The sequence below is a fragment of the Lycium barbarum genome, chromosome 1, assembly GCF_019175385.1.
Source record: "Lycium barbarum isolate Lr01 chromosome 1, ASM1917538v2, whole genome shotgun sequence".
Classification (NCBI taxonomy): domain Eukaryota; kingdom Viridiplantae; phylum Streptophyta; class Magnoliopsida; order Solanales; family Solanaceae; genus Lycium; species Lycium barbarum.
Window position 1 is genome coordinate 39,950,643 of NC_083337.1, and position 72,089 is coordinate 40,022,731.

Here is a 72,089-nt window from a genome sequence, read left to right on the forward strand (position 1 = left end):
CAACAAACCTTCACTGTGATGGTTTTACGGTCCACTATACGGTCCGTATAACATTATACGGTCCGTATAATGAGCCGTAGAACTCATCAGTCACTGAACTTAGTTTCGCCACTTCGTTTGATCTCCGATCCTCATGGAACCTTCTTAACACTTGTTTAACACTTCAATACTAATCTAAGGGACGTTATAACTCTTTCCCAAAATGCCCTTAAGTTATCATTAACCCGATACTCGTATTTCGCTAGTTCATTCACTTGCGTACCAACGGAAGATTTTTCCGAGGTGTAACATTACCCCTCATAAACTTACCACTTCCATAAGTACCATCTCTTTACTTAGAATCACTAAAACCCTTGATAATAAACTCAAATACAAGGGTAGAAATCATTTACATACCTTGAGGGGTCTAAGATTCCAAGATTCACTTCAACTCCAACTTCCTAAGCTTCCCAACCATGAAATAACCCTAGAAGCAACCTTCTTCTTGACAAGCTCGGGTTTTACGGGGCTCGGATCTTACCAAATCTTCACCAATATGATAAGAAATGTTGGGAGAGAAATATTAGGGTTTTTCTCTGACTTGGAATGGAGGAAAAATTAGGAATAAGTCATGAACCACATATTTATACTCAGAACTACAAAGGCTACAGCGGTCCGGTTCGACGAGCGGGCCGACGTGTCGACGGTCTATCGACTTGCTCTATCGACCTGCGCCTGCAGATACAAGGCCGAGGAACCCTGTCGACGCCGCACATCGACGGTCCGTCGACCATGTCGACGACCTGTCGACAATGACTGGTGTCTGCAGATTTTCTTTGATTCAGTTCAGATCGCGCCGATTCGATTCGTTCAACTTCTAACTCTGTAAATTGCCAGGAATACCTGCTGGCACCCTCGTACACGAGGTAACACACTTTCCATTTTCAAAACTTGGGCTTCGGTCTCTATTCCAAGGGCATACCCGACTAGGAAACATAGGTTCTACTACTACGAAAACGAGGGGTGTAACAATAAACTATTTACTCAGCTGATATCAACCCTCAAATACCACACTTAGATCACATAGAAGACTTCAAATCTACCTAGCAATGCCACAATTCCCAACTCAGGTATTTAGTTACTAATTAAGACCAAACAAACAATCAAAACTCTTTATTATACACAGTTTTAAGACCAGCTATCAAAAAATTCAAAACAAGAGCGTCATAGGGTAATTCAACTAACCTAGGAGGAAAAACCATGCAATTTCAAGCAAACAAATTATACATGAGCCAAGTTCAAAACTTTGGAAGAAGTGTTAATGGAAGAAAATGGCATAGAGATGAGTCATCACCTAGAACTGCAACCAACATATTGCAGATTCAAGAAAAATGAAACAGTACCAATTTAGTCTCAATACACTTTTCAATTTATAGGTTTTCTAAATCACACTACAACAACTTTTGGAAATTCATTTTGACAGTCAACAAGTCTTAAACCAAGTCTAAAACAAAAGGTTCCAAGTTGCATTTTTTCCCCAGAAATGCCAAGAGGTTGATGGGTTTAAAATGATGCGTAGATAAAGTCTCCAAACATAGGTTAAGACAAGCCACAAGCAACCCAACAATGCCAATTTCTGTGAGGTATTCAAACATCTTTAAAGAATGCTTCAAATCTCAACTTATTTTCAAATTATCTTATTAAACTAGTGGGATCAAATGACAGTTACACACATAGTCATAGAGGTCAATTTTCAGACAAAGACATTTATGCAAATTTCCAAATAGTTTGCAGTATGAGTCAGGTAAACATGGGCAGTAGTTTTAAATGTAAGTCTAGACCTAGATGATCCTAAAGAGGTTATACTCATAGACACAACAATATCCATCAAGAAAAGAGACAAGAGGGGAGCAGAGTTATAACAGTTTCATGTTCATCCTTCTAACCAGTTGAGTGTGCTAATTCAGACATAGTTCAAAGAAAGGATTTTCAGCAATGTTATTGAGGTTCAGTATGGGATCATACATCAGTCAAGAAAAGGAGAAAGCAGCTAAGTTAAAAAACAAAGAAAATGCAATTTAGCTTTGCAAAAATATTCATAGCTTTCTTTTAAAACTTCCATAATCAACACAACACATTTAAAAAAAAGTTCATAGTTTTTGTACTTAGAACCTCTCCAATCATAGTTAAAGCAAGTTTAAAATTCCAACTGTCGCAAAGGCTAGAAGGAAGAAACCAGATAGGCAAACAAACAAATGATCCAGTTCACCTTTGAAAACAAAGAAAGAACAGTTCACATGAAGCACTAATACAAGATTTTTCTTTCCCATAAATCAATTTTGGTCTCAAAATCAAATTGTAATACATACTTAAGCTAACAGGAATGCCTCATGGCTTCAGGTAACGGGAATTCAAGTAAACAAAAGGAGAAAACCTTTTCAAAATCCTATTTCTATCCTAGACTTCCATCAACACTAAATGTTATGTAAAAAAAAAGGGTTTACCTGCCAAGACCAGTTTTATAGACTATGTTTTACACTATTACAGGGGTTTGTTTAGGTATAAAGTCAAAACAACCATTCAAGTGAATCATGGAACACACAGTCTATACATAATAGGTTCATACCTTCCAGTTTTATAGCTTTTACCCTATTAGTCAACAGAAGTTTGTGATCAATGGTAAGCAGAAATGAGACTCACACGTTTTGAGCACAAATAGCAAATACTAGACTCAGTGTGCACCTTAACCACTTAGCAGGAATCACAGAAGCAGTTTTATATAGGAAGAAACTTTATTCAACTTTACCTATTCAGATTTTGAACAAATGAACCAAATACAAACTTATAGCACCATTGCCAATCATGATTCACTGGTTTTAAGCCAAAATAGGATTTTTACCTTTCTTCTAAAAAAACATCAGTTTTAAAGATTCCAGTTATTTAAAAATGTCTATTTCCTTCCAAAATATGTAAAATTACTCTAAACAGTGTATTAATTAAAAATGCTATCACACAAAGAGGTATTCCAAGCTAGATTGGTTTCAAGAGATCTAACAATATCTAAATAAGGCTAATGAGGGACATAGTCTAGTCTAGGAAAGATTTTAAGTCAAGTTTCTCACATTACAGGTCACACAACAAAGGCAGTTACAAAACAAGAAATTCAATAGTTCAAAAGGAAACTAGAAGGAACTCAAATAGGGTATATGGTACCTATACTAGAATCATCAAGGCAGATAGAGGTTAACACAGTTAAGACAGCACAAAACAAGCTGGACAATGCACACCTTTGAGACTTATTTTGAAACAAAGGAGGACAAACTGAACTAGTAAGAGTCACATGATATTAAGTCCCATGATTTTAAGTCATTTTCTATTTAATTCCCAAGCCTTTAATTGTTAAAATTCCTAAAACTAAGTGTGTTAGAATCTGTGATCAAGGCAAGTTGGTTTTTTGAGAACTCAAGTCATAAAACAAACAGTTTTACACAAATTGTGACTTACAAAGAAAGGAAAACAACTTCTATAGATTAGGAATTACATTTAACTTCAACACTGATTTAGACCTCTTACACTTATTGCTTGAAAGACACAATTCAATTTTCAAATTCTTTATAACATAAATGACCTCAAAACAGGACAAATATTAAAACAAAGGGTATTTCTAGCCCACTTTATTTTTTAACTTCCAAAGTTTCAAGACAAGAACAAATAGAAAATTGCACGGGATTATGAGACCATAGCTTAGCAAAAACATGTTCCAAAATTTAAGCTTAGCATCACTTAGTTAAGTCTAGAATCTCAACAACTCTATAATCTACACACAATACTAACTTATGACCTTTTAAATCTATTTTGACAAAGTTAAAAGCTAATAAGACATCCAAATTTCATTTTCAATTATAATTCATACTTGGACAGTTTTAAACTTCAAATCTCTAAACTACATCTCAGAAATGACCTTTACTTCTTAAAAATTATTTTTTCTAACAAAACAAAAGGCTAACAGATTACAAATCAAGTTATAAGACCTTCTACTTTGCTAGATTATCAAGTTTAGCAGTTTTAAAGTCAAGAATGACTTGCAAATCCTGTTTTTCACACTTAAACTCATACAAGATATTCAAATTTTCACAAATTGCAATTAAACTTCAAACAAGACTCTAGGATCTATTTTTTTTTAGAAAGAAACTTATTTATTTAAAACAGTTTTAACATCTTAAAAGCAATCACATTGTTCTATAATGAATCAAGCTATTGAAATAAGTAAGCATTCACTCAATAATGAAGGAAAGAAGTCCTTTTTAAGTACTTGAGGCTAAAACATGTTCAAAAGGCACATTTTTAGACTTAGAGGTGTTTTCAACTTAATCATAACTAACTTTCAAGCTATTCAAGCAGTTTTCCAATCTAACTCATAATTTCAAAACATCTAACAAAGTTTAAGAAGATATAAGACCATAAACTAGGACAGATTTCCAACCAACAAATGCTCCTTAACAAGAACTATCAAAAGTAGCTAACTTAGATCAAAGATATCAACTTTATTAACTTAATGTCAAGAATCCTAACTTAAGCTATCTTTTTCTTCATTTTTATTAACATAACTAACTCAAAATTACTTAACATTGTCTAAGTATAGACTTCCTAATTCATTTTTTCAATTTCAAATAACAACAAGGAAACAAAATACTTGTAACGGTTCGCATTTTCGCGAGTAGTGTTAGCGCTCGGAAAAAGCTACTTCAAAATCGTTGGTGCTCTTTCGGACTTTGTTTTAAAAGAGTCGCCACCTAATTTTTAGGAAATTAGGAAAACCAGTTTTGAAGGTTTATTCATACGCTATGAAAAATCCTTCTTAATCCAAAGTTCTAGGTAAGGGTTCTGGTGATCCCCTGGGGAAGGTGTTAGGCACCCCAGTATTAAGGATCCGTATAATACGGTTGTTATGTATAAATTGCTTATGTTTTATTTAGTTTCCTGTATAAAAATACTGTCATGGCATATCTGTCACGTCCCAAAATACCCGCTAGACGTGATTGGCACCCAGCAAACACCACCCGCCAGGAGAACTAATATCATACTCTTAATCATTTACAAAAGCACTAAAAGAAAATAAGTGCAGGTCCAACAACGTTATTAATGATAAAAATGCGAAATAGTCGTCAACCAAATCCATAATCGATTTATGAAAACCAACCAACGCTAAGATAAAAAGAATCTCTAGCCCACATCCCACGCTAAGACCATGGAGCATCTAACAGAGTTACATGAGTTTGAGTGTCGGGCATGTAAACCCAAAATAAAAGAAATAACTAGAAATAAACTAGATAAAACTGAAATGGATGCCTCCACGAACAATGCGGTGGCTCACCTCAGCAACAAAATCCACTCACGAAGTCTTCAATTACCAGCCTCGTTCTCAACGACAGTATCTGCATGGACATGCAGGTAAGGAGTGAGTTATACATAAATATAACCTAGTAAGATCCTCGACCCGCCACTTCAAATACCCCTGGAACAAGTGTTAGAAAATACAAACACACAACAAGCACAAAAATATTATGCACATGAATATATCACTATATAATAGCAACCAAGGTCCAAACCACTGTTTATCAAATATATTATATATCTCAACACAATTTACACTACGAACCGTCATAAGTGGCGGTTAAAGAATTAGTCAACACTATGAATCCACGGCAACATACACAATGTGCCAAATATGTCAGGAAGCATACACAATGCTAAGGGAAGCATACACAATGCCCCAATATAATCAAGAAGCATACACAATGCTAAGGGAAGCATACACAATGCCCCAATATAATCAAGAAGCATACACAATGCTAAGGAAAGCATACACAATGCCCCAATATAATGGCTCACAGCTATATCACATCACAAAATAATTTATAAAGAGAGTTTTGGATTATTTGAAAATAAAGTATATGCGGTTGGCCTTAAGGACTACCAATTCTGCCAAGCACACGCTCGCCCCAACACATGGACCAGGCAGAAAAAACATATTTTTAAAACGGGTTTTGAAAAGCAAGTACCCAAAGCTTAAAGTCTCACTTAACTCAAATTCACAATTCAAGCACACTTCCCAATAAATCAAAACTGCGTTCTCGAGTCTCCGTATTGCCTCAAACTACACAAAAATGGATTTAGAATGGTCAAAACCCTAAGGGTAAACCACTTCTATATTTTTAGAGGCTTAAACGGTTAAAGTCAAATTTTAAAGGACGAAAACGCCCTCTGGTCAATGTGTTCAAAACCCGACAAGACTTATGTTTTCGGAAAGGCCTTAACGAGAGGATTCCAACGATATATAGAAGTCTAAAATCCGACGCTATTTGCCCTTTCAAATCAATGATTTTGGTTGAAGAACCCTAGAGCTAAACTTTCTCAATTGCTCAAAATATCCCCATGTTTTCATCATAAAAATTCACCCCTAATTATGAAATAAACTTAAATAAAAGACTAGAGTAATTACCTTGATGATTTGGAGTGAAAGTTCTTATTTTTATCCTCTCTTTTCTTCTCTTTTTCTCCCTCTCTTTTCTTTCTTTTACTGGTTTTTTTTCCCTTCTCTGTTTTTTGGTTTTTACTTCAGGTTCTTTTTCCTGTTTCACCTCTTATGCTGAATCCTTTATATTTGTTTTTTTTTCCTTTTCCTTTTGGGCTTGGCCCACTAAATTACTTCTTTTCTAATTTTTTTTCTTTTTATTTCCTTCTTTTATTTAAATTACCAACTAAGCCTAAAAAAATATATGGGTTATTACAATATCATTTTGGTTTTAAAGAGTTAAACAAATTCCCTTTAAGTAAGTTTACTTTGGGTTCGGATTTAAAATATCCCGATAAAATAGTTTGTCCTCTTACTTATAAAGATAGTATGCTGAGTATATCCCATCTAAAACTAATGTCACGTGTTTGTATGTAAGGAAAATATATATGTAGATGTATATGTACGGCCTTTATTTAATTCATACATTATCCACATTTTATCTCCTCAGTCAACCATATCCTCAGAACTATTTTCTCAAATTTGGGTTTTGAAGAAAATTTCACTTATTTGAATTCATTAAGTTGGGTCTGGCCCAAATGTTTCTTTTAACTTTCTTTTCTTAAGATTTCTCAACCTAAAATACACTTTTAAAGAGGTATTCAGAAATAATCAACTTTTTGCAAGAAAAATATACTTTCACTTTTATTTATTTTAATCAAGTGGAGTACAATTCTTTTATCATTTGGATACAGTTTTGAAACATCGTCTACCCAAATCGTAGGTTCTAACTAGTCGGGGTTTCAATACCTATACAAAATGTATTTTGCATGTTCGCACAGAAAATGATGTAAAATGATACTACAAAAAGGGGAAGAAAAGTTTAGCTTTTTATGGCCTTGGCCCAAATCATTCAATAGCCTTGTTCTCGTTCTTCTATGCGCTTCTAGTCCTTCATCCGAGCTGTCGGGCCTTCAACTTTACTTCACTTCCGTCTTTGGTAGAATCTCATCTCGCGGACACATATTGATTAGATGTACCTCGCAAGAATGAAATGAAAATAGTTAGTCAAATGATACGCCACCCCATAGGGTGACGTTTATGAATATAAATAATAATATCCCTCGGGCTCGTATCAAACTTTGAAAGCTTTGATTACGGAGGCTCAGATTTACGATTCTGAATATGGCAAAGGAACCCAAATCATGCCGCGACTGCAAGCTAGGGACCATTCTAGTTGCCTTGCCAAGCACATGTCGGTTCCTACCTCGTGATATCAATGTGAGATCATCCTTGCCTAAACCGAGGGATAACCTTTCCAGACAATGCATGGCCTCAAAAAGTAATTTTTTTCATTGGCCCAAAGTGTAGTATCATGTTCAAAACAGTTTTATCACAAATGCAGAAATCTGTTCTTTCAGTGAATATGGCAGCAATTAAAAGCAGTAGTAGCACATGTCCCAACAACAAAACTGTTTGGCCGAAATGCTGTAGTAAATCACAAAAGTTTCAAAAATGCAGTAGTAGGGTTAAAAAACACAACAACAAAATAGCCCAATTTCACCAGCAGTTTAGCTAAATAATACATCAGCCTAATACTTCAACACCATGGCCAAAAAAATGCAACACTTGTGCATCATTGATTCTCATCCATAATGCAGCAACTTGTTCATAGCAGTAAACATTGCAGCAGGCAAATCAAGGTCCTAAAGTACAACAACATTCAGCCCAAATGCCATGGAAAACTCAGCTCAATACACAACAGTAATTAGGCTCAAAATATAGCAGCCATGAACATCAGATCTGCTGATAAATGCTGCAATAATTTGGCTAAGATGCAGCAGTTATTTCGCTCGAATGAAGTAGCCATTTTCCTTTCCATTGGAGTGTAACAGCAGCGAGTTGGCTCAGAATAGGTGATCAAAATAGAGGAAATACTCAGCCAAGTGTAGCAAATGATTTGCTCAAAATATGCAGCAGTAACATCAGCATAACAGCAGCAGTTTAAATATAGTCAAATGTAGTAGCAAGGTAATAGTAATATCATAAGGGCATTAGCAGGAAAATGGATCGCAAAGCTCAGCAATTTTCTCAAAGCACCGGTAGGCAAGTAAATCTCAAGATGCTGCATTTATTTCTTGTTAATTCAGCAGCACTTCAACAAGCCATGGCAGTACGCTCATCAAGTATGGCAGCCAAGGTAGCAAGTCAAGGAGGTTTGTGATGTGAACTCCCCAAGTCATGCAAAGAAAGAGAGGAGTGAAGAATGAGTATCCAAACAAACAAAATTCAACAAGATACTTTGTTTATTAAATGGTTGTCATAATTTAGATGATGTTGAGAGCTTGGCTAATGTATCAAGAGGGTTTAGCCAAATCAATAGCTTTTCTCAAAGACTAGAACCAAATAATTCTAACTCAGGTTTTAACAAACAGTTTAAAGGAACATAAAAAACTAGATATCAATTTCATGCTGGTTTGAAAGAAGAGTAAAACAGTGAAGGGAAAAGAGAAGAGCATCACTGAAACTAACAGTTATTTATTCAAATGAGAAATGAACCAGTTAAAGACTGATTTGGTACTCAAATATAGCTAAGAAAAGAAAGAAGAGAGTGTTGCACTTCCAGGAAACAATAACTGACAGTCGGGCAGCTTAACATCATTTTAGGTACTTTAGATCTCCAGAATCTTGAATCAAGAGCTTAACGTGTAACATAACAACATAATCTTGCTACTAAGATTGGAAAAAAGCTAGTATTCAACTACTTGCACATTCAACAAAATAAGAAAAATCTTTTATACTTGAACTCATTCTCTTTTCTTTTTTCTGAAAAAAAGGGTTACCTACTGTACAGGATTCAAACTCATGTGAAAATGAAGAACTTTAATGCATCATCTAAAGGATTATTAAATGGCTCATGAACTATTAGCTAAATTGGTTTTGACATTTAGACAAGTTTGCTTTTCTAAAGGGAGCAGAAAACAGCAACTTAAAAATGTAAGCTCCCTAACTAATCATTATATTAGATTATCAAAATGGTACTTCATTTAAACAAAGAGATAAATCAATTGGTTCCACCTCCAAAATACCAAGATTATACTATGAAAGTGAAACCAACTTTCTTGGTTTGTCTAACTCGCAGTTCTCAGAAGGAACCATCATTTCAAATAAAGTAACTCAAATGAATTTACCAACCAGTTTGTTAAAGAAAGAAAAAGAAAACACTCAACATCACACAAATTGCAGCTTGTTTGAAAGGGAAAAGAGATTCACTTTTAGATACAAAAATTGAAAAAATGGACATTTCAGACGAGAAGCATTCTGGCTAAACAAAATCCTAGTCAGCTACAGTTTTGAAACAACTAAGCAGTAGCTAATACTTAAGTTGATACAGGGAAATATTATTCAATCCAAACTACTATTACTATGGAGGAAAACTGTTGACAAGAGGAAATAAAGAGGTTTCAAAACTGGAACATTATCTGACACAAAGAATTCCATCAACACAATCTTATGTTTTAAAAGTAGTTTTGGGAATAATGATCTCCAATTATAAATTCTCTATTGCAACAGATATAGTAGGTTTACTTATCTAAAACAGTTTTAGGAAAAGGTTTCTAGATATTCAAAGAGCATATTCATTTAGCTTTACACACATAGCATTGAAAAAATAACTCAGGGAAGTCTACCCTTTATTGGTACTAAACAAACTAAAAGCATGTTGATCTTCTTTAGGAAATAGAAATCCCTTGATCACCCAGTTCTGTATAAGAGATATATAAAGACCAATTTTGAGTTAAAACAGAGCCAAATACAAATGATACCCCACCTTACATCATTCCGATGAGTTTAGAAATGTGTACTTAAGCAATGTTTTCTAGGACATGAGTAGAGTGCTAGTAGAGGATCCCTAATGAGGTATTTGATGCTAGAAGAAAGGATTATGATGTATTTCAGAACTTGCTTAATGTTTAGTTAAGCGGGAAGAAGTCCTAACGGCCCAGAACTATGCTTATAAGTCTTATGTGATCATGAGAAGTGCATAAAGATTACTCATGGAGGCTGGGTCATGATGTTGATTATATTTACCACTGATCTACGACCAGTTGGGAAGCTATGTATTACCACCGTGTTACGGCCGGTTGGGCAGATATGTATTTACCACCATGCTACAGCTGGTTGGGCAGTTACCACTGTGCTACGGCCAGTCAGGCAGTTACCACTGATCAGTCGGGCTGTTGCGCTCTACCGTCGGGCGATAATCGGACGGGCAGTTACCATCATGCTACGGCCAGTCAGGCAGTTACCACTAATCAGTTGGGCAAATTGTACCAGGAGGGCACGTAGGTCAGGATCACAGTATTATACATAGATGTAGTTAAAGATATGAGAGTATAAAGAAACATGCGAGCTAGATTCTCATTAGTGAGTCAGATGTGCCAAGTTGATTCTTATCCTTCTTATTTGCAGCATATGTTTATTACTTTACATTTTTGCCTTACATACTCCGTACACTATCCGTACTAAAGTACTTTTACTTGTGGACACTGCGTTCAGGCCCGAAAGTATAGACAGACGAGACGAGGACCTTCCACAGTAGGCTACCTCCCGGTACTAGTCTTGATTGGTGGGCTCCACTTCTTTGTGGAGCATTGTTGAGTCTGGGTCTGTGTATGTATTTTTGTGTGTTACGGGTATGTCGGGGGCCCTGTCCCGACTTGTATACTTCAGTATGTTCATAGAGGCTTTGCAGACAGTTTTTTGTATACAGCTTAGTTATGTCTTGTCAGTGGTTACGTCGGCACCGGGGGCCCATTATGCATATAAATATGCATGATATTATATTCATAGTTAGCCTCTTTGGCCTTATTATGTCATTTGAGACATAGAAGACGCAAGTTACAGCTTGGTTCGCTCGGCCCCAGTAAGGTGCCGGGTGCCAGTCACGCCTTACCAGGGTTGGGGTGTGACCAAGGGTTTGCCTCTTAGTCGGGATTTGGAAGGTGCCCGTAAGATCCCCAATTAGGGTCGTGACAATTCTCCACCTCTTTTAAATCCTATTTTTCTCATCCTTCATCCTCCATTGTTAAGGCACAATGTCTCAAAGTCCGTGACGTACGAATACTAGCAAATCCACGGGTAGCTCAAGGAGTAAAACTGTAGGACAGAGGGCTGCCCGCCGAGGAACCAATCAGGAATGACACAGAGTTCGAGGAAAATTTTGATAAGACGCCTGGATTTGAATTGTTGCTGTGGAACTGTATGGTCTCACTTGGTTCATCAAGTTCGTACCAACGGTTAATCCTATCCCGAAAGAACCTATGGATTACCCCAAGCTACAACACAAATACCTAGACATTGAGGAGAGCATCGATAAAATGGGCTTCACTCTTTGATTGTTTGACTAGGTGCGGCTAGTTTTGATATGGTCTGGTAGTTCTATGCAAATCGAATACCGGGGATCGACCTTGATAAAGAATATATTATCCCAATGACCTCCAAAAGGGTTAAATTCTCTTACAAAGTCAATGAGTTTATGTGTTTACCAGAGATGCCACCCTCCCAATTTGATGTTTTCTCACGAAGGCCAGATAATAGGGCCGTTTGTCACTATGTGAGAAGAATTCGATGGCCACCTGTGTCCAAGATGCTAATGGGTTCTAGAAGCACATGAGATGTGCAAATTTCAACATGGAAGCCAATGTTGTATTACGATTTATAAATTTTGGGATTATTCCAACTAAAATATGACTCTAAGGTGTAGATAGCCAAAGTTTTCCTGATCTATGCCATTTAACCTGTATGCCATTAAACATGGGCAAAATTATGTTAATGGAGATAGTACATGTCCGAAATGATGGTAAGGAAAGATTACTCTACCCTATTATGGTTTCTAACTTGTGACGTGATTCTGTGCCAATAAACAAAGGGAATGTGTCACGACCCAACCCACGGGTCGTGCGGGTACCTACCATATGACAATGCTAGTAGGCGAACCCTTACCAACAAAACCCAACACTTAAAAACATGTGACAATCATCCTTAAAAATAATAAAATTTAAAAATAAACATTTATTACAGACTCGTTTCAATATGCATAAATCCATAATAAAACCCCAGGATCTAGTCTAGACGGGTACAAAAGCTCCTAAAATACAAGAAGACAAGATAAATGACACAGCCTCTGCCGGGAGTGAGATAGGCGAAGCTATAGGAGAACATCTGATAGACCCTTGCCACAAAACTTCAGCTAAAACCTACAACACATCTACACCCCAAAAGGCGTAGCGAGAATAGTATCAGTACACCACACGTACTGGTAAGCATCATAGGTCAACTAAGATCGGTTCACTCAATACAATATAAATTTAATAAGATAAGCAGACAAGTCAATGAACCTCAAGAATCTAAATAAAGACCATTACCACACCTCCCCCTTACCTCCTTACTCTCGAAGCTCGCTTCTTTTATTCCCCAACCATAAGGTGTTCTACTAAATCACAACCTAGTAACTCTCACGGTCACATTCGTCGTATATTGTACTTTTACCCTCATTGTTTAAAGAGTTCACCTACTCACCTTACTATGGTGATGCAATGTATCTAGGGAACTAAATCACTATCTGATGACCAACACTACACTTACCTTACGTAAACCCCCTCCCCCCCCCCCCCCCCCACCAGACTCTCAACAACACTATTCAATGAAGTCATCACATTCTCTTCTTAAGTACGTTGTTACTATATGACTTTTCACATCCATAATACAACTGCCCCTTCTCAGGCGACATGTAATTTTTCCACTTTCAATATTATCTCAAGTGTCATTCGTTACTATCAGACACTTCAAAATTATACCACAATGAGTAATCATCCTAACTCGAACCCTGAGCTCTCTTCTTGTATCTTGTGCATTCAATACGTACAGAATTCAATAGAAAGAGATGGTTACTTACTGCTCTAAGCTTCATCGCTCCACTAGATACGGCTTCATAGACTCCGTAGGACACGTGGCCCTAGTGCTCGGATACCAAGCTTTGTCACGCCCTGAACCTGGACCTGGACGAAACACGGTACCCGGTGCCTGAGCTGCTAAACTGGGAAACCAAACATGACTAAACTTAATCTGAAACATGAATGTGCGTAATATAATCTATAAACATATTGAGCTACTGAAAGTCTGACTGAATCTTATAAATAAGGATACTGAAATATTTGAATATTGTCTTTAAATAAAATAGTGAAATAGTCCGAGAATATAAAATATAGCTGCCATGGTTAACACAATCTGAACAACACTAACTGCACTGCTAATCTAGTCTATGAAGCCTCTGAAATGAATAGAAAGACTAACTATTTATCGGAACAAAGCCCCCGCATGACTTAACGATCTAACATGACCTGCCATGAAGTAAAAGATAATACCCCAAAGGAAATGGGGCTCACCAACAACTTATACGAAGTGAATCCTAGCGAGAAGTTTTGTAGCCCTGTATATATGTACCTGTATCATGAAATTCAATCCCCCGACAAAAAGGGATGTAAGTACATTTAAATTGTACTAGCATGTAAAACAAACTGAAAGAATACATAGTTGTTGGGTGCTTGGGGAATGGGCAGCCCAAATACATAAACATAAGATATATCTTAATACTGAAGGCTGAATCGAAACTGAAACATAAGGATAACTGAACTGAACATCAAGAAATTCACATGTTTATATGATTTCATAAATTATGGCCTCGGGCCCATAAAATAATATATAACGTGTGGCCTCGGACAACCCATATACCGTGTGGCCTCAGGCCCATATAACATGTGGCCTCAGACCTATATTCCGTGTGGCCTTGGGCCTATATAAGTATTCATTATTCTGTAAATCATGACATGAGTATGTGAATTCATAGGTTCATCATATTATAGTTCTAACATGGATACTGAGTATTACTATCACGAGACATGAAATCATGCTATAGTTCTAATGTTACACCTCGCAGTTCGGACGTTAAGTCTCAAGTGATATGTGCCTATTTTATGGTTTTAAGGGTTTAAGATCATGTATGAGAAGTATCGAAAGGACTGGAGGGAATATGAATGAAGGAAATTAAGTTTGTCGGACTTTGGAGAAAATATGAGGAGCCGTTTTTGTCCAACTTGGTGGACGAATATCTCTTAGCATATGAAGTGTTCCAAGGTGAAACAAAAGCCTAAAATGTATTTCTTCGAGTCTAGTTTCGAACGCGATAAACCGCTCATCGATTGGACTTCGGAGTAGAGAATTATAGATGTTACAAGTTCAGCTGACAGAGCAGAAACGCGTGCTACAGTACTGCTACAGTACCGACCTGCTACAGTGTTGCTACAGAGAACCCGACCTGAATTTGACCCTTATAAAAAGGTAAGAACCCCTTTTTTTCACCAGATTTTGCTGGAAAATTCCAGAAATTGAAGAGAGAGAGAGTGAGGAAAATAAAAAGTGAGCAATTTTCATGTATCGGAGTAGTGGTTTAGGTCCGGGTAACGCATGGTTGTGATTCTAGTATTGTTTTGCGGTGGATTTTAGCGTGGATATTGAGGGTATTGCTGTCTTAACAAGAAAAGAGGTATGAATCTTTCTCTTTTGGTATTATTTAAGGTTTATTTACGGAGATAAAGTCGTTAAATAATTGTGTAGTAAGTTGGTTAGTTATGGAAGTTGAAAAACAGCGTGTGGGCTGTTTTATGGTACATATTGGTGATGGAAATGATCTTATTGATGCTGGTATTGTTGCTGTTGTTGTTGATCGCTGAATTGAGATTCCGGGCTAGGCATATAAATAGGGGAGATGCTGCCCGAATTTTGGCAGATTCTGAAGGAGTTCGGTTTAAGGACTTGAGATAGGTATATGACGATAAGTCTAACAGTAGTATAATTTCTCTTGAATGTAGATTTTCAAGTTCGGGAGAATAAGTGTTAATTCGTAAGAGATCAATCAGGTATGTTTAGGTTAAACCTTTCTTTCAAAGGCATGATTCCATGTTTTGATTCCATACATGACATCCATAATATGTTACCCCTAGAAATGCGAGAAGTCTATAGTTTCTGAAAAAAATCTTACGATGACTGCAATCCTAGAGATTTTCAAGCCTAAGTTTCTAGATGATTTCATGATGTGACTGAGCGTGATATATAACATATGGCCTCGGCTTATGTTTGAGTGTGCTATGGCCTCAGCTTACTTCTGAGTGTGCTTTGGCCTCAGCTTATGTCTGAGTGTGCTATGACCTCAGCTTATGTCTGAGCGTGTTATATAACATATGGCCTCAGTTTATGTTATGGATCATTCAAAGTGATACATGATAGTGGTGATGATTATGGTAGTGATGAAGATCCTTATCATCTAAACGAACCCAGCAAATAAACAAGCTCCAAAGACTCTATTCCTAGACAGTATAGGAGTATTCGTATCTTTGACCTCTTGAGTCCCGAAGGGGCATCCATAAGTTGTGCACTTTGATAATGTTGGCTAATTCCTGAAGGGGACATTCAAAGGGTTTTCTCTTTCCTATGCATTTTACATTTAAATTTTGGAGTCTCGAAGGAGACAAATGAAAAGGGGAAGAAGTTCCCGTTTTGCAGCTCCGAAGGGAGTCTTTTGATGGTTTTCAAAGATTCTCATGCATTTGCATATTTACATACATGCACGACATCATTTCATGGGGTAGGGAAAAGGGCTAAGGCGTTATATATGCAAACCACCTGATCAGCTAGTATACGATGATGATGATGCCCGAAGGGGCCATTATGCTATTATGCCCGAAGGGGCTGCGAGCAGGGAGAAGGCATGCATTACATATATATATATATATATATATATACACACACACATACTCATGCTGCATCAAAAGTCCATATGCACGTACATGTTTATCAGAGTTGGTTACAGGTACAGGTTGAGTCTGTTACTCTTTTATCATCCGAGTCGAGATATATTATTTCAATTCTGCCTTACATACTCGGTACATTGTTCGTACTAACGTCCCTTTGCCTGGGGGCGCTGCATTTCATGCCACACAGGTGTATACAGATGAGTAGAATACATTGGCTATAGGATGTTCCCAGGCTATCAGCTAGATTGGTGAGCTCTATCTCAGTTCGTAGTGTTGCCGAGTCAAAGTACTTATGTTATGGTATTGTGTATATGTTAGAGACTTTGCAGACAGTGTCCTGTGGATAAGGCGTCGAGGAGTCGACATTTGTGTAAGGCGACCACATAGGTCGATGTGCCTTTATGCTTTGTCTCCTTTGTAAAGATTTTATTTGTGACTAAAGGTTTTCTTGAATTAACGTTACGGGAGAAGTCCCTGATTTGATAAAAGAGTTTTATTGAAAAGTTTTTTTTGTACCTAACGGAAGCGTCATTTCATAGATTAAAGGTTCACAAAAGTTGCGACTTATGGATGGAATGGTAGTATGGCACTCAGCCGAGTAGGGTCTTGGGTGTCAGTTGCGGCCCTCCGGTTTGGGTCGTGACATCTAACCTGGATGATGGGCACTACTATCCCAAGGCATGAAATCATGGACTGTTCATAGAGTTTATAGTATTAATTGTTCATAAGTATTCTAGGATTTCATGACTAAGACTCATGAGATATCAAGCATGAGCCCACACTGATTACGTACTTAGTTCACGATATTCAGAATGAAAATCATGATCAACTACGAAACTATATCATTTAAGAATAGAATTTCTAAAGTTTTTCATGAAACTAAGGCATAATCTCTATTTCTGAGGCAATTCGTAGTAATCATGAAAGAACGAGGCATGGGGAAGATCAATAGCATTCTCACACGTAGAGAGCTAGACTTACATACCTCAATTACTGATAAACGCCACCAAACGGAATGTCTGAGGTTCAAAATCACTCTACAATTGATTTAATTAGATAGTAAATAGTAGAACTTTACACTTTCTCTCGAATTCCACCCTTTTCGAAAACTAGGGTTTTGAGCCAAATTTGTGTTCTTGCTTTCATACGATTCACCCATGGATTTTAATGATATATAGATGATAAATAAACCCCAAACGATCCCCATAACCATACTAGGATTATAGAAACTTACCTCACGAAATATTCCCAACAATTCTTTTCTTCAACCGTTCTTAGATCGAATTTTCACAATCTATAGAATATATAAGAATTCTAGCGTTAATATTTCTTAGATTGAGGTAATAATCAATAGGGTTTGAGTACGAACTCACCAGGGATGTTTTGGGTAAGCCCTAGGTCATTTTCTCTCCAAAACGATGGTTTATAACGAATTTGGAAAAGTTTCTCGAAGTTGGAGATATATAAAATTCAGAAAAAATCGTACCGGGCGAATAATGTCTTGGCGCGACGCGTGAGCCATCGTAACCCGCACTGCGTTAGGCATATTTTTTTGAGCCTGCAGACTTCTCAAAGTTCTGGAAACTCTGCTTGGCGCGTCGCGGCCCAAGTCACGCTACGACACGCACACACCATAATTTTTACTGAACCGACAATTTTCAGTAAAATGGGCATAACTTTGTTACACCCCGTATCTTTGAAAAGCACTTATCAAATTTGAAACATAAGTACGTTGAGTTAGGTTTAAGTAAAACCACTTTGGAATATAAGGAGCAAGCATTATTAAGTATATTTAATTAGTGAAGGGTGTATATAAGGTATATCGAAAGGTTTTATAAGGAAATGAGTGGAAGAAATGAAGTAGTACGACTTTGGAGAAAGATGGGTAATGTTTTGTGTGAAAATTTTGGTCCAACTTGGGGGACGAATATCTCTTAGCATATGAAGTGTTTGAAGGTGAAACAAAAACCTAAAATTAATTTCTTTGAGTCTAGTTTCCAACTCAATAAACCTCTCATCGATAGGACATCCGAGTAGAGAATTATGGACGTTACAAGTTCGGCTGACAGAACAGAAACGAGTGCTACAGTACCGCTACACTAAAATGCTACAGTGAACCCGACCCGAATTTGACCCCTATATAAAGGATAATAACCCCCCCTTTTTCCATCAGATTTTGCTAGAAAATTCCAAAAATTGAAGAGAGAGAGTGAGGGAAACAAAAATTGGGCAATTTTCTAGTAACGGGGTAGTAGTTTAGGTCCGGGTAACGCATGGTGGTGATTCTAGTATTGTTTTGCGGTGGATATTGAGGATATTACTGTATTAACAAGAAAAAAAGGTATGAATCTTTCTCTTTTGGTATTATTTGAGGATTATTTACGAAGATAAAGCCGTTAAATAATGGTGTAGCGAATTTGTGAAGAGAGAAGTGGGATAAACCCCGTGTGAGGTGTTTTATGGAATACTTTGATGTTACCAATGATGTTATTGATGTTGGTATTGATGTTGTTGTTATTGGTTGCTGAATTACAATTTTGGGCTAGGCATATAAACAGAGGAGATGTTGCCGAAATTTCGACAGATTCTAGAAAGATTTAATTGAACGATTAAGACAAGCGTTGAGTGGTTAAAGTTAAGGCGACCAAAAAGGTATGTTAAGGATAAACCCTTTCTTTCTAAACGCATGATTCTTTTGTTATAAACCTTTGTGCCATATCCATAATATCCTTGCTTCCACAAATGCTAGAAGTCTATGAATCTCATGTTCCTTACGATATTATTGAGCTTATTCATGATCTTGAGACTAGTCTTTGAGATTGATCTCACCTCATAATACTTGTTCGTTCGAGGAGAGATATAGCGATGGCAATTCTATTTCTAATGCTATCTAATTTCATGGTTCTCGATACTCTCATGACATTATCGATTTCATCTTACGATGGTTGATCCTTCAAGGAACGATATAGTGACAATGGTAATGCTAATGATGATGTTGATTTCATTTATGTATTTTTATGTGTATGTATGTATGTATGCATTGCATCCCACTGATCAGCTGGGGATAACACCGCGCCTACATGGCCGGGCAAGATAATACCGTGCTTAAATGGCCGGGCAAGATAATACCGTGCTTAAATGGCCGGGCAAGATAATACCGTGCTTATATGGCCGGGCAAGATAACACCGCACCTATATGGCTGGGCAAGATAACACCGCGCCTATATGGCCGGGCAAGATGCTATATATATTATCGTGCCTTAATGGCTGGGCAAGATGCTATATACATTACCATGCCTTAACGACCGGACAAGATATTATATATGGATATATATATATGGAAAAGTCTTTTTTTTAAAAGCTAAGCATGCACGACATTCGCCTTAAAAGGTCATTCAGAGGCACAGATTGATCTCTTTTATATTACTTTATCTTCATACGTTCATTATATTATTTTCCATGTTCGGTATCACTTACTATGTTATTATTCATACCTTAAGTACTCGGTACATTATTCGTACTGACGTCCCTTCTTGTGGATGCTGCGTTCATGCCCACAGGTATGGGTACACAAGACGAGGATCTTTCATCGTAGGTTGCCTTCAGGTACCAGTTATGATTGGTGAGCTCCACTTATTCCTAGAGCGCTGCCGAGTCTGGATGCTTATATGTTTGTATGATTTTTGTTCAGGGCATGTCGGGGGCCCTGTCCCGACTTGAATACTTCAGTCATGTTCAAGAGGCTTTGCAGACAGTTCCTGTGTATAGCTTCGTTATGTTTTGTCGGTCGTTATATTGGCGTCGTGGGTCCATTGGACATATATTTATACATTATATTACGTTCATATCTAGCCTTAGCCTTATTTTGTCATTCAAGACATAGAGAATACAAGTTATAATTTGGTTCGCTCGGTTTCCGTAAGGTGTCGGGTGCCAATCACGCCTTACCAAGGGTGGGGTGTGACAAATTGGTATCAGAGCAGTTCTGTCCTGGGGTTGTCTGCAAGCCGTGTCTAGCAGAGTCCTTTTTATGGGTGTGAAGTCGGCCACACTTATAAATAGAAGGCTGCAGGGAATTTAGGAATCATTGACCTTTCTTTCTATCTTAGATCGTGCGATGAGAGCCAAGTCATAGGAAATGAAATTCCTTGTACTAACCCTTAATTTCAGTGGAAGAATGGTGTTGACAAAGGAAGAGGATGATTATATTGGGATTACAGAGGTAAGTCACTTTGTTGAAATTACGTCATCAAGATGTGCATCTTCTATGAGAATAAATTGGTTATAATCAAGAAAAGCTGATTGTATAGTAAAGCAGGGGGAATTAGTTACATGTATAATTTAATGATAAGTTCAGTTGTAAGATTGCAGACCACAGAAGTTGAAGGAATCAGTACAAAGGTAAGTAATGGTAAAAAGGATTATAAGTCGGATATGGTAAGAATGTTGTAAGTATTATTGAAATATATAGCCATTGAATAGAAGAGAAAGTGACAAGGGAAATATACAAGGACGATTGATAAAAGTTCAAGTATATTCCGAGTTGTGACGCATGAGGTAAGTTTCATCATCGTTGCATTTCTGTTCGATGAGAGGCCTATCAAGCTAAGGTGTGTTAAGCATGTATATATTTTACCCTGTGAGGCATTGCATGTATTTTCTGGGCTGCGTGCAGGATTTGGATAATAAGAAGTATAAGGGAAAGTATGGCACAAGATGATATGGAATGATAAAATAAAGACGACGCTACAAGTGGACATCGGGCATCAGTTATTGGAATCAAAATACTATTCCGACTAGACAGATAGTTGGGCACATCACTATTTCGAGTATCCGCATAAATTCTGATCGATAATGGCAATGAAGTACAACACCATAAGGTAAAACCTTTAAGGGGGGAAGCAAGTAAGCTTGAGTACGAGCACAAAGACGGACCAAGGTAAGGGAGGAATTATGACACCCGACAGTGGGGCAATCGAAAAGTAATGTGGAGCTATGAAGATAGATGAGCTAAGCAAATGCAAGGAGAAGCCATGAAAGTAGACGAGGATAAGATCGCAAGAAAAGGATTCAAGGATATTGCGTTGGTCTAAACAAGCTGGTGACAATGAACCCTCGTGAAATTTTAAGCTGCTAGTCATATCAATTGTGAGAGTATATGATATAGAACCATGCAAACAATCGCCATGATGAGATGGCTAGCACGATGAGGAGGATACTTCACTCTACATCCCTCCAAACCGAGAGGAGGACAGGCTGGCTACAGGTATATGAGTCTTTTATTGGAACTTCTTATGTGTGCACAACTATTGCAGGATACCATTGATAGTTGAAAAATGGAAGTTTTGGAGGGACCGATAACCAAAGTACTTATAGATAACTGCGGCTAAGAAGTTTTATCGCTACAAGGAATCATAAAATTTAGGAATGGAAAGAAGTTTTATATGTTGATTGATGGCTTGTCATCGGGAGTTCCAAAGGCTAAAATAGCATTTCCTTCGTCAGAAAAGTAAGAAATCCTTTCAATCTGGAGGGAAATGCATTGCGAGAAATTTTTGGAATCCATTAGAATTTCAGCTTGTTCTAGGTTATATGATAAAGGTCACGCAGTAGGGTGGATGCGATCATACCAACACTAATGCACCGGATCCTATTAGCACTCCAAGGTTAAGCGTGCTGGGGTGAGAGTAATACTAAGATGGGTGACCCCGTGGAAAGTGTACTAAAAGTCTTACAAATTCAGATATAAGGGATAGATGAGAAGCTAGAGTAGCCTAAAGGAAATTGGAGTATGCGGAGTGGTTGGAAACCTTATGATATTGCGAAGGACGAGGTGGACTAGATCAGTGGCGAGAAAGAAAGTGCATCACAGCTCTAGAATTAGGATAAGTTCAAACAGTATTTGGAAGATACTTTGTAAGTGAGCGGTTAGTAACCATATATATGTATAGGTATGATATCCCATATGTGACTGCGCTAAATTGGTATGTGTGTCCCAGCAAGCGGCGCTGTTATATACTAAAGGAATTAATCGAACGGGGTAGAGAAGTTCAAGTGACAAATGCTACAAGGTAAGTTGATGCTATTTTCACTACAGGTTAGAATTGGAAAGTCCTAATACCATAACACCAGGAAAAGGAAGAAAGTGAGTATATAAAAAGTAAAAGGATTAGAATGTCTTAAGTGAAAGGAACGAGGGAGATGTTATATCCGGCATTTTTGCATATTCGAAAAAATTCGAGGTAACTTTGACTTGCAACGAATGAGGCTATATTTGGACCTTACTTAGTATGAATGTGTCGGCTATGACAACATTGGTGTGGAAATATGGGAGGAGCCCAAGGGAAAAATTGGAATTTTGAGAATTAGTTTCGGGAATTACAAAACAAGATTTGTAACCCATTGGGCTCAAAGGAATAAGAAATAAAATGAGGCCCAAAACTTCAAGGGGTGGCCGGACATCTTATGGCCCAAGCCCATGGGTCTTATTTAATTGCCATGTGATAATTAATTAGGGAGATTATTATATATACATCATTATCCATGGAACTTTCAAGAAGCAAAGCAAAAAAAAAAAAAAAAAAGAGCAAGAACAAGAGCAAAGGGGTTTCGGCCCCCCTTCAAAAAATTCCAAGCCCTTAGACTTTGATCCAAAAATCTCTTCCATCTTGAATTCTTGATAAGTTCAAGGCTCTCTACAACGTGGTATAATTAGTTTGGCGAGAAAACTCCGTTTGCGGAAAGTGGAGAATTGAAGAAAAAGGTAAGAATTTTATTCTTTTATATGGAAGAAGCATATATGTTATAATGATTAGAATTGCATGGAAATCATGGATTTGTGGTGTGGTGTGTGTGAGCCGTGTGTAAGTGTGTGTATATGTGTGGCCGTGTATGTGCAATTTGGTATAGATAATATGAGTTGAATTTTATGTTGTAATCTAGTTGTGGTTATGGTGGAATTTATATTGGAAGTGAAAGTTGAAGGAATTTGGTTGAAATGGGTTGTATGTTGTTATGGGGAATTTATGTGATTTTATATGATTTTCGTATAATTGTGAAAATAAGAATTTAAATGTGAACTTTGGTAATGGTTGACGGATTTGGAAGAAAACAATGTAAGTTGGTAGTATTGTTGCATTCGTTGAAGTTTCGGATGGAATATGGAATTAGTAGAGATACTTGAATTCGTGAATGATGTTTGGAATGTTATTGAAATATGTTTGAATAATCTTGAGTTAGTGCACGCATATAAGAATAATAATATTAGCTTGATATGGTGAAGTTGGAATGGAAAGTGTCGTTTTATGTAAAAAGGAGGACTAGTTATGATATAGTGCGTTTTATGATAGTTGTTGATGTTGTTGGATTGTTGGGTTGTTGTTGTTGATATATTGGGACGAGCTAAGTCTCGGGGATGATATATGTATAGGGGAAATGCTGTCGAAATTTCGGTAGATAAACATGAATTCAAGTTGAACTCTTAGAAGCTATAACTCACAATTGGTAAATATGACCATTTGTAGATTTTGGGCAAAACGGGAATCTAATTTGAGCGAGCGTAAGGCGCAGCTAAGGTATGTAAAGTCTTTCCCTTCTTTCTTTGGCATGTTCTAAACATAATAGGCTCGGACGCGAGCCTTAGATATGACCCTTTTCCTAGAAATCCGAGATTGAAATTGGCTCCATTTCATTCAATGAGATTGAATTGGTTTCTTAATATTTCGTCGACAAAATGACCTATATGTATGCAACTCTCACAAATGAAGTCGGAATGCCCTAAAGCTCTCATCGGTGACTCCATAAGACCTATGGTCCATATTTACGTACGCCACCTCGGTTCGGCCCAAGGTGGGCCCACAAATCCTGATACTTTCTGTATGGCTCTAATTGACTCATTTCTGTCCGAAGCTCACAGGTAACTGTTGAGTATTATTCTATCCGCTATATGACAAGTGTTATGACTATAGTTATGAGTCTTATAATATATTTTGACGTCTGGAGCGGTTCTGGACATTTTATTCCAATGCAATCTGTCGTGCCATCCCAAATGACATATAAGCGTATTTTGTGAACATTGTCTGATTACTCTGATTTGACCCACCGTTTGGCCTACTTCAGTTTCATTGAGTCTGTATAATGATCTGTATGCATATGGTTTCTCATTAGTCTATTCGTGGACGTCTCAATGCTTCCTTCACTGCGCCCGGGCCAGGTTCTGTTATTCGTGCACATTCCACTGCATTGTTCACCGCGTCCCTCGGTGTGCGGGCCGGGATCTGTTTACATCTGCATGTGATATGATGATGTGATGGTATGGGGATGGCGGCCAGGATGGCATATGATCCGATCTGTCTGTCCACCGCTTCCCGTACTAAGAGGGACGGGATCTGATATATATGCTAGCTGTATCTGTATATGCTTATGATTCTGCACGCATGATTCTGTCTGGTACACGTCTGTATATCTGATTTGGATTATGACTCTGTCTGTTACACTTTTGAAAATCTGATTCGGACACTGATTCTGACTGGTGTGCTTCTGTACGTCTGATTCGGGTTATGATTCAGTCTGTCATACTCTGTACCTCTGATTCACATTACGACTCTGCCTGCTATACCCTGTACTCACTATATATATTTATACTTTGTGTTTCTGATTTGGATTCGGGTTCGACTCTGACTGCTATATTTCTATACTTACAGTTCGGATTATGACTATATTTGTTACATTTCCGCTTTACATACTCGTTACATTCTTCGTACTGACCCCCTGTTCTTCGGGGGGCTGCGCTACATGCCCGCAGGTACAGAAGCACCGCGCGATACGCCACTAGTTTAGGACTTTTATTCTGCTGTTTGGAGTGCTCCTTTGACCCGGAGCGTGTACTTTTGGTATATATCTTTTGTTATTTACTTATTCTGTATATATGGTAACTTGGGGTACGGCGGGGCCCTGTCCCGTCATCTGATTCTGTTACGTCTGTTAGAGGCCTGTAGACATGAATGCGGGTATGGATTGCTACTCTTCAGGTAGGTATGTACGAGTTTGCGATTCTGTCTGCTATGATAGCCTCAACGGCTTATGTGTATGTCTAAGTGTGTTTATGTGTTCGTATATTTCCGTGCGTTGTATTTATATCAGTTTGAATCAGTGTATGTCTAATATGGATCATCTGTTTGGTACGCCATCTCTGTTAGGTAAGTACGTAAGAGTATCCAGTTAGGGTAGCAGTCGCGGCCCACGGGGTTGGGTCGTGACAGGAGAGTACTTACAGGATGATGAATAGTTATGGCATGGCAAATCAAAACTACAATTATGGAGAAAGAACAAGAGCGGGATGCTAGTTAATTTCCGATCATGCACATGAGGACAAAGAAGTGAAAGAAGATGGCTGAAGGCAATAAAAGAGTTAAGAAAGAATGAGAAGAGACTGACCCAAGTTATAGTTTAAGCAAATGGTAATCGGACCCTAAAGGAAAAAAATAATTGTTCTAACGAATCAAAGATGGTGTCGTGGGTTGGCAATACAACAACATTCGAGAACAAATGTTTTTAAGGGGGGAAGGATGTTACACCCCGTATCTTCGAAGAGCACTTATCAAATTTGAAACATAAGTACGTTGAGTTAGGGTTAAGTAAAACCACTTTGGAATATAAGGAGCAAGCATTATTTAGTATATTTAATGAGTGAAGGATGTAGATAAGGTATACCAGGAGGTTTTATAAAGAAATGAGTAGAAGAAATGAAGTAGTACGACTTTGGAAAAGGATGGGTAATGTTTTGTGTGGAAATTTTGGTCCAACTTGGGGGACAAATATCTATTAGCATATGAAGTATTTTAAGGTGAAACAAAAACCTAAAATTAAGTTCTTTGAGTCTAGTTTCCAACACAATAAACCGCTCGTCGATAGGACATCGGAGTAGATAATTATGGACGTTACAAGTTCGGCTACAGTACCGGCTTGCTACAGGACTGCTACACTAAAATGCTACAGTGAACCCGACCCGAATTTGACCCCTATATAATGGGTAATAACCCCCTTTTTCCATCAGAATTTGCTAGAAAATTCCAAAAATTGAAGAGAGAGAGTGAGGGAAACAAAAAGTGGGCAATTTTCAAGTAGCGGGGTAGTAGTTTAGGTCCGGGTAACGCATGATGGTGATTCTAGTATTATTTTGCGGTGGATTTTAGCGTGGATATTGAGGATATTACTGTCTTAACAAGAAAAAAAAGGTATGAATCTTTCTCTTTTGGTATTATTTAAGGATTATTTATGGAGATAAAGCTGTTAAATAATGGTGTAGCGAATTTGTGAAGAGAGAAGTGGGATAAACACCGTGTGAGGTGTTTTATGGAATACTTTGATGTTACCAATGATGTTATTGATGTTGGTATTGATGTTGTTGTTATTGGTTGCTGAATTACGATTTTGGGCTAGGAATATAAACAGAGAAGATGTTGCCGAAATTTCGACAGATTCTAGAAAGATTTAATTGAACGATTAAGACAAGCGTTGAGTGGTTAAAGTTAAGGCGACCAAAAAGGTATGTTAAGGCTAAACCCTTTCTTTCTAAACGCATGATTCTTTTGTTATAAACCTTCGTGCCATATCCATAATATCCTTGCTTCCACAAATGCTAGAAGTCTATGAATCTCATGGTCCTTACGATATTATTGAGCTTATTAATGATCTTGAGACTATTCTTTGAGATTGATCTCACCTCACAATACCTGTTTGTTCGAGGAGAGATATAGAGATGACAATTCTATTTCTAATGCTATCTAAGTTCATGGTTCTCGATACTCTCATGACATTATCGATTTCGTTTTACGATGTTTGATCCTTCAAGGAACGATATAGTGACAATGGTAATGCTAATGATGATGTTGATTTCATTTATGTATTTTTATGTCTGTGTATGTATGTATGCATTGCATCCCACTTATCAGCTGGGGATAACACCGCGCCTACATGGTCGGGCAAGATAATACCGTGCTTATATGGCCGGGCAAGATAACACCGCGCCTATATGGCCGGGCAAGATAACACCGCGCCTATATGGTCGGGCAAGATAGCACCGTCCCTTAATGGCCAAGCAAGATGCTATATATATTACCGTGCCTTATTGGCCGGGAAAGATGTTGTATACATTACCGTGCCTTAACGGCCGGAAAAGATATTATATATGGATATATATATATATATATATATATATATGGAAAAGTCTTTTTTAAAAAGCTGAGCATGCACGACATTCGCCTTAAAAGGGCATTCAGATGCACATGTTGATCTCTTTTATATTAATTTATCTTCATACGTTCATTATATTATTTTCCATGTTCGGTATCGCTTACTATATTATTATTCATACCTTACATCCTCGGTACATTATTCGTACTAACGTCCCTTCTTGTGGATGCTATGTTCATGCCCGCAGGTGTGGATAGACGAGACGAGGATCTTTTATCATAGGCTGCCTTCAGGTACCAGTTATGATTGGTGAGCTCCACTTCTTCCTGGAGCACTGCCGAGTCTGGATGTATATATGTTTGTATGATTTTTGTTCAGGGGCATGTCGGGGGCCCTGTCCTGACTTGAATACTTTAGTCATGTTCATAGAGGCTTTGCAGACAGCTCCTGTGTATAGCTTCATTATGTTCTGTCAGTCGTTATATTGGCGTCATGGGTCCATTGGACATATATTTATACATGATATTACGTTCATATCTAGCGTTAGCCTTATTTTGTCATTCGAGACATAGAGAATACAAGTTATAATTTGGTTCGCTCGGTTTCCGTAAGGTGTCTGGTGCCAATCACACCTTACCAAGGGTGGGGTTTGACAAACTTCTAGAACAGAGCTTTGATTAAGCCGGTCCATATATGGTTGGGAAGGTATTTCAATGGGCCACAACTTCCATGTTTTAAGTTTTCTCAAATTCCCAACGAATTTTCACGTAAACAGGCTGGAAGTTATATCTATCATAAACTCAATCGATTCTATCGAATCTTATGCACCTCTCTATTCATCTTGGCTTTAAAAAAATTACTTCCACCTAAACTCATCCCGATGGGACTTCATATGGCTAAAATGTCACATTGATACACATTTAACACATTCACACCTAACCCAGATTTACAGGGTGTTACAATTGCTTGCTCTATTTTTTTAAGCATTGAAGAAGAATGAAATCACGTGTTCTAATATTGGATAATAGAGAACTGTTTTCTGTTTTTGCTCAAAAAAATATCTTTGAGCCGTGATTCATGCTTAATTGTAGCGAATTCAGTTTTTGTAAAGATCCCCTCCTACAATTTCAGTTAATCCAGCGCAACTGTATGCGCTGATACACCTCTTTGAAGCACGCGGATACATCGTATTGCTACATTCTGAAACAAAATTGTAGCTATGTTTCGTAAATATAGTAATTTTCGCTATGTATCATAATTACACTCTAAACTATCGCTATTTATGAAAATTTTCTCTTTTTGTATTAATCAAGGAAGTATGAAATATCCAAACTTCACCACCGTATTGCTACATTAATTTGAACAAATCTCTTTTTGTTAGGACATGCCAAAAAGTTCTATTTGTGACATAATTTTTTCTTTCTTCTTTGGCTAGTCCTTCTTCTTTCTCTTGCTTCTTCTTTCTTCTTATTCCTCACCACACACTGCTGCTACTTTGTTTTTCTTTAACTTCTTCTTGTTCTTCTTTCTTCTTCTCCAAAGAAAGCACTCAAAAAGGACTTTTTGGAAGCACTAGTGTAAAGTTCCCAATAGTACCATAAATTTGAAAAGAACAAAAATTGCAATGAATTATACCTTTGAACTCATTAGAAATACTAGGCATAAAAAGGCCTTCTTTACATTCAGAAACAGAAAATTTGTTGCTCAAAACTGATAAAAAGTTGCAAAAGCCTACAATCTAGCAATCTGTAGATTGACTTTCATGACATCTCAAAAGCATCAAATTTACTCTATTCGAGAAGAATGCATTAAAATCTTGAAGTGTCAGAGACAGAGTTGGGCCTGATCCAACTTAGTATTTTCTAATATTTCATTTTTGTACTAGGGTCATGTAACCCAGCCCACTTTCATTTATGTATGTATGTAGGACTAATTTGTACAGAATACACTTTTTTCATTTTGGATATTTTACACAAATAAGAAAGAAACACACTTTCTCTCTCTCTCTCTCTCTCTCTCTCTCTCTCTCTTTGATATGAGTTAGGGTTTTCACACTTAGTTTTTCTTCGATTCTTCCGCATTTCATCAAGTTTACATGGTATCAGAGCATAGATCCATATAGCTCTCATCTTCCTCGTTCGAGCAACGTTACCCTCGAGTAATTCGTTGAGTTTTGTTTTGATCCTGTTTCTCGAATTTTGGGTTTTTTTGTGGTCAAAGGCTTGTGTTGATTTTCGCCATTATTGAGCAAGCTCTACTTCCGCCATTGTTGTGAGCTTCATCACTATTGAGCAAGCTGTTATTTTATTTTATTTTTATTTGAAGGAGAAACTGGTAAATTCTCTCCATCTATCACTTCGATCTAGGGTTTCTTTTGTTGTGTTTCAACTTAGGTCACTACTTGTTGATATCTCACACTTCAATCTAGGGTTTCTTTTGCTATGTTTTGATTTAAGTTATTGCTTGTTGATAATCGTTGGTGTACTGTTATTGTATTGTTGTTACATTGTTATTGTATTGTTGTTGCCATAAGTTCTAATACTGCTACCTCTAGTACCACTATCACTCATATCTACCCCTTGTATCTGCATCCTTCCGACTACCCTGGGATGGTACTTGTTACTACGCCCTTCAATGGCAGTGGTTAGGAGAATAGGGATGCTCATATCCTTGTCTCCTAAACGAAAATTGGGGTTCATAAATGGCACGGTTATTAAACCTGGGGAAACTGACCCTACTTTTGAAAATTGGAGTATGTGTAACGACATGGTTACTGCCTGGATCCTTAATAGTTTAGATAAAGAGATAGCTGATACTGTTATTGTCACTACCCAACCAGTGGGCTACGACGGGTACCCGAAGCTGACTATCGAGCACCACTCATCATACTAACCATTACACCCAACCTGTACACATGTAACCACCAAGGCAATACATACATATATATATATATATATATATATATATATATATATATATACACACACACACACAAGCCCTCACGGCTGTGAACTGATATACAACAATACACACTAGGGTGATCATAAGACATCCACTACCCACACATATGTATCTACGAGCCTCTAACAAGAGTACTGAACATAAGGACGGGACAGGACCCAGTCGTGCCCGAATATATACACAAAAGAATATACCAAGGGATGGCAACTCCGAAGTAGTGGAGTGCGCCTGCAAATCTGCTGAGCAAGCTCCTAAGCGTCAGCGCCGTCTCCCTGTCTACCTGTGGGCATGAACACAACATCCAAAAGGGAAAGGACGTCAGTACGAACAATGTACTGAGTATGTAAGGCATACATGGTAACATATTAAGGGAATATAGAAAGCATAAGAAGAAAAGATAACTGTAACTGCTTGCCTCTTGAGGCGGAATCATGCATGCTCTTTTCCTTTATAACATATCATACATACATACATAAGCTGTCTGAATCAATAACATCATTAGCTCGCGTCCGGGCTTCTCGCGTCCGGGATAATCATTTCACGCCGCCCACTAGTGGTGTCATGTCCGGCCGACTAGGCACGGTGTTATCATTATCCATAAGCCGCCCACCGAAGTGGTGTCATGTCCGGCCAAATAGGTACGGTGTTATCATTATCCATAAGCCGCCCACCGAAATGGTGTCATGTCCGGACAAATAGGCGCGGTGTAATCATACATGTGTATTATCATGAAGCATGCAACAGAGCTCAAATAAAATTTGTACTCTATCGGAGTCACGTAAGGTCGGTAACCTCCGATTACGTTATGAAACATCATGATCGTCATGTCTCACCCTGAAGGAACTAGCATTATAAGGTGAGGCTATGAACAATGAATATCATCAAGGAATCATGTCACGATCATTAGCATCATAATAGTATCATATCATTATGATGGAACATATCACATCTCTATCTCGTAGGAAACTTTTAATACTCTTTAGCTTTCATCTTTTGGAATGTAAGAAGGTCATGGGAATTATAGGAAAGAAATCATAATATATAAGAATCATGACTTTCAAAGAAGGGCTAGCCTTACATACCTTTATGTCTCTATAGCTCTATCGACTAAATGGTCTCCTTCCAAGCTCGCGATTCTACATTCGAGAGATGTCATACCATGGTTAAGCCATTGAAAACATGCCTAAGTTAAAGCTAAAGGGACTAAGAGCTAATGAAAATTTGGGCAGTATTTCCTTTGTTTCTATAACTTTCTCCATGTAATAAACGACACCCAAACATCATTACCAACACCCAAGACACCATAATCAATAAATTTCTTCAAGTTCAACATTATTCAATCCTTACAATGCCCTTCCATTGTCATCCATAACCAAAACTATGACATAATACCATATATATTCTCATATAATACTCCTTTAACATCATTTGTGTTATTCATCACAAAATTGTACTCATAACATGTCAAGAACTATAATTCAAGTCAACTTACCATTCAAGAATTCCACTATTTCCATATTTGAACTTCATACTCTACTTTCTTTCATAATCCAAGTCTTTTAACCTCTCAATATTCTTAATAACATGTATTGAACATAAAACTTACCTTTGATGATGTAGGAATGGACTTTGGATGTAAATACTTCACCTGGAGAAAACTCCACTTCAACACCAAAGAGATTCTTGGTTTCCACAAACCCTAGAGAGTATCCTTGCACTTAATTCTACTAATTCTTGGTGTTTACTCTTTGATTTCCCTTGGATATACGATGATATGATGAGAGAATTTTTCTAGAACCTTCAAGACTTGGAGAGAGAATGAAATCTGAAAATTTGGAGCATGGCTCGTCTATTTATAGCTGAAACTGGAAAGTTCCAGAGAAGCGGTTCGACGACCCGTCGACTTGCTTCGTCAACTTGCACCTGAGAATCTCTTATTGCAGAAACATGTTGACGGTTGGGTCGACGGTCTGTCAACTTGGTCCGTCGACTGGCGCTTGCAGGTCTCAGTCTGTAAAAACATATTGACGGTGCACAGTGACGGTCCGTCGATATGTCGACGGCGCGTCGACACTAACTGGTGTCTGTAGAATTTCCTAAATCAGTTCAAATTGCGTCGATTCGATTCGTTCAACTTCTAACCCTGTAAACTACTGGGAATACCTGCTGGTACATTTGGACACAGGGTAAGGCACTTTCTACCTTAACTTTCTCCAACAAGCTTTCTTCTCTCGCCTAAAATGTCTTTGGAATATTAATTAGAATCATTAAGTATCCCTTCTCACTCGTAGGGGCATCCTATACACCTTAACTCGCATTAGCCCATTCACCTCACAACACTCGAAATTCCAAGGTGTAACAGTTATGCATACTGTGACAGCTTATGATATCTGGAAAGAAATTGAAAAGAGATATGGTCAGGCTAGTGGTACTAAGGTTTTCCAAATTAGGAAGGACATATCTTCAATCTCTCAAGGTTCTTCCAGTATAGCATCTTATTTCAATAGGATTAAGAAACTTTGGGATGAGTTAACTATTTCCATTAAATATCCCCCTTGCACTTGTCAATGTAAAGATGAATGGGTGAAACTACAAGGGGATCAAAGGGTTCATCAATTCTTAGTTGGTTTAAATGGTTCATATGCTGGGATCAGGAGGAATATTTTGATGATGAAACCTCTCCAGATTTAGACAGTGCGTATTCCATGCTGATTCATGATGAACAGTAGTATGAGCTTGAGGCATCTATTCCTTTTTTTGCATCTAAAGCTGCATCCTTCTATGCTAATGCCAGAAATAAAAAAAATCCTACCCTTCATATCCACAAAAGGTGAACTTTGAATCTAGAAAGCCCAATTATTCTGAGAAACCAAATTATTGTCATAACCAATCTGCATACCCTCAGAAACCAAACTACTCACAGAATTAGTTCAATTACTCTCAGAATCAGGGTCTGTATTGTAAGTACTGCAAGAGATCAGATCAGTCCATTGAAAAATGCCATAGATTGCATGGGTATCCCTTAGATTTTCAGTTCAATAAAGGGAAAAAGACTGATGCATGTGTTCAGGGTATGGATCCCTTTCCTCAGTCTCAAGGTCCGGGTCACTTTCCTCAGTCTCAAGGTCAGGGTGATCCTCCTCAGATTTCAACTTCTCCACATCAATCTTCAGGATTTAACCTGCATAGTTTCAACCAAGAGTAGCATGATCACATCATAAACCTGTTAGGTCAAACTAGAGTGCAGGATTCTAGATTTTGTGCTTCTACAAAATTTGCAGGTATGACTAGTATTTCTGCTTACAATATCTCTTGTTTCTTTGCTTGTCATCTCTCTCAGATGTATGATAATCCTTGGATTTTAGATTCAGGAGCAACTAACCATATGACCCCTCATAGATATCTTTTGACCAATGTTAAGCCCTTATTCACACCTTATCTAGTTTTCCTACCTAATGGATATAGAGTCAAAGTGACTTGCACTGGTTCCTTGCCTTTATATTCAGATTTTATTCTTCATCATGTTCTACTGGTTCCTAGCTTTCAGTACAACCTTATTTCTCTGCAGAAACTTCTTCTCCAATTCAATTGCATTGCTTATTTTAGTGCAACTTCTTGTGTTCTACAGGGCCATTCTCTGAAGAAGCCAGTGCCAGTTGGTAAACTCTCAAATGGGTTATATGTGCTTCAGTTGAATTTCTCCTCATCATCTACCCCATCCTTTGCTCATGCTGTCTCTCCTATTCCTGCTACCAGTTCTTACTCTACTCCTACTACTCATGTTACATCTATTATTCCTGCTATTTCCAGTGTTATATCTACTATTCCTACTATTTCTACTTATTGTAATTCTTGTGATACATATGCTGAGATTTCAACTCCATATGTAAATAGTTCTCAAGCTTCTGATTCCAATAAAGAGTGTTCTTCTGCTAGTTGCAACACTAATGTACCTTTGTTATCATATTGCATGAATGTTAATGCTTTACCTCCTCATTTGCCCAATGATGGTATTGTAAGTCCTGACCTATCCCAACACCAAAGACTTGGGCATATGCCTTTTGCAAAAATGAAATCCATCCCATACCTTAAATCCATTTTACCTAGTAAAAAACTTTCCATTGCTCTATATGCCCAATGGCTAGGCAACAAAGACTCCCATTCTCAAAAAGTGCTATACACTCCACAAAATCTTTTCAACTCATACATCTTGACTTATGGGGCCCTTACCACACTCAAACATATAATGGCCACAAATACTTTCTCACAATTGTAGATTATTACATTAGATGTACCTGGACTAAAGGAAAAGGTATGTAAGGCTAGTCCTTTTTTTCCAAGGCATGAATCCTATGATATGATATTATTACCCTATATTTCCATGGCCTCCTTATATTCCGGAACCAAGAGCCTATTTTCATGGATAGCCCCGTAAGATAAGAATAAGAGACATGTTATGAGCACGATAACGGAGATGATAAGCGTAAGACTAAAGATTCTAGAGTTCATGGTATAATGTTTAAACAAAGCTAAAGACATTAACTACGATCTATTGGTAATGCTTGATGTATACACTCACCTTATATACTAATTCCTTCAAGGTGAGGCGGAATACCTATGAATGTTCCATAATGTAAGCGGGGGCTCTCGACCTTACGTCACCCCAACATTGTTATAGATTGTCCATAAGCCTCATTGCATGTCCTCTGACCAATGCTTCGGGAAACTACGAGTCTATGTTCATAAGGATTTTATGTGAGATAAAGGTAAGAGATATGCTATAGAAATGATAATGGAAATGATGAGCTTAAGCCCAAAGATTATAAAGACTATCATACGATACTTATACGAAATTCATGCTACGAATATGATGTGATTTTCATAGATTGTCTTTAAATTTAAATGTGTACCTTAATGAATATGATAAGCTTATGAGATGTATGTGATGGTAATGATATTGATGAGATATATTGATCCTTGTATGATGCATGTGATATGGTCGAGCCACTACGTGGCCGAATATGGAAGATATGTATGTGATATTGTCGAGCCACTACGTGGCCGAATACGGATACTGTCGAGCCACCACGTTGCCTAATACGGATATTGTCGAGCCCTACGTGGCTGAATACGGATAATGTTTTATGTGTATGAGAAGCTACGGTACTACGATGATGAATTATATGACATAATGATGTATACGCTATGATGATTCATGTACGACGATTATGTATATGTGATATATGTATGAAATGTATTCATCCTTAAAGGTCGCACAGGTTTTGCCTTCACCTCATGACTTATGATTTCTCTATTATGTTTGTTTCATTCATGCCTTACATACTCAGTACAATATTCGTACTGACGTTCGTTTTCTTTGGACGCTGTGTTCATGCCCACAGGTAGACAGGGAGACGGCACAGACCTTTAGGAGCTATCAGCAGATTTGCAGAAGCACTCCATTATTCCGGAGGTGCTAATCGGGTTTATACTTTTGTGTATATATATATGTATAAGTATTTTGGGCACGACGGGGTCTTCTCCCATCCATATGTCTAGTACTCTAGTAGAGGCTCGTAGATACGTATGTGTGGGTTATATGGTCTCACAAGGTCACTACTGTATATATGTAGATATGTGTACATTATCTTTTGATAGCCAAAGGACTTATGTATATAAAAGTATTTATGTTCCTTAATGAAAATGATTTTCTTATGATTATGAGTTTATGAACGAAAAATGAGGCTTAATGAGTATGATGAGTAGTAGAATGAGCGGTGCTCGGTGGTCAGCCCCGGGTACTCGTCACGGCCCCTAGCTGGGTCGTGACACATAAACACTTACTTGAAACTTCCAGAGCCCTTCTCTAAATTATGTCTCAAATATTGGGGTGAATGTGTCTTAACTGCTACTTTCTTGATCAACATATTTCCTTCCCCTCTTTTACACAATAAAGCTCCTTTTGAACTCCTCTATGGTCATCCTCCTTCATATTCTCATCTCAAATCCTTCAGTTGTCTTATGTATGCCACTGTTCCCATTCCTAAGAGGGACAAGCTTCAATCCAGGTCAATCCCTTCTGTCTTTCTTGGCTACTGTCCGTCCAACCTATCTTCAAGATTTCATATGCTCCTTTGTTTCTAATCCTAAGGATTTTTTAAATTCTGCTGAGGTTGCCCTGCTTGAACCTCAGTATTATCAGCAAGCAGCTGGTCACCCTGCTTGGCAGGAGCCAATGTTGAAAGAATTTACTGCCTTTGAGGCAAATCCACTTGGGATATAGTTCTTTTGCCCTGGTAAAAGGGAAATTCCTTCTAAATGGGTTTATAAAATTAAACAGAGGGCAGATGGGTCCATTTAAAGGTATAAAGCTAGTTTAGTCATTAGGGGTGATAACCAACAAGAGGGTGTTGATTACAATGAAACTTTCTCCCCTATGGTCAAAATGACCACTATCAAATGTTTACTTGTTGTAGCTGTGAAGAAACACTGGAAAATATTTGAACTTGATATCAATAATGCCTTCCTCCACAAGGAACTTTTGGAGGAGGTATACATGAAAATTCCTCAGGGTTTAGAGGTTCCTTCCACTGATTCCAGTTCTGGTCCTCTGGTTTGTAAACTTAAAAAGTCCTTGTATGGGCTGAAACAAGCTTCTAGGCAATGGTATGCAAATTTGTCTGAAGCATTGCAGTCCAAGGGTTTTATTCCTAGCCTCAATGACTACTCACTCTTCACAAAAGTTTCTGGTAAATCTGTCACCATAGTAGCAGTGTTTGTGGATGACATTTTGATGGTTGGTGATGATACTGCTGAAATTTCTTCTCTGAAGCAATTTCTTGATAACAGTTCAAGATTAAAGATTTAGGTGAAGCCCATTATTTTCTTTGTTTGGAGATTGCCAAACAGTCCCCAGTGTTGCTGGTCACACAACACAAGTTTACTTATGATCTTTTGGCTAATTTCAATTGTTATAATGTCAAACCTGTGGTCTGTTCTTCTGAACTATGTGGGAAACTGAGTGCAGACACTGGTCCTCCTTGCCCTGATCCTAGTCTTTATAGGAAACTGGTTGGGAAGTTAAATTTTCTTCAACACACTAGACCAGAGATCTCCTTTGCGGTGCAACATCTAAGTCAATTTATCCACTCTCCTAGATTGCCTCATTTGGATACTGGTTTACATGTTCTGAGATATTTGGCTGGATCTCCTACTTTGGGTATTTTCCTTAATGAGGATGATGATTTCTCTTTAACTGGGTATTGTGACTCTGACTGGGCTGGTTGTATTCAGACCAGGAGGTCTATTATTGGGTTTTATATTCTTTTGTATGGTTCTCCAGTCTCCTAGAAATCAAAGAAGCATCCTACTATTGCTTTGTCCGCGGCTGAGGCTGAATATAGGGCCCTTCGCAAGATCACAGCTGAAATATCATGGCTAGTTCGGTTGTTTGCTGATTTTGGTGTTTCTAGTTTGGCTCGTGTTCAGGTTTTCTTTGATAATCAGGCTGCCCTACATATTGCAAAGAATCATGTCTTGCACGAGCGCACCAAACACATAGAGATCAATTGTAACTTTGTACGCAAAAAACTGAATGATGGTCTCCTTGCCTTGCAATATGTTCCAACCTCTCTTCAGCTGGCAGATGTACTTACTAAACCTTTGACTGGTATTCAGCATAAAGTTCTACTGTCCAAGCTTTGATTGGCATTGAGCTTGAGGGGGGCTGCTAGAGAAGAAGTTGGGCCTGACCCAACTTAGTTGTCACGACCTAACCGGAGGGCCGCGACGGGCACCCGGTGCTAGCCCACCCGGGCACCTCTTAACATACCTTTTCATTTGCATCTAGGTTATCCACATATCAAATCATACTTTCTATTCATCAATCGTACTAATCCCGTTGGACAATCAATACATTTATATCATAATTTGCAACTATGCCCATATCAATGTACATAAGCCGACGAGGCTAACAAAATGATATCCAAAATATAGGCCGACAAGACCAAACACATCTAACTATATACACATGTCTACGAGACTCTAAGGAGAGTATGTCATATCATATAGGCGGGATAGGACCCCGATATGCCCATAAATATGTACACAAAAGAATCAATACCAAAAATGCTATAGCTTCGAATGAAGTGGAGCTCCGCTATGTAGTCACTGAGAAATATAGCTATGGATCAAGTCTGTCTCTCTGGCCACCTGCGGGCATGACGCAGTGTCCACAAACAAAAGGACGTCAGTACGAAGAATGTACTGAGTATGTAAAGCATGATCAATATCATTATTAAAGCATAGTATACAACAAAGAAATAGCATAGGATGAGAGATAGTCGTATCATCGTCAAAAGCACTTACTTGCTTCTCATAGGGACTTTCCATTTCTAACGCGTATTTGTGTACATACATCCATATCCATATCCGTATTCATATCCGTACACATTTACATTTCGTATCCATAATCATATTCATAAACATATTCCTATTCGTATTCGTATCGTGTTCGTATTCATACTCATATCTATATCATATATGTCACGACCCAACCCCGTGGGCCGCGACTGGTATCCTAACTGGATACCCAAACGTACCTACCTGACAGAAACGACATACCAGACAGGTAATTCACACTAGCTGTATACAGACTTAAGCCAATACAAATGCAGCGCGCGCTATAACATACACATACCCGAACATGCTGAAATTTCATATAGGCCGATGAGGCTAACATAACGGACAGAGTCACAAAATCGTACGTACCTACCCGAATCGTAGCAACCCGTAACCCACATACATATCTACAGGCCTCTAACAGACATACAGAATCATATGACGGGACAGGGCCCCGCCGTACCCCGAATTACCATACGTACAGAATATACAAATGTCAGAAGATATATATACCAAAAGTACACGCTCCGGATCAAAGGAGCTCTCCAAAATAGCAGAATCTGCGCCCTAGACTGGCGGCGTATCACCGGGTGGGTCTGTACCTGCGAGCATGTAACGCAGCCCCCGAAGAACCGGGGGTCAGTACGAAAAATGTACCGAGTATGTAAAGCAAAAAAATAGAACAAGTATAATCATAGTCTGAACCAGAAGTACAGAAATATAGCAGACAGAATCATGATCTAGAATCTGAAACAGATATACAGAGTTTAGGTGGCAGAATCATCATACGAATCAGGGGCACAGAGTATGGCTGGCATAGTCGTAATCAGAGCCAGGGATACAGAAGTGTAGCGGACAGAACCATAATTCAATCGGACAGACAGAAGTGTACCAGACAGATTCATAACCCAATCGGACAGACAGAATCATGCATGCAGAGTCATACAGAGTCATATGCTTATACAGATGCAAATAGCATATACATACATACCTATATCAGATCCCGACCCTCTCATGAGGGACGCGATAACAGAACCCGACCCTCTTAGTACGGGACGCGGTGGACAGACAGAATCAGATCATATGCCATCCTGGCCGCCATCCCCATACACAAATCATAATATCATACAGATATAAACAGATCCCGGCCCGCACACCGAGGGACGCGGTGAACAATGCAGAGGAATATGCACGATAACAGAACCTGGCCCGGGACGCAGTGAAGGAAGCATTGAGACATCCACGAACAGATTAATGAGAAACCACATACATACAGATCATTATACAGACTCAATCAAACTGAAGTATGCCAAACGGCGAGTCAAATCAGAGTATTCGGATAGTGTTCATAATACGCGCCTATATCCTACTTGGGAAGGCACGACAGATTATTACCGGAATCAGATTTCCAGATGTCAAAACCATTTTGTAAGATTTATATAAAAAGTTGTCATATCATGATCAGAATAATAGTCCAGATGTTGCCTGTGAGAAACGGACAGAAATAAGGCAATTTAGGTTATACAAAAAGTGTCGGGGCCTTGTGGGCCCACCTCGGACCAACTTGAGGCGACATACGTAAATTACTGATAATAGACCTTATGAGGTCGTCCATAGTCATTTGGAAGCATTCCGACTCCGTTTGGGACAATTGCATACAAAAGTTCACTTTAGAGACAAGTTATAAGAAAAGTGATTCAATCTTACTGAAGGAATTGGAGCGGATTTCCATCTCGAATTCCGAGGAACGGAGTCGTATTTAAGGCTCGCGGCCGAGCCTATTATGTTCAGAACATGCCTAAGAATGAAGGGGTAGGCTTTACATACCTCAATTGCGCCTTATGCTCTCTTAGCTTCACTTTCAATTTCGTCCAGAATCTACAAATGATCATGTTTACCAATTGTCAAATTCAAGCCTTTAAGAATCCAAGTTTTATTACATACTTGCCTACCGAAATTTCGGCAGCATTTCCCCTGTATATATAACATCCCCGAGACTTAGCTCGGCTTAATATATCAACACAACACCCAACAACAACATCAATAACAACAACAAGTATTATAAAATACACAATAAGGCATAACTAGCCATCTTTCCAACACAACACAACGTCTTTCATTCCGACCATGCAATTCCAAATCAATCTTACCATTTTCATATTCACCACTCATCAAGATCATTACAACATAATTCGGAGGCAAATCATATCGTTTTCACCAAATATTCATAAGGTATACACAATATACAAGCCTTCTACCAAAGTCATATTTCACCCACAACTTCTAATCTTTTAGCAAACATATTCATGACATATTTCTATCTTCCAACTTCATCAATGATAATTATAATTAGCATCTTCCTACTTTCATTTCCACATTTACATAAGTTACAATAAACTTGCATGTTTTCCTACAACAACTTAACAACCAATTTTCCATAACAACAAGAACCATTATTCTTCCATTCATTTCACAATAACACAATTAACATACTAGCGGAATTAAATTCGCATTCCATCATCAACAAGATACCACACGGCCACACACTATAATTTCCAACTTCCACTAATTCATTCAACTTTCACTTCCAATACAATTTCTTCCATAACCATAACTAGATTACTACATAAAATCCAATTCATATCACCTACACACTAACACACACTCACGGCCACACATGTTCACACACATAGCATACAAGTTTCATATTCTTTACTCAATTCCACACACTACAACATGCATACACCTCCCATAACATGATAAAGACATGAAATCCTTACCTTTCCTTCAAGTTCTTCACTTGCCACCAAAGATACTTTCTTGCCAAAATAATTATGTCACTTTGTAGAGGATCTTGCACTTAGTAATAATCTCACAAGAAATGGATTTTTGAACCAAAGGATTTGGCTCCAAGAATTTTTCTTTCCTTTTCTTTTCTCTCTTTCTCTAGCCGTGAGCTCTCTCTTTTTTTTGCTCTCAAGTTCTTTTGATTTCTTGAACCTTCTACATGATAAGATGACTTATATAATTGATTACACAATAAAATAATTTATGGGTTTGGACCCATCTATGGCCGGTTGGGCCTCTTGGATTTGGGCCTCATTTTCTTATTATTTTGTGAACCCAAATTGTTGGCTAAATTTTATAATTCATGAAGCAAGTTTCCAAAATTCCAATTTTGCCCTTGGCCTCCTTTCGTAATTCCACACCAACGTATTCATAGCCGACACATTCATACCAAGTAAGGTCCAAATATGACCTCATTCATTACAAGTCAAGTTATCTCAAATTTTTTTGAATATGCAAAAATGCCGGATGTAACATCCTCCCCCCCCCCCCCTTTAAAACATTCCTCCTCGAATGTTAAATTGACCTCGGGAGGGTTCGTTTTATAATCGTCCTTTATTGACCTTCCGATATGGATTCCTTACCAATATGATGGAGTAATTCTTCACGTTACTGACTCATATGCCTTTATAACGTATTTTCTCATATCCCACACAGTCATTGGGCCATGAACTATATTCTAGTAACGGATGAATGCTTTTCACTCCTTCACAGACGTTGTGTCCCTTCTTCCTTTCCTTCAAAGATTTTCAAACATTATAATTAATATCATTTCTTTTCACACTCGTCGGTTCCTTACTACATTATCCTAATTCCACGTCATATCAAATAGATTCATAACTGGGATCGGACGCAGAGAAGCATATCGGACAGATTCATAATCGGAGGCAAACGTACTAAACTATGGCGGACAGATTCGTAGTCAAACTCAGATGTATGGGAGTATGTCAGACAGATCCGTGATCAGAGTTAGACGTTCAGAGATGTACCAGACAGATTCGTAATCAGTATCAGACGTACAGAGATGCATCAGACATATTCGTATCCAGAGTCAATCGTACAAAGGTATATCAGACAGAAACGTAATCGGATTTAGAAGTACAGAGGCGTAATATGCAGAACCTTATCAAAGTCAGAGGTGCAGAAGTATAACAGATAGAGTTTTGATTAGAATCAGATCACTCCTATTAAGGCTCCAATGATTTACGAAAATTTCCCTTTGTCGACATTTCATTGCTCACTTTGACAATTATACCACGGATTATCTCGTCGAAATCTGTTCACTCATTCACAAACTTGTTTGTCAAATTGTCATACAAATCATCTTACGTGTCGCTTATCGACTCTTTTGAAAGTTTTGCTTAATCACATCTCTTATCCTTCATCTTTCCTACTATCCATGCTCATTTTCTTTTCCATATATCGTCGCACTAGACTAACTTATAATGTAATCAGGGTTTATCTATTTTTTTGACAACATTCGTATGCTCACCTCCGCTTCGTTTCATGTATTCGGTTCAGTAGAACCTTTCGTGTATCACAACATTAATCGCCGGGACTCGGCTCTTGATCCATATGGTCACCAGACGAAAATCATACACATACATATACGTTTACTACTATCTTCCCTGCAAGCGTCTCCGACCGCTATTCAAATTGGCCCAAATTCTCGAGCGATATCACGCTTCTTCTTTTCTCCCATTTAGTCCGCCTCGGTCTGCGCGACTCTTGTAAGGGCACCAGCTACTCTACATATTCTCTTTTCTTCTAGGTTACCCCAAATTTCTATTTACATATCGTACTCATACTTATGATCCTTCCCAGGGGGTCACCCATCCCAAAATTGCTCTAGCCTTAGCACGCTTAACCTCGAAACTTTCATACATTTTGACATGTTAAGGCTAGTATAATTTCGTCGACTGCCCCGCACGACCTTTGTCACGTAATTTAGGGCAGATCGGGATCTTAGTAAATTTTCGAAAAATTCTCGTAGTGGGTCCCATCCCGGGCTAAACCATACAATTATCATATCGTCCTTCCGAATTCTCAGTGTCCATCAGGTTGACAACTACCTTACTCTTACTAATACCCAGAAGAAGAAAGTCACATAATATGATAAAGTATAGACCCATTCATATACATATCCCTCAAGAAAAGATCACTAGCATACCTGGGTGTGCAATTGAAGACGCTCCTGGGTCCTGCCGGCCGGTCAAAGCAAATATGCGGTTCGTAGGACCGCTGTGACCAGAAGCTGCGCCTCGACCTCTGCCACGATTCGCTGGCGCTGTGCTGGTGCTCCTCGCCCTGTGGGGCGTATGGCTGCCGAAGGAGAAGATGAGCCAGCAACGGACCCAGTAGGCTGGACTGAGCCTGAACCACCCTTATGCGGGCACTCTCTCACACGATGATCTGGGCTGCCATAAAAATAACAAGCGCCTATAGCGCGATAACACTCCCCCGGGTGGGCCCTCCCACAGTAGGAACATGGGGGCATGGGTGGCCTCGACTGGCCGGGACCTCTTCTCGCCTGTGAGCCTGGAATTCTAGAGCTATGGCCCGAGAACTGTGGGGGCGTACTGTGTGCTGGCTGGGACGAATATCTGTTACCCTGCCGCTGAGAAAACTCACTCTGAAATCCCCCTGAATACCCGGCCGATCTGGCTCTCTTAGGCCGACTCCTGCCGTGACCCCTATCTGGCTGACGTTCCCTACGTCGGTCCTCCATGCCCTGGGCGTGTGCCTGTACCCGGGCAACATGCATCCCTGGCTGAGAAGCCACCGCCAGGCAACTATCAATCAAATAAGGATCCAACCCCATCACGTACCGGTGCACCCTGTCGGCCATCTCAGCTACTATAGCGGGTGCATACCTGGCCAGTGAGTCAAACTCTAGGCTATACTCTCGAACACTTCTGCCGTTCTGTCTCAGGTGCAAGAATCGATCAACCCTAGCTCTCCGCAGCTCTGGAGGTAGAAAATGATCAAGAAAGGCCTTAGTAAACTCGGCCCATATTGCTGGGGAAGCATCGTCACCCCTAGATAGCTGCCAGGACTCATACCAGTTCGCCGCTACCTCATATAACCGATACGAAGCCAACTCGACGGACTCAGTCGGCGAAGTCTTAATCAACCGTATCGTGCTCTCCATCTTTCTGATGAACTCTTGGGGGTCCTCTTCGGGTTTTTTCACGGAGAACTCTGGAGGATTACATGTCAAGAACTCACGAGCCCTGGAACTTTCATATCTGTCTGCACGACCACCCCAAATCCATGCCTGCGAACCTGCTCTGTCATCAGTGTGGTCAATAACTGAACCGCATCTCGCATGGCCCTATCCTCCGCCCCTGGCTGTGGAGCTGGAGGCTCGGGCACTGAAACCCCGGGAGCTCGCGGTGGATCCGTCCCCTGATCAGCAGCTTCTGCTGCTCTGATCTCCTCCGGTAAGGGGGGTGTAACAGATCCGGCTGACGGGGGTTCATCCTCAAGCGTTAGCTGCACATTGGCCCTGGTAACTCTCTGGGCCCGGCTGGTTTCTCCTACCTCAACCCCCGCTTTGCCCTTCTGGGTAGCTGTTGCCTTCTTCGGAGACATTGCTGAAAACATAACAAATCGTTTGGAGGGGATCATCTTACTAATACAGTTCTATCGCACGATCTAAGATCCAAAGAAGGGTAACATCCTAGATGTCCTGTAGCTTCCTGTTTATAGATGTGGTGCACAACACACCGATAAACAAGACTCTACTAGACACGGCCTGTAGACATTCCGAGGTCTAATCGCTCTGATACCACTTCTGTCACGAACCAACCCCGTGGGCCGCGACTGGTATCCTAACTGGATACCCAAACGTACCTACCTGACAGAAACGGCATACCAGACAGGTAATTCACACTAGCTGTATACAGACTTAAGCCAATACAAATGCAGCGCGCGCTATAACAGAGTTACAAAATCGTACGTACCTACCCGAATCGTAGCAACCCGTAACCCACATACATATCTACAGGCCTCTAACAGACATACAGAATCATATGACGGGACAGGGCCTCGCCGTACCCCGAATTACCATACGTACAGAATATACAAATGTCAGAAGATATATAGAGCAAAAGTACACGCTCCGGATCAAAGGAGCTCTCCAAAATAGCAGAATTTGCGCCCTAGACTGGCGGCGTATCACCGGGTGCGTCTGTACCTGCGGGCATGTAACGCAGCCCCCGAAGAACCGGGGGTCAGTACGAAAAATGTACCGAGTATGTAAAGCAAAAAAATAGAAAAAGTATAATCATAGTCTGAACCAGAAGTATAGAAATATAGCGGACAGAATCATGATCCAGAATCTGAAATAGATATACAGAGTTTAGCTGGCAGAATCATCATACGAATCAGGGGCACAGAGTATGGCTGGCATAGTCGTAATCAGAGCCAGAGATACAGAAGTGTAGCGGACAGAACCATAATTCAATCGGACAGACAGAAGTGTACCAGACAGATTCATAACCCAATCGGACAGACAGAATCATGCATGCAGAGTCATACAGAGTCATATGCTTATACAGATGCAGATAGCATATACATACATACCTATATCAGATCCCGGCCCTCTCATGAGGGACGCGATAACAGAACCCGGCCCTCTTAGTACGGGACGCGGTGGACAGACAGAATCAGATCATATGCCATCCTGGCCGCCATCCCCATACACAAATCATAATATCATACAGATATAAACAGATCCCAGCCCGCACACCGAGGGACGCGGTGAACAATGCAGAGGAATATGCACGATAACAGAACCTGGCCCGGAACGCAGTGAAGGAAGCATTGAGACATCCACGAATAGATTAATGACAAACCACATACATACAGATCATTATACAGACTCAATCAAACTGAAGTATGCCAAACGGCGAGTCAAATCAGAGTATTCGGATAGTGTTCATAATACGCGCCTATATCCTACTTGGGAAGACACGACAGATTATTACCGGAATCAGATTTCCAGATGTCAAAACCATTTTGTAAGATTTATATAAAAAGTTGTCATATCATGATCAGAATAATAGTCCAGATGTTGCCTGTGAGAAACGGACGGAAATAAGGCAATTTAGGTTATACAAAAAGTGTCGGGGCCTTGTGGGCCCACCTCGGACCAACTTGAGGCGACATACGTAAATTACTGATAATAGACCTTATGAGGTCGTCCATAGTCATTTGGAAGCATTCCGACTCCGTTTGGGACAATTGCATACAAAAGTTCACTTTAGAGACAAGTTATAAGAAAAGTGATTCAATCTTACTGAAGGAATTGGAGCGGATTTCCATCTCGAATTCCGAGGAACGGAGTCGTATTTAAGGCTCGCGGCCGAGCCTATTATGTTCAGAACATGCCTAAGAATGAAGGGGTAGGCTTTACATACCTCAATTGCGCCCTATGCTCGCTTAGCTTCACTTTCAATTTCGTCCAGAATCTACAAATGATCATGTTTAGCAATTGTCAAATTCAAGCCTTTAAGAATCCAAGTTTTATTACATACTTGCCTACCGAAATTTCGGCAGCATTTCCCCTGTATATATAACATCCCCGAGACTTAGCTCGGCTTAATATATCAACACCACACCCAACAACAACATCAATAACAACAACAAGTATTATAAAATACACAATATGGCATAACTAGCCATCTTTCCATCACAACACAACGTCTTTCATTCCGACCTTGCAATTCCAAATCAATCTTACCATTTTCATATTCACCACTCATCAAGATCATTACAACATAATTCGGAGGCATATCATATCGTTTTCACCAAATATTCATAAGGTATACACAATATACATGCCTCCTACCAAAGTCATATTTCACCCACAACATCTAATCTTTTAGCAAACATATTCATGACATATTTCTATCTTCCAACTTCATCAATGATAATCATAATTAGCATCTTCCTACTTTCATTTCCACATTTACATAAGTTACAATAAACTTGCATGTTTTCCTACAACAAGTTAACAACCAATTTTCCATAACAACAAGAACCATTATTCTTCCATTCATTTCACAATGACACAATTAACATACTAGCGGAATTAAATTCGCATTCCATCATCAACATGATACCACACGGCCACACACTATAATTTCCAACTTCCACTAATTCATTCAACTTTCACTTCCAATACAATTTCTACCTTAACCATAACTAGATTACCACATAAAATCCAATTCATATCACCTACACATTAACACACACTCACGGCCACACATGTTCACAAACATAGCATACAAGTTTCACATTCTTTACTCAATTCCACACACTACAACATGCATACACCTCCCATAACATGATAAAGACATGAAATCCTTACCTTTCCTTCAAGTTCTTCACTTGCCACCCAAGCTACTTTCTTGCCAAAATAATTATGTCACTTTGTAGAGGATCTTGCACTTAGTAATAATCCCACAAGAAATGGATTTTTGAACCAAAGGATTTGGCTCCAAGAATTTTTCTTTCCTTTTCTTTTCTCTCTTTCTCTAGCCGTGAGCTCTCTCTTTTTTTTGCTCTCAAGTTCTTTTGATTTCTTGAACCTTCTACATGATAAGATGACTTATATAATTGATTACACAATAAAATAATTTATGGGTTTGGACCCATCTATGGCCGGTTGGGCCTCTTGGATTTGGGCCTCACTTTCTTATTATTTTGTGAGCCCAAATTGTTGGCTAAATTTTATAATTCATGAAGCAAGTTTCCAAAATTCCAATTTTGCCCTTGGCCTCCTTTCGTAATTCCACACCAACGTATTCATAGCCGACACATTCATACCAAGTAAGGTCCAAATATGACCTCATTCATTACAAGTCAAGTTATCTCAAATTTTTTTGAATATGCAAAAATGCCGGATGTAACAATATACATATCCATATTATATACATATCATTTACATAGTGTACCCAACCACGAAGGTTCGGTGTTTCACGTACCCGACCATGGTTAGGTTCGGTTATCATACATACCTGGCCAACCAAGGTTTCAGGCTTACACATACATGGCCCTGCCAAGGCTTCAGGATTACACATACCTGGCCCTACCAAGGCTTCAGGGTTATCCATACCCAACTACAGAGGTGCGCGCGTGTTACATAAATATATATTCTACCCGGCCATATAATGTTACACCTCGGAAAAATCTTCCGTTGGTACGCAAATGAATGAACCAGTGAAATACGTGTATTGGGTTAATGATGACTTAAGGGCATTTTGGGAAAGAGTTATAACGTCCCTTAGATTGCTAATGAAGTGTTAAACAGGTGTTAACAAGGTTTCATAAGGATTGGAGATCAACGAAGTGACGAGAACAAGTTCAGTGGACTGGTGAGTTTTACGGCACATTATACGGACCGTATAATGTTTTACGGACCATATAATGGACCGTAAAACCATCACAGCGAGGGTTGCTCACTGGTGTAATTTTATGGTCAGTTATACGGACCGTATAAATTTTTACGGCCCATATAATGAACCGTCAAATGGTCACAGCAAAGGGTGAAGGAAAGGCATGTTTTACGGTCAATTATACGGACCGTATAACGATTATACGGACTGTATAATGGACCCCGACAAATTAGTGATGGGTTATTTAATAAGGGACCAAGTTCATGAAATCATTTCCACATTTCATCCTTCTCTCTAAAACACCTCTCTACATTTATTACACAAGTTTTCAAGGATTGTAAGCCATCAATAACATAAACCAAGTGAATCAAGAGTAAGGAAACCCATTAAAGGCCATTCAAGTCAAGAAATCCAAATGGAGGAAAACTAGGGTTTTTGCTCAAGCGGAGTATTATCAACTAAGGCTTGTTCCTACAACTTCTAAGGTAAGATTCACGATATTTATCTGTTGTTTGAGGTATTTGAGAGTTAAACTGCTTGGACATTAGAAGAGTATAGCAAAATGGGTCATGAATGATGAATAGTGACATTTTGAGAAATAGTTCGAATTGAATCATGATTGTTGTTGTGTTGTGACATGAATGTGTTATAAATGACATTAAGACCATGAAATAGACATTGTAAATGAATGGACGAAGTTGGGTGTTGTGACCATGAATATGGATAAATGAAAGTGAATTGAGAAACCTAGATAATGTGGATGATTAATGGCCATTATTATGATATTGTGAATGTGTTGTTGACGTTTGGAAGTTGAATTACGATATGGAGGAATGTCGTATAAATAAAGGAAATGTTGTCCGATTTCCTCTTGCTTTAGCCATGTGTGCTAATTGTCGATTCTAATGATAGTACGACTTTAATGAAGGTAGAAACGTGAGCATCCAAGGAGTACGTGCAAGTGTAGAATAGTTCAATGAAAAGGTATGTAAGGCTAACCCTTCTTTCATAAGGCATGGTTCTTTGGCCAAACCTCAAATCCTCTATAAGCTTATGATGTCTTCAATGACTTATATTCTGAGCTAGTAAGCTCACGATGCTTGATATGCACTACGATTGTACTAAGTTCCTCACATGACGAATAAGCCTATAATATAGATGTAACGATAATGGTGATGATAGTATAATGATGAGAGCAAAATGATGCCAAAGATGCTTATGAGCTATTATATATGTATAGGTGCCTATTAAGGGCTACAATGGGACCCCGAGCTTATAATGTCGGGTAGAATATATGTATATGAATATGTATAGAGGATGTATATGATTACGTAACGTGTGCACACAGCTACAGATGGTACGGATAACCCTGAAGCCTTGGTAGGGCCAGGTAGATATGACATTGAGCCTTGGTTGGCCAAGTATGTATGAAACACCGAACCTCTATGGTCGGGTGCGCTATGTATACCTGTATATATATATGTATATGCTATGTAAATGACATCATTAAGAGTACGAATATGTTATGTATATGAGATGTAAATGATTATGAGGGTAATTAAGTACGGGTATGGATGCATGTATGCGGATACGCAATAGAAACGGAATGTCTCTATGGAAAGCAAGTAAGTGCCATGATGATGATATTATTGCCCCCCCCCCCTCCTATGGTACTTCACATGTGGTTCTTTATGCTTCTATATCGATGTTGATCATGCTTTACATACTCAGTACATTCTTCGTACTGACGTCCTTTTGTTTGTGGACGCTGCGTCATGCCCGCAGGTGCACAGGGAGACAGACTTGATCCATAGCAGCTTTCTCAGAGATTACATAGCAGATCTCCATCTCATTCGGAGCCATAGCTTTTGGGTACTTATTCTCTTGTGTATATAGTTAGGGTCATAGCGGGGTCCTGTCCCGCTCATGTGATATGTATACTTTTCTTAGAGGCTCGTAGACATGTGTATGTGGGTAGATATGTTTGGCCTTGTCGGCCTATGTTTTGTATATCATTTTGTTGGCCTCGTCGGCCTTGTACATTTGATGTGGCATAGATGCCTATGATGCTATCCAAGATGATTATCGCCCAACGAGACTAATATGATTGATGACTAGAATGCATGACTTGATTTATGAATCGCCTAGATATTATGTGAATGTGTGTTAAGGGGTGCCCGGGTGGGGTACCACCGGGTGCTCGTCGCGGCCCCCTAGTCGGGTCGTGACAAAAGTGGTATCAGAGCAGTTCAGTCCTAGGGTGTCTACGAGACGTGTCTAGTAGAGTCTTGGTTATGGGTGTGTTGCGCGCCACACTTATAAACAAGAAGCTGCAGACATTTTAGGAATAAATGACCTTCTTTCTTCATAAGAATCGTGCGATAGAGCCATGATGTAAGAAATTCTTGTTTCTTAATAGTATGTTGTGTATTTCAGAGAATGCCTGTAAAGAGAAAGGCTACAGCGGCCCAAAAGGGCAAGACGGTGGCAGAAAAGTGGGCTGGAAAAGCACCGCCACCGGTAGTAGAAGAAAATGAGGCCCAGAGTGCGGTTCAATCCCAGTCCTCCCAGACAGTGCCTTTTACTGAGGAGCGTGAGAGAGCTCCAGCTCCTCCCCCGGATGCTTCAGGCCAAGATGTCAAAGAGGCCATACAATTGCTTACACAATTAGTTGCTGCTCAGAGTCAGCGGCAAGGTACGAGGCAGGGTGACAGGGCTGTTAGTGCAAGGGCCCGTGATTTCATTACTTTAAACCCTCCGGAGTTCTTTGGGTTAAAGCCGGAGGAGGATCCTCAGGACTTCATTGATGGTATGTTGAGGATGCTCCGATTGATACACGCTTCAGACACCGAGTCGGTGGAGTTAGCGTCATATAGATTGAGAGATGTCTCGGTCTAATGGTATACGGTTTGGATGGCTTCACGGGGAGCCAATGCACCTCCCCCTGTATGGTATGAGTTTGTTGATGCTTTTCTCCGACACTATATGCCTCCGGAAGTTCGGCGAGCTAGAGCCGATAAGTTCTTGAATTTGAGGCAAGGTAGCATGAGTGCTCTAGAGTATAGTCTCCGCTTCAATTCCTTGGCTAGGTATGCTTCAGCTATGGTAGAGGATATGGGTGATCGAGTGCACCGGTTTGTGAAAGGCCTAAGGCCACACTTGATGGATAGATGTTTGACTGCATCCCTTCAGGACGATATGGATATTACACGCATTCAGGCCCATGCTCAGAACTTAGAGGAAAGCTTGCAACAACAAAGGAGTGAGCGTGAGCAAGATAGGGGCCATAGTAAGAGGGCAAGATCGTCGGGTTCGATGGGTGAGTTTAGAGGTGGTCATAGGCAGCAGTTCCCTAGACATTCAGGCTATTCTATGACCAGTGCGCGTCCACGGTTTTCAGGCCAGAGATTTGATAGATCTACTCGTTCATGGCCGAGTCAGAGTTTCTTAGGGTCTCAGTTTAGAGGTGATTCGGGTCAGGCGAGGCCACCCGTACCACGATGTTCCCAATGTGGGAAGTTGCATTGGGGTCAGTGCCGATCAGGCTCAGATGGTTGCTATTCATGTGATCAACCAGGCCATATCATGTGTGATTGCCCCTCAGTACATGGTAGAGGTAGGACCCAGCTATCAGGGTCGGCAGCCGGATCATCAGCATCTGTAAGCCCTACGGGGCCAGGTTCACATGCGCCAGTCGGCCATGGTAGAGGTAGAGGGAGAGCTCCCACTTCTAGCGATCCTCAGCACAGTATTTATGCTTTGGCTGGACGACAAGATCTTGAGTCTTCTCCTGACGTGGTCACAGGTATATTATCGGTATTCTCTCATGATGTATATGCTTTGATTGATCCGGGCTCCACATGATCATATGTTACACCATATATTGCGGGTCGATTTATAGTCGAGCCGGAGTCGATCAAACCTTTTGAGGTGTCTACACCCGTGGGTGAATCGGTAGTAGCTAGCCGAGTATATAGAGATTGTGTAGTTATAATTTGTGATCGTCGTACCATGATTGATTTGCATGAACTAAAGATGGTAGATTTTGATGTCATTATGGGTATGGATTGGTTGGCTTCTTGTTATGCCAATGTTGATTGTCGGATGAAGATGGTTCGTTTTCAGTTTCTGGGAGAACCAGTTTTAGAATGGAAAGGAAATACGGCATCACCAAAGGGTAGGTTTATTTCCTACCTAAAGGAAAGGAAGATGATCACAAAAGGGTGCATTTATCACCTAGTGCGAGTTCAAGATGTAGAAGCTGAGTCGCCAACTCTTCAGTCAGTTCCTGTAGTGAGTGAATTTCCGGATGTATTCCCGGAAGAGGTTCCAGGCCTTTCTCCCGAGCGGGAGATCGATTTTGCTATTGATGTGTTGCCAGACACTATGCCTATATCTATTCCTCCCTATAGAATGGCACCCGCAGAATTCAAAGAGTTGAAGGAGCAACTGAAAGACCTGCTCGGGAAAGGATTCATTAGGCCTAGTTCATCCCCGTGGGGAGCACCCGTATTATTTGTCCGAAAGAAGGATGGCTCTTTGAGAATGTGCATTGATTATCGGCAATTGAATAAAGTGACGATGAAGAACAAATATCCACTTCCGAGGATTGATGACTTATTTGATCAATTACAAGGTGCCAAATGGTTTTCAAAGATTGATGTGAGGTCCGGGTATCATCAAGTGAGAGTTAGGGAGAAAGATATCCCTAAGACAGCTTTCAGAACAAGATATGGCCATTTTGAGTTCCGAGTAATGTCGTTTGGGCTAACTAATGCGCTGGCAGTATTTATGGATTTGATGAACAATGTATTCAGACCTTTTCAGGATCTATTTGTGATTGTATTCATCGAAGATATCTTGGTGTATTCTAGATCTGAGGCCGAGCATGCGGATCATTTGCGTATTGTCCTCGGAGTTCTTCGAACTCGAGAGTTGTTTGCAAAATTTTCTAAATGTGAGTTTTGGTTGAACTTAGTATCATTTCTGGGCCATATTGCTGAAGCCGATGGTATTCGGGTAGATAGCCAAAAGATTGAGGCCGTGAAGACTTGGCTAAGGCCCACAACTCCTACGGAGGTTCATAGCTTTCTGGGCTTAGCAGGTTATTACAGGAGATTCGTTGAGGGTTTTTCTTCTATTTCTGCACCACTCACAAAGTTGACCCAGAAATCGGCAAAGTTTCAATGGACAGATGCTTTAAACGTAGCTTCCAAGAGTTGAAAGATAGGTTGACTTCCGCACCAGTCTTGACACTTCCAGAGGGATTGGAAGGATATGTTGTTTATTGTGATGCCTCAGGTGTTGTGCTAGGCTGTGTATTGATGCAACACGGTAAGGTGATTGCGTATGCTTCAAGACAATTACGGAAATATGAGCAGAATTATCCAACACATGATTTAGAATTGGCTGCGGTGGTCCATGCATTAAATATATGGAGACATTATTTATATGGTGTCCATGTGGATATTTATACAGATCATAAGAGTCTCCAGTATATTTTCAAGCAGAAAGAGTTGAATTTGCGGCAACGACGATGGTTAGAGTTGCTAAAAGATTATGATGTTGATATCTTGTATCACCCCGGAAAGGCCAACGTTGTGGCTGATGCTCTTAGCCACAGATCCATGGGAAGTCTATGTGAAGTACGACAAGAGAAGAGAGAAATGACCCGTGAGCTCCAACAGCGAGCTAGCCTAGGAGTCCCAGTGACGGACTCAGGTAGCCGGGGGACCACTATTCAGAATTCAGCAGTTTCGTCGCTAGTAGTGGAAGTGAAAGCGCGGCAATATGAAGATGCTATGCTAGTGCAGTTCAGAGATATAATCCGTCAGAAAGAGGAGTCATCATTTGATGTTTCAGGAGACGGAGTCCTTCGATGTCGAGGCAGATTATGTGTTCCCGATGTGGCGGGGCTACGCCACCAAATATTGAGAGAAGCTCATTGTTCGCATTATTCTGTCCACCCCGGAGCGACAAAAATATATCATGATCTCAAGTCTGTATATTGGTGGAATGGGATGAAGAGAGATGTCGCAGAATTTGTGGCTCAATGTCCTAATTGCCAACAAGTGAAAATCGAGCACCAAAAGCCGGGCGGATTGTTGCAAGCTATAGAAATCCCAACTTGGAAGTGGGAAGTGATTAATATGGATTTCATTACAGGCTTACCCCGTACTCGACGTAAGTATGATTCCATATGGGTGATTGTGGATAGACTCACTAAATCAACTCATTTCTTACCAGTCAGAACGACGTACGTGGCAGAATATTATGCAAAGCTTTACCTTAAAGAGATGGTGAGACTCCATGGTGTTCCAGTATCGATTATCTCAAACAGAGGAACTCGGTTTACAGCTAATTTTTGGACGTCTTTCCAAGAGGGTCTAGGGACCAAAGTGAGCCTTAGCACGGCATTTCACCCACAGACCGATGGGCAAGCCGAACATACTATTCAGACTCTTGAAGATATGTTACGGGCATGTATGATAGATTTTGGAGGTAGTTGGGATGATCATTTGCCACTCATTGAATTTGCTTACAATAATAGTTATCATTCTAGCATTCAAATGGCACCGTATGAGGCTTTATATGGGCGAAAATGTAGATCCCCAATTGGGTGGTTCGAGGTAGGCGAGACTAAATTGGTCGGGCCAGACTTGGTCCAGCAAGCCATAGAGAAAGTCAAGGTCATACAATATCGGTTGCTAGCGGCTCAAAGTCGCCAAAAGTCCTATGCCGATAATCGTCGAAGGGACTTAGAGTTCCAAATTAAAGATTCGGTATTCTTGAAAGTGTCGCCAATGAAGGGCGTTATGAGATTTGGCAGAAAGGGGAAGCTTAGTCCCGGGTATATAAGGCCTTATGAGATTGTGCGCAAAATAGGCAAAGTGGCCTATGAGTTAGATCTACCTCCAGATTTGGAGTCAGTCCATCCCGTTTTCCACGTCTCGATGCTTCAGAAATGTGTTGGAGATCCTACGAGGATCGCCCTAGTAAATGATGTTCAAGTGACAAAAAAGTTAACTTATGATGAGATACCCATTGCCATATTAGATAGGCAAGTACGGAGGCTTAGAAACAAAGAAGTGGCCTCAGTCAAGGTTTTGTGGAGAAATAACAATCGGGAGGAAATGACATGGGAAGCGGAAGAAAATATGCGATCCAAATACCCATATTTATTTCAGCCTTTGGACGAGGGCCAAGATGAGACGTCAAAATCATAAGGTATGTATGATTTCCTTTTTATGCTTTTGGGTCGTGTGTGGCCAAATTTTAATTCCTATTGTGTTGTGGCCCTGTGAGGCATCGATATTATGGGTTGTTGTGGCAGGTTGGTAGTGCCATATTATAGGGGAAACTCTGGCGAAATTTCTGTAGAATCCTCGAGTGCTTAACATTCGAGGACGAATGTTCTTAAGGGGGGAAGAATGTTACACCTCGGAAAAATCTTCCGTTGGTACGCAAATGAATGAACCAGTGAAATACGAGTATCGGGTTAATGATGACTTAAGGGAATTTTGGGAAAGAGTTATAACATCCCTTAGATTGCTAATGAAGTGTTAAGAAGGTTCCATAAGGATTGGAGATCAATGAAGTGACGAGAACAAGTTCAGTGGACTGGTGAGTTTTACGGCACATTATATGGACCGTATAATGTTTTACGGACCGTATAATGGACCGTAAAACCATCACAGCGAGGGTTGCTCACTGGTGCAATTTTACCGTCAGTTATACGGACCGTATAAATTTTTACGGCCCGTATAATGAACCGTCAAATGGTCACAGTAAAGGGTGAAGGAAAGGCACGTTTTACGGTCAATTATATGGACCGTATAACAATTATACGGACCGTATAATGGACCGTATAATGGACCCCGACAGATCAGTGATGGGTTATTTAATAAGGGACCAAGTTCATGAAATCATTTCCACATTTCATCCTTCTCTCTAAAACATCTCTCTACATTTATTACACAAGTTTTCAAGGATTGTAAGCCATCAATAACATAAACCAAGTGAATCAAGAGTAAGGAAACCCATTAAAGGCCATTCAAGTCAAGAAATCCAAATGGAGGAAAACTAGGGTTTTTGCTCAAGTGGAGTATTATCAACTAAGGATTGTTCCTACAACTTCTAAGGTAAGATTCACGATATTTATATGTTGTTTGAGGTATTAGAGAGTTAAAATGCTTGGACATTAGAAGAGTATAGCAAAATGGGTCATGAATGATGAATAGTGACGTTTTGAGAAATAGTTCGAATTGAATCATGATTGTTGTTGTGTTGTGACATGAATGTGTTATAAATGATGTTAAGACCATGAAATAGACATTGTAAATGAATGGACGAAGCTGGGTGTTGTGACCATGAATATGGATAAATGAAAGTGAATTGAGAAACCTAGATAATGTGGATGATTAATGGCCATTGTTATGATATTGTGAATGTGTGGTTGACGTTTGGAAGTTGAATTACGATATCGAGGAATGTCGTATAAATAAAGGAAATGTTGTCCGATTTTCTCTAGCTTTAGCCATGTGTGCTAATTGTCGATTCTAATGATAGTACGACTTTAATGAAGGTAGAAACGTGAGCATCCAAGGAGTACGTGCAAGTGTAGAATAGTTCAACGAAAAGGTATGTAAGGCTAACCCTTCTTTCATAAGGCATAGTTCTTTGGCCAATCCTCAAATCCTCTATAAGCTTATAATGTCTTCAATGACTTATATTCCGAGCTAGTAAGCTCACGATGCTTGATATGCACTACGATTGTACTAAGTTCCTCACATGACGAAAAAGCCTATAATATAGATGTAACGATAATGGTGATGATAGTATGATGAATAGCAACCATCTGTATATATGCAATGTAAATGCTATGTAAATGACATCATTAAGAGTACGAATATGTTATGTATATGAGATGTAAATGATTATGAGGGTAATTAAGTACGGGTATGGATGCATGTATGCAGATACGCAATAGAAACGGAATGTCTCTATGGAAAGCAAGTAAGTGCCATGATGATGATATTATTCCCCCCCCCCCCCATCCTATGCTACTTCATATGTGGTTCTTTATGCTTCTATATCGATGTTGATCATGGTTTACATACTCAGTACATTCTTCGTACGAACGTCCTTTTGTTTGTGGACGCTGCGTCATGCCCGCAGGTGCACAGGGAGACAGACTTGATCCATAACAGCTTTCTCAGAGATTACATAGCAGAGCTCCATCTCATTCAGAGCCATAGATTTTGGGTACTTATTATTTTGTCTATATAGTTAGGGGCATAGCGGGGTCCTGTCCTGCTCATGTGATATGTATACTCTTCTTAGAGGCTCGTAGACATGTGTATATGGGTAGATATGTTTGGCCTTGTCGGCCTATGTTTTGTATATCATTTTGTTGGCCTCGTCGGCCTTGTACATTTGATGTGGCATACATGCCTATGATGCTATCCAAGATGATTGTCGCCCAACGGGACTAATATGATTGATGACTAGAATGCATGACTTGATTTACGAATCGCCTAGATATTATGTGAATGTGTGTTAAGGGGTGCCCGGGTGGGGTAGCACCGGGTGCTCGTCGCGGCCCCCTAGTCAGGTCGTGACATATAAGCTCGGGGTTCATTGTCACACCCTAACCTTATTAGGGTGTGATGGGCACTCGACCCCACATATAGAGCCGAGCGAACCCGTAGACCCTGATTACACACCAAATTTTTTTTTGAATTCTGAAAGTCAATTACAAATAAAATACATGTTGAGCTTTCAAAATTTTCTGCTTACTATTTCCAGAATTTAACAAATTTGTAATTATATAAAATTCACTATATAACACAAAATGACAAATCGGCTGATGGAGCCGCTTACAGACTGACTATCATTACCCACGACGCTGTCTGCAAAGTCTCTAATACTGATCAGACATCACATCATACATACTCTGACTCGGCAGCACTCCTGGAGGAAATGGAGCCCGCCAATCCACTGGAAACGCAGCCCCCGAAGAACAGGGGGTCAGTACGGAATATGTACTGAGTATGTAAGGCATGTGTACAGGAAACGGAACCATAACTGAAACAGATAGCACAACATATAAATAGCTTATCCAGATTACCAAACACTTACTATTTTTCTTCTCCAGACCCGAATCATACTTTCTCATCTCGTATGTTAGACGGATTATAGAACGTACAAATTGCTCAAATGATATCATATATCAGACGGAATACAGAATATACGGAAGGTCGGAATGCTTACTCTCCAACACAAGTCATGCATATCGGAATCGGATGTCATATCACATACGCGGTGACCCCGGGGACATATACCACGCCGGGACAAATACCATATCATACATACGGTAACCTCGGGGACAAATATCACGCCGAGGGACCGGTCACCTCCTATCATATACATGGTAACCTCGGGGACAGATAACACGCCGAGGAACCGGCCACATCCTATCATATACATGGTAACCTCGGGGACAGATAACACGCCGAGGAACCGGTGAACAATGCCAAGGGATGCGCACGATAACATAGGAACGTGGTCGCCACTCCTACCTTTGGCGCCACAACACATCATATTTCAGAAAATTTGCTCCGATCTCCATCACACATCATAACATAACCACGGTACCCGGGGGCGGACAGACAACACGGCACCCTGAGCCCGGACACATCATACTTCATAATATATCCTCGGTAACCGGGGACGGACATATAACACAGTACCCCGGAACCAGACACATCACACTTCGGAATTCATATATGGAACCCGGCCCTCAACAGAGGACTCGGCGAACCATCCGCACGATACATACCGGCCCGGGACTCGGTGAAGGAAATCATAACATATGCACGAGCAGAATAGTGAGAAACCGAATGCACATAATTCAGACTCAATAGATTAATCAAACATATTCTCAGAATATCCATAACAGATTACTTATTACCGAATACTTATGTCAAATTACTTTTATCAGAATATTTCTATCAAAGTACTTATATCGCTTTTACTCAATCAGGATACATATTCCAAATTACTTGTAGCATAATCTCTCATATCAGAACACTTATACCAAATGCTCTCATCAGGATATTTATATCAGAATGTTCATAGTAGAATACTTATAATAGAACACTTACATCAGAAATCTTGTCTCAGAATGCTTATGTCGAATACTTATTTCAGAAGAGTCATATCATAATACTTTATCCGGATACTTATATCAAAATACTTACATCAGATTACTTATATCAAAATATTTGTATCGGAATACTTTTATCAAAATGCTTGTATCAAAACTCACATCAAAATACTTATATCAAGGGGTGAGCAAAAATCATAAACTCGTATCAAGAACTGAGTTAGAAACATAATCAGACTCAGAATCACAGAACAGAGTTACCCCAAAGCAGCATATCACATCATACCTTAATTGGCTCTAGGACATGCCAAAAGAAGTAAAGGATAAGCCTTACATACCTGTGCCGCGACCAAGTAGTTACGCTTGTTCATCCAACTTGTCAATCTACATTCAAAAGGATTCATCCATTCATTAGATTCGTTGTCACATACTTGCCTTAACCTTTCAAACACGTTTACTTATGTTCTGCCGGAATTTCGGCAGCATCTCCCCTGTAAATGTACCAACCCCGAGAATATGGCTCGGCCCAATTCAACAACAACCCAACCAGCAACCAAGCTATAGCATCAATAATCAATTCAAGAATACATTTTAACATTGATGACTCCTACACAATTCAACATCATAACCTTATATTTAATTCAACTACTTACATTCAAACCAATATCAACGTTCATACATTCAATTACTAATCTGAACCCATTCAAAACGATATTCAAAACCCTTTAAACAGTTCACACAATATTTCAAACAACCCAACCAACACTCCAACTTACCTGAATTCGTCCCCAAACCCGAGAACAACACTAAACACATTCTTTCCTTCCAAATTCACACATTACGTCACAATACATACATTTACAACTTCATTTCATAAATTCAAGAAACCACATCAAGACTACATTACAGTCATATTAGCCTCCAAATCAGCCCACACAATTATAATCTTAACTTGGATTATTAAAACTTCATTTTCCATCATGGAACTCACAACGATGACAACCAAAATACTAACGACGATTTATTCATTCTCAACTACACAAAAGGGGGACCATACGGCCAACACCATACCCACAAACTACATGCACAATTCCATGTATTTCAATCATTTTCCATGCATTCTAACCATCAACATACTACATAAAATTGACATAATCTTTTCAAATAACACCACATACACGGCTACATAATACACACGGCCACAACTTCAACATAGGTAATTCCATGTATTTCATTCATTTCTTCACATGACAACATGCTCAAAACATCCATAATATATGCAAAGAAGATTGGACCTTACCCTTTTTCTCCACTTCCTCTTCTCGGCTAGAACTTTATTTTTGCGAAACTAATACTTCTCTTGTTCCAACGACTACGCCACCTCGACAACGGCTTTCCAATTAGTGGGAAAACATGAAAAGAATAATTTTTCCATGGTCAAGGGTGAGGGGCAAGTTCGGCCAGCCCCTCCATGGCCGAACCCCCATGGTTTCTCTTCCCTCTTTAATTTTTTTTTTCTTTCTTTCTTTCCACTCTCTTATGAAGATTATGACCACACACATATATATATAGTTCTATAGGTCATGTGAGGGGCATATGTTTCCCCCTCTCTAGATTTTTCTTTTCTTTTTCTTCTTCTTTTATTTTCTAGATTTTTCTTCAAATTTCAAAAGATGACTTAATTCTTTTTCTTTTCTCTTTTTTTTTCGGCCACATGGCCTCTTTCAAGAGATCTCTTGAACATTTGTGAAATGACCATTTTGCCCCTAGCCTTTTCCAATTTTCCATGGGCCATTTTGCAAATTTTCCTTTTTCGCCCTTGACCTTATCAACATTTCCATACTAATAATAATCATAAATAATATTTTCAACAACTCGTATATTAAAATAATTTTTGAAACATAGTCTCGTTCTTAACTTCTCTCCATTGCCTTGAATTTTCCGAACGTACGAAGTACGGGCTATAACATTCATAATAGTCATACATGTCACATATACATAATAGCTCATAAGCATCTTTAGCATCATTACCATTATCGTCATCATCATTATCGTCGTTCATTATATCTATCCTTATAGGATTATTCGTCATATGAGGAATTTTGTCACGACCCAACTAGGGGCCGTGACGGGTACCCGAGGCTAACCACCGAGCACCACTCATTCTATTACTTATCATGCTCAATCATAGGGAAAACCATTTTTTCATTTGGAAACATAATTGCTTTATATATACATAAGCCTTTCGGCTAACAAAATAATATAAACATATACAATAGTAACATTGTGAGACCATACTACCCACACATACGTATCTACGAGCCTCTACTGGAGTACTAGACATATGGACGGGAAAAGACCCCGGCGAGCCCAAAATACATATACATATATATACACAAAATGATAAACCCAATTAGTACCTCCGGAATAATGGAGTGCTCCTGTAAATCTGCTGATAGCTCCTATAGGTCTGCACCATCTCCCTATCTACCTGTGGGCATGAACACAGCATCCAAAGAAAATGGACGTCAGTACGAATATTGTACTGAGTATGTAAGGCATGAATGAAGTAAACATGACAGAGAAATCATAAGTCATAAGGTGAAGGCAAAACCTGCGCGACCTTTAAGGATGAATACATTTCATACATATATCATATATACATAATCGTAGTATATGAATCATCATAGCACATGCATCATTGTGTCATATAATTGATCATCGTAGTACCGTATCTGCTCATACACATAAATCATTATCCATATTCGGCCACATAGTGGCTCGACAGTATCCATATTCGGCCACATAGTGGCTCGACAGTATCCGTATTCGGGCACATAGTGGCTCGACAATATCCGTATTCGGCCACGTAGTGGCTCGACAATATCTCTTACATGTCTTCCGTACCCGTCCATAACAAGGCTCGGTATATCTCATCATCATCATTGCCATCACATACTTCTCATAAGCTTATCGTAACATTTCATTAAAGCATGCATTTGAATTTAAAGACAATCTATGAGAATCATATCATATTCGTAGCATGAACTTCGTATAAATATCGTATGATAGACTTTGTAATCTCTAGACTTAGGCTCATCATTACCATCCTCGCATCTATGGCATATCTCTTACCTTTTATCTCATATGAAATCCTCTATGAAGATAGACTCGTAATTTTTCAGAACATTGGTCATAAGACATGCAGTAGAGCTTATAGACAATCTATAACAATATCGGGGTGACATAAGGTCGAGAACCCCCGATTAAATTATGGAGCATTCATAAACATTCTGCCTCACCTTGAAGGAATTAGCATATAAGGTGAGTGTATACAACAAACAACATCAATAGATCATAGTTATCATCGTTAGCTTTGTAGAAACATTATACTATGAACTCTAGAATCTTTAGACTTAAGCTCATCATTTTCATTATCGTGCTCATAATGTGTCTCTTATCTTTATCTCACGTGGCTATTTATGAACATAGACTCTCAGTTCCGGAATATAAGAAAGTCATGGAGAGGTAGGGAGCATAATATCATAGAAGTTACATAAGAATCATTAGCTTCGTAAGAATGTCATATTCTGAGCTTTAGGACTTCTAGACTTATATTCATCATCGGTATCGTCATGCTCGTGACATATCTCTTTTCTTTATCTTGTATGAAGCTCTTTATAATCGTAGACTCATAGTTTTCGATACGTAGGAAAATCATGAAGAAGGAGGGAATATCATATCATAGGATTCATGCCTTAGAAAAAAGAAGGGACTAGCCTTACATACCTTTTCCTTTAGCTATTCTACCGCTTGATCGTTCTCCTTCAATGCTCACTTCCTTACCTTCAAGGGAGTTCGTATTAACATTAGCTACTTGATTATATAAACGTGCTTACTAATGCTTGAGAAAATTGGGCAGCATTTCCCTTGTTTATACGACTTTCCTCATTTTACATATCAACTCCCAACATCCATCACAACATTCACAATATTATATACAAAAATCATCATTCATCTACATTATCCGCATCTCACAATTTCACTTCAATTTCTCCATAATTGTGGTTATAGTTCATTATCACGTTTTCTCACATATAATACTTATCCCATGTTCTAAATGTCATTTATAGCATACTTATAACTACCACATATCAATATCCATGATTCACTCCAAACTACTACTCAACAATGACACTATTCACACATTCATGACCCATTTCCTTTATCCTTCTAAAATCCAAGTCTTTTAACTTTTCAACACCTTAAACAATATGGAATGATCATAAAACTCACCTTAGATAATGGAATATTAAGCCTTGAGTGGAAATTCTCTTCTTGCACCAAAACCCTAGCTTACTTCCCTTGGGATTTCTTGGCTTAGATGAACTTTAATGTGCTGCTTACACTTGATTCACTTAGTTTGATGTAGTTGATCACTAATATTTCTTGAATTCTTGTAGGAGAATGTTATAGAGAGTTCTAGAGATAAGGGGAGTGAAAAGGGAAAATGAAATAAAATGAACTTGGTCCCATATTAAATACACAAATTCTGACCTGTCACGGACATACGGACCAACATACGGTCTGTATCTTTTATACGGGCCGTATGTCTGGCCTTATGTTTGGTCCAGTGAAGGTTGCCCATCTTTGATAAATATACGTCCTAACATACGGCCAGTATAATTTATACTGCCAGTATGTTGGGTCGTATAATGCCCAGCTGTTCCGATTTCATTCTCGTCGACTCGTTTGATCACCAATCCTTATGGAACCTTCTTGACACTAGTTTAACACTTCAATACCAATCTAAGGGATTTTATCACTCCTCTCCAAGACATCATTACGCCATTCTTAACTTCTCACTCGAAAATCTTACTCGACACACAACATACCCCTTGCTTTCCTTGACAACCTTCTTCCCTCACCTCAAATGTCTTTAAAATTTCGATTAGGATCGTCAAATGCTATTGCTTACTTGTCGAAACATTGTATACGTCGTGTGCTTTGTTAGTCTATTCACTGTACGTTAACGGAAAATTTCCAAGGTGTAACAAATTTAGTAAAATCGTAATACATATCAAGAATTATAAGCTTTGTAGCTTTTTGAAGATAGAATCATTTGGAGAGCATCACAGGCTCATAGAAGAATAGATATTTGGCCAAAGAACCATGCCTTATGAAAGAAGGGTTATCCTTACATACCTTCTCGTTCAACTATTCTACACTTGCACGTTCTCCTCCAATGCTCACGTTTATACCTTCATAGAGTTATACTACCATTAGAAAATCGATATCTAGCATACACGACTAACACTAGTGAAAATTAGACAGTATCTCCTTTATTTATACGACTTTCTCCATATCATATATCAACTCCCAAACGTCAATAATACATTCACAATATCATAGCAATAGTCTTTATTCATCCACATTATCCATATCTCTCAATTTACTTCCAATTATCCATATCCATGGTCATAACACACAATAACATTCATTCATATACAATGTATATCCCATGTTCTTAACATCATTTATAACATGATTATATTCATAGCATATCAAGAATCATTACTCAACCCAAGCTACTACTCACAAACATCACTATTCTCACATTCAAGACCCATTTTCTATATCCTTTTACAATCCAAGTGTTTCAACTTCTCAATACCTTAAAAAACATGGAGATACTATAAAACTTACCTTAGATGTTGTAGGAACAAGCTTTGGGTGGAAATACTTCACTTGAGCAAAAACACTAGTTCATCTCCAATGAGATTTCTTGACTTGGATGATCTTTAATGAGTTTCTTACACTCCATTCACTTGGTTTGATGTTGTTGATCTCTAATATCCCTTGAATTCTTTTGGGAGAAGTGTAGAGAGATGTTTTAGAGAGAAGGGGTGTGAAAGGGAAATGAAATAAAATGAAACTTGGTCCCTTATTAATACACCAAATCTGTCCCGACCAGTTTCTACAAACCAACATACGGTCCGTATAAATTATACTGACCGTATGTCTGGCGATATATTTGGTCCAGAGAGGGGTGCTATTCTGGGCTGATTATACGGTGAAACATACAGTCCGTATGTTTTATACGGCCAGTATGTTTGACCGTATAATGCCCATTTTTCCGAAGTTCGTTCTCGTCGACTCGTTTGATCTCCAATCCTTATGGAACCTTCTTAGCACTTGTTTATCACCTCATTAACAATATAAGGGACGTTATAAATCTTCTCCAAAGCATTATTAAATCCTCGTTAACTTGTTACTCATAATTCCTTTTCGATACCTATCATATGCCTTGCATTCTCTTGGCATACTTCCTTCCCCTATCTCGAACGTCTTTGAAATCTTAGTTAGGGTCATCAAATTTCATTCCTTACTAATTTAAATACCTTATACTCGTGCTCTTCTTTAGTCTATTCTCTGTGAATCAACGGAAAATTTTCCGAGGTGTAACATTCTTCCCCCCTTAAGAACATTCGTCCTCGAATGTTAAATTCTCGGGGATTCTTATAAAATTTTTGCCAGAGTTTCCCCTGTAATATGGCACTACCATCCTGTCACAACAGCCCATAATAACAATGCCTCACAGGGCCACAATATAATAGCAATAGCGTTTGGCCACACACGACCCAAAAGTATAAAAAGGAAAACATACATACCTTATGATCTTGATGTCTCGTCTTGGATTTCTTCTAGGGGCTGAAATAAATGCGGGTACTTGGATCTCATAATTTCTTCCGCTTCCTATGTCATTTCTTCTCGTTTATTGTTTCTCCATAAAACCTTAACTGAGGCCACTTCTTTGTTTCTAAGCCTCCGTACTTGCCTATCTAGTATGGCAATGGATACCTCTTCATAAGTTAACTTTTCTGTCACTTGAACATCATTTACTGGCACGATCCTAGTAGGATCTCCAACACATTTACGAAGCATCGAGACATGGAAAACTGGGTGAACTGACTCTAAATCAGGAGGTAGATCTAACTCATATGCCACTTTGCCTACTTTACGCACAATCTCATAAGGCCCAATGTACCGGGGACTAAGCTTCCCATTTTTGCCAAATCTCATTACACCCTTCATTGGTGACACTTTGAAGAATACCCAATCTTTCACTTGGAACTCTAAGTCCCTTCGACGATTATCCGCATAGGACTTTTGACGACTTTGGGCTGCTAATAACCGATCTTGTATGAGTTTAACTTTCTCTATGGCTTGCTGGAACAAGTCTGGCCCTATCAATTTAGTCTCTCCTACCTTGAACCACCCAATTGGGGATCTACACTTTCGCCCATATAAAGCCTCATACGGTGCCATTTGGATGCTAGAATGATAACTATTGTTATAAGCAAATTCAATGAGTGGTAAGTGATCATCCTAATTACCTCCAAAATCTATCATACATGCCCGTAACATATCCTCAAGAGTCTGAATGGTATGCTCAGCTTGTCCATCAGTCGGAGAGTGAAATGTCGTGCTAAGGCTCACTTGAGTCCCTAAACCCTCTTGGAAAGACTTCCAAAAATTAGTTGTAAACTGGGTTCCTCTATCTGAGATAATAGATGTTGGGACACCATGGAGTCGCACTATCTCTTTAACATAAATTTTTGCATAATCTTCTGCCACATACGTCATTCTGACTAGAAAAAAATGAGCTGACTTTGTGAGTCTGTCCACAATCAACCCATATAGAATCATATCTACATCGAGAACGAGAAAGGCCTGTAATGAAATCCATGTTAATCACTTCCCACTTCCAAGTTTGAATTTCTATAACTTGCAATAATCCGCCCGGCTTTTGGTGCTCGATTTTCACTTGTTGACAGTTGAGACATTTAGCTACGAATTCCGCTATATCTTTATTTATCCCATTCCACCAATATATAGATTTAAGATCATGGTACATTTCCGTCGCTCCAGGGTGGACAAAATAACGGGAGCAATGGGCTTCTCTCAATAATTGGTGGCGTAAACCTGCCACATCAGGAACACATAATCTGCCTTGGCATCGAAGAACTCCGTCTCCTGAAATCTCAAATGATGACTCCTACTTCTGAGGGAGTGTATCTCTGTAATGCATTAGCATGGAATCTTCGTATTGTCGCTCTTTCACTTCCGCTACTAGCGACGAGACTGCAGAATTCTGAATAGTAGTTCCCCTGCAATCTGAGTCCACTACTCGAACTCCTAGGCTAGCTAATTGTTGGAGCTCACGATCCATTTATCTTTTCTCTGGTCGTACATCATACAAACGTCCTATAGATCTACGGCTAAGAGCGTTAGCCATAACATTTGCCTTTCCAGGGTGATATAGGATATCAACATCATAATCTTTTAGCAATTCCAACCATCATCGTTGCTGCAAATTCAACTCTTTCTGTTTGAATATATATTGAAGTCTCTTATGATCTGTATAAATATCCACATGGACACAATATAAATAATGTCTCCATAGTTTTAATGCATCAATCACTGCAGCCAATTCTAGATCATGGGTTGGGTAATTTTTCTCATGTTTCCATAATTGCCTTGAAGCATACGCAATCACCTTCCCATGTTGCATCAACACACAGCCTATCCCAATGCCTGAAGCATCGCAATAAACAACATATCCTTCCAATCCCTCTTGAAGTGTCAGGACGGGGGCAGAAGTCAATCTATCCTTTAGCTCTTGGAAACTACGTTCACAAGCACCTGTCCATTGAAACTTAGATAATTTCTGGGTCAGCTTTGTGAGTGGTGTAGAAATAGAAGAAAAACCTTCAACAAATCTCCTATAATAACCTTCTAAGCCCAGAAAGCTACGAACCTGTTACACCTCGGAAAATTTTCCGTTGACGCACAAGTGAATAGACTAGTGAAGAGTACGAGCATACAGTATTTCAATAAGTAAGAAACAACATTCGATGACCCTAGATAAGATTTCAAAGATGTTAGAGATGGGGGAATAAAGTTGGCCAAGAGAAGGCAAGGCATACGATAGGTATCGGAGAGGGATTGCGAGTAACGAGTTAACGAGGATTTAATGATGTCTTGGAGAAGAGTGATAATGTCCCTTAGAGTGTTATTGAGGTGTTGAACAAGTGCTAAGAAGGCTCCATAAGGATTGGAGATCAAACAAGTCGACGAAACGAGCTTCGGAATCACTGGGGATTATACGGCCAAACATACTGGCAGTATAAATTATACGGTCCGTATGTTGGGACCGTATAATGAGCCCAGAATGTCATACCTTTCAGGACCAAACATTCGGCCAAACATACGGCCCGTATAAAATGTACGGACCGTATATATGGTCGGGGACAGTTTTGCTCATTAAATAAGGGATTCAAGATTTATTTCATTTCACTTCCACATCACACCCCTTCTCTCTAAAACATCTCTCTACATTTATTCCACAAGAATTCAAGAGGTATTAGTGATCAACAACATAAACTAAGTGAATCAAGTGCAAGAAAACCCATTAAAGATCATTCAAGTCAAGAAATCTCATTGGAGATGAACTAGGGTTTTTGCTCAAGTAAAGTATTATCATCCAAGGCTTGTTCCTACAACATCTAAGGTAATATTTATGTTATTTCTATGTTTTTTAAGGTATTTTAGAGTTGAAATACTTGGAATGTAGATGGGTATAGAAAAATGGGTCATGAATGTGGAATAGTGCCATTTTAAGTAATAGTTTGAATTGCGTCATGATTCTTAATGTGTTGTGATGTAAATAGGTTACAAATGATGTTGAGAACATAGGATAGGCAATGTAAGTGAATGAACGTAGTCGTGTGTTATGACCATGGATATGGGTGATTTAAAGTGAATTGAGAAATGTGGATAATGTGGATGAGTAAGGACTATTGTTATGATATTGTGAATGTATTATAGACGTTTGGGAGTTGATATATGATATGGAGGAATGTCGTATAAATAAAGGAGATGCTATCCGATTTTCTCTAATTTTAGTCGTGTATGCTAGCTATCGATTCTAATGATAGCATGACTTTAATGAAGGTAGAAACGTGAGCTTCGGAGGAGAACGTGCAAGTGGTAAATAGTTGAACGGAAAGGTATGTAAGGCTAACCCTTCTTTCATAAGGCATGGTTCTTTGGCCAATCATCTAAACCTTCTATAAGATTATGATATCCTTCAAATGATTCTATCTTTCGAGCTATTGAGCTCATGATCCTTGATATGTATTACGATTGTACTAAGTTCTTCATATAACAAGTAATCCTATAAGGATAGATGTAATGAATGACGATAATAGTGATAATGATATTGATGACGACCATAATGGTAATAGCGATGACGATAACGATGACGATGATGATAATGATAATAATAGTAAAGGTGCTTATGAGCTATTATGTATATGTGTCTATGTATGACTATTATGGAACCCGGAGCTTATAAGGCCGGGTAGAATATGTATGTATGTTTATGTAACGCGTGCGCACCACTGTCGTTGGGTACGGGCAACACTAAGCCTTGGTAGGGCCAGGTATGTGTAACACTGAGCCTTGGTTGGCCAAGTATGTATGATCACCAAGCCTAGCTTGTTACACCTTGGAAAATTCCCCGTACATGTACAGCGAATTGGAGAGCGAAGGTCACAGTGAACGCGATGTTTTGGGAAGTACAAAGTAGTAATTGATGACCCTAAACGAGAATTCAAAACCATCCGAGATGAGGAAAGGAAGTTATTATGGAAACTGAGTCGTATGTTGCATATCGGATAAGAATTATGAGCAACGAGTCAACGAGGGCATAATGATGTCTTAGAGACATGTAATAACGTCCCTTAGATTGGTATTGAAGTGCTAAACAAGTGTTAAGAAGGTTCCATAAGGATCGGAGGTCAAACGGGTCGACGGGAACGGAAGTCACTTCAGTTGGCATTATACGGCCAAACATACGGTCCGTATAAATTATACTGGCCGTATGTTGGACCGTATAATTAGCCAAGATGAATATTGCATTCTGGACCAAATGTACGGTCCAACATACGGTCAGTATAAATTATACGGATCGTATGTTGGTCCGTATAAAGTCCCACGGCCAGCTTTTTAAATTACATAAGGGATCATTTTTTTTTCATTTCCTCCACTTCATTTCCCCTCTCTTACATCCAAGAACACCCTAGAATATTCTCCCACATCCATCCACAAGAGAAATCAAAGGGGACCAAGATCAAAAACATAAAATTCATGAATCCAAGTCAATGAACCTCGACTAAAAGTCGTCCAAACTAAGAAATCCCAAAAGGGAAGAAACAAGGTTTTGGTGAAGAAGAAGGAATTCCACTCTAGACTAGTTCCATCATCATCCAAGGTAAGTTTCATGGCTACATTAGGGTTGTTTAGAGTATTGAAGGACTAAGGTGCTTGGATGAGTAGTATTGTAATTGAATGGTAGCTAAAGGGAATCATGAGTATGAATAGGTTGTGGTTATGGATATGTTATAAAAGGCGTTTAGACCATGGGACAAGTACTAGATATGCAAAAACATGCGATAACGATACATAATCATAAATGTGGGAGAAATGGTGGATTTTGCTCAATGTGTACAAATGACGATTGCTGATATGATATTGTGCGTGTTGTTGTGAATGTTTGGGAGCTGAAATAGAATGTGGGAAAAGTAGTAGAAACAAAGGAAATGCTGTCCAATTCTCTCTCGAATTAACGATGTATTCTTATAGCCGATTAACTAATGTTAATACAATCCTCTCGTGAAGGTAATAACGCG